Raw genomic sequence first — 61,662 nt, 5'->3', positions numbered from 1 at the left:
AGTGGAAGCTAGGAAGCCAGTGACATTAGGAGACTTACTGCTGGAATCCAGGGAGAGAAGACATGCTGCTAGCTCTAGGGTGTGGAGTGGGGATGGAGGGAATAGATTCAAAATACATTTTAGAGGGCAGCCTGGGTGGCTCAGTGGGTTTAGTGCCTGCCTTCAGCCCAGGGCATGATCCTGGAGACCAGGGATCTAATCCCACATAGGGCTCCCTGCATGGAGCCTACTTCTCCCTCTGTCTTTGTCTCTGCCTCTCTGTTTCTCGCGAATAAGTAAAAAAAATCTTTAAAAACAACAACAACAAAAAGGACCCCGATACATTTTAGAGGGAGAAACAACAAATTTCAATGGTGGATTAGATGTGGTAAGTAAAGAAGGAAACAAGAATATGATGTGGGTTTTTAACTTGAGCGAAAAAAGATGGTGCATTTACTGAGACGAAGACAGGAGAAAAACAGGTTTATATGGTGCTGGGGAAGGAGATTAAAAGCTGTTCTGGAGAAAATGAGTTTGACATGCCAGCTAGGCATCTGTGTGGTGATAGCAGGAGGACAAATGGAGACAGAGTCTGGAGTTCAGGGGAGAACAGCTGGCTAGAGATATAATATTGGGAATCAGCATGCAGCTGATAATCAAGCCATGGGATTGGAAAAGATAGGAGGGAAAAAAAGTCCTCCCACCTTGAGAGGTCTGGGTGGGGAAAAGGAGTTAGCAAAGGAGACCTAGATGAAGCAGCCAATAAATATAAATAGCCAGTAAGCAAGGGGAGTGTGTTGTGGAAAGAGAAGGGAGGATTTCAAGGAGGGAGGGTCACCTGCACCAGAGGTCCAACGAAATGAGTGTCAACTACCCGGTGATGAAGCCTTCCCAGGTGACACCCTTTCAGCATCTCTCCGACACTGTCCCTGTAAGCTTAGGGCTGTAAAGTCTCTTTTAAATATCAGAGGAGATGACGGAGGAGAACGCAGTCTGTAAACCGCCCAGTCCTGTGCTATCAATGTCACTGTTGATTTTTATTAATGAGGCGACCAAAACTGAGGCCTCCTGTGAAAGAGAGCGCATGAGACGTCTGCAAAGAGTTCTTGAGGAAATTTCATAAAGACGAAAACTCGTTCTTCCGGAGAGTTTGCGTTAAATTAAAACCAGGGTTGGGGTTAGGCGAGAGACCCGGGAGCAGCGCTGCGCTGCTTTTCGGATCGCTCCGGCTCCCGCAGCAGGGAGCCCAGCGCGGGGGGCGCCGACGCCCCGGCTGCCAAAGGCGGGGGGCGGGGGAGGGGAGGAAGTCCGGCCCTCGACGCGAAATCCCCTGGCTCCGCCCCCTCCCCACGGACCAATCAGGATCCGACTGACCGGCCCGCGGCGCCGGGACGGGGAGGGGGCGGGGCCTGAGCTCCGTTCATCAGCTGCTAAGCTGCCTCCCAGTGACTCGTTCGATTCCTTTCCCTACAAGGACTCGTCGTTGCTACTCCTACAACCTCACCACTTGGGAAGAACCTCTGGCAGTTTCATAACTAAATGTACACCTATTCGATGACCCAGCATTCTTCTAAAGATTTATTTATTTTAGAGAGAGAGCGCGCAAGGGCGAGGGGCAGAGGGAGAGGAAGAGAGAAACTTAAGCAGATTCGTGCTGAGCATGGGGCCAGGCTTGGGGCTCCATCCCACCACCCTGAGATCACGACCTGAGCGGGAACCGAGAGTCCGAGCCTTGACTGTGCCACCCCTCGATGACCCAGTAATTTCTCACTGAGGTATTTATTTTTTAAAAAAATTAAAGCATAGGGGCATTTGGGTGGCTCAGTTGGTTAAGCCTCTGCCTTCAGGTCAGGTTATGATCCCAGGGTCCTGAGATCGAGTCCTATGTCCAGCTCCCTGCTCAGCTGGGAGCTTGCCCTCCCCCCGTCCCCCGCTAATCCCTCTGCTCGTGTGCTTGCTCTTCTAAATAATTCTTTTTTAAAATTAAAGGGTAGTCCGGGTGGCTCAGCGGTTTAGTGTTGCCTTCAGCCCAGAGCATGATCCTGGAGACCGGGGATCGAGTCCCACATCAGTCTCCCTGCATGGAGCCTGCTTCTCCCTCTGCCTGTGTCTCTGACCCCCCCGCCCCCGCCCCACTCTGTCTCATGAATAAATAAATGTTTTTTTTTAAAAAGATAAGCATAAAAAAGAAAAGCATAGGGGCAACTGACTGGCTCAGTTGGTTTAAGCATCTGACTTTGGCTCAGGTCATGATCTCAGGGTCTGGGATTGAACCCCACATCAGGTTCCCCAGAGTGGGAGTCTGCTTATCCCTCTCTTTTTGCCCCTCCCCCACTCTCATCCTCTCTAATAAATAAAAAAAAAGGTTTAAAAATAAATACATAGATAAGCATAGGGGTGCCTGGCTGGCTCAGTCGGTAGAGCATGAAATTCTTGACCTCAGGGTTATGAGTTCAGGCCCCATATTTGGGCATGGAGCCTATTTAAGGGGGAAAAAAGCATAAACTAATTAATGTTAGTTAACAATTAATGTTGAAATGTTTAGATGTGAAGTGTCCTGTTGTCTGCAACTTTAGAATGCATTAGCAGATGGATTCATGAATGTTGAGATGGACAGATGACTAGACACGTGATGAATACAACAAAATACTAATTGTAGAATCTTGGTGTTGGGCATATGGGTGTTCACTGCAAAATTCCTTCAACCTTTCCGTATATGTTGGAATATTTTCAGAATAAAATGTTGGGGTTACCAAGGGCTGCGAGGAGAAAGAATGGGAAGATATTGTCTAATGAGGACAAATACAGTTTGGGATGATGAACATTTTCTGGAAATAGTGATGATTGTTATGCAACATTTGAAAGTACTTAATGGCAATGAGTTATACACTTAAAAATAGTTAAAATGGCAAATTATATGTTACATATATTGAATTTTTTTTTAAGTTTGAAAGTCAAAATAAAAAAAATAAAAAAGAAAAAAGAAAAAAACAAAAGAAAAAAAATGTTGGTGAAAAAATCCATGTGGAAGTGTCCGTGCCTTCTCCGGGGGCAGTCTGGGGTACTCCACAGAGGGAAAGGGGAAGGCAGCAGGCTGTTTGTCACGGTGCTGGGCCCATTATAAGCAAAAGGTAGTGGGAAGAGAGAACCGACGGTCTTTGGAAACAGGCCTGGGTTCATAATCCCAGTTCTTTTACTTTCTGGCTGTGTGACTGTACTAGTTTCTTGGTGCTATTGCTGCTCTAACAAATTACCACAAATTCTATGGCTTGATTCATGGCTCTTTTCCTTCAATCATCAAAGCCAGCAGTAACATCTTCAAATCTTTCTGTTTCTCACACACACACCTCTGCTTTTTTTTTTTTTAAGTTCGTGGGTTTTTTTTTTTTTTTTAAGATTTTATTTCTTTATTCATGAGAAAAACACACAGAGAGAGGCAGAGATACAGGCAGAGGGAGAATCAGGCTCCCTGCAGGAAGCCCGATGCAGGACTCCATCCCAGAGCTCCAGGATCACGCCCTGAGCCAAAGGCAGATGCTCAACCACTGAGCCACCCAGGCATCCCATACCTCTGCTTCTTTATCACATCTCCTTTGCTGGCTCTCCTGCCTCCCTTTCCTTTATAAGAACCCTTGTGATTCCACTGGGCCCACCCAAACAATCCAGGATAATCTTTCCACCTCAAGATCCTTAATTTATCACATCTGCAAAATCACTTTTGCCACGCAAGGTAACATATTCGTAAATTATGGGGATTACGAGGGTTAGGGACATCTTAGGGGACCATTATTCTGCCTGCCACAGTGATGTTGAAAATTTCCCTATGCTACTGGATATTCATATGCCAAGACAGCACCGAAGAGGAACAGTATTTCTCCTGATTTTTTTCATAAGTTTTATTGAGATACATTTTTAAATTTTTTTTTAATTCACTTGACAGAGAAAGAGCGCACAAGCAGGGGGAGCAGCAGGAAGAGGGAGAAGCAGGCTCCCCACTGAGCAGGGAGCCCAATGCATGGCTTGATCCCAGGATCCTGGAATTATAACTTCAGCCAAAGGCAGACCCTTAAAGGATGGAGCCACCCAGAAGCCCCCCGAGATATAATTTATGTACCATACAGTTTTACCCATTTAAAGCACATGATTCAGTGGTTTTTAGTATAGTCACAATTATGCAATCATCATATTTTCATCTCTCACCATTGTATATATATGTGAGGAAACAAAGGCTTGAGACATTAAGGAAACTTGCTTAGAGTTTAACTGGCAGGGCTGGGGCACTGCAGAGGCAGTCAGGCGCTGAGATTCCAGTGCCGGCCTGGATTCCCTTCATGAAGTTAGACCAGTCACCTGGGAGCAGTGTGGGGCAGTAAACAGCAGATGCTCACACCAGGTTAGACTTGGGTTCAAGGCTTTGTTTTGCTGTCTGCAAGCTATGTGACTTTGGTAAAATCCGTTGGAGCCTTGGTTTCCTCATTTGAAAAAGGAGGGCAATCCAGTAAATGAGGAGGGTGATTCACCTGTAAGAGCCCTTCCACCTATGTAATTCCAAGCTTCAAGGGGGGTGGGGGGAGGAAAAGATAATTAAAAATAAATTACCCGGGCATCCAGCGCAATATGAATTCCCTGAAGACAGAGGCTCACGGGCTTCCTTCGTACTCCCTGAGCACCTGGCCCAGGTCTTGGAATTCCTCACCTATGGGTCTCAGCTGGGTGGGAGACACAAGGCTAAAATAAAATGACCATTACAGAGGCACAGAAGGGCGGAAAGAGTAGCGGAGATGGGGGTGGGGGGTGGGGGTGGTTAGGCAACGGAAGCGGCAGGCCTCGGGGTGGTGGGTCCAGGAGTGGGCAACCGCTAAGTGAAAGTAAACACCAGTGGGAGGGATCAGAAGCAGCTCTTCCCAAAAGCCAAGTTCAGCCGCAGTGTGAGAGCTAGAGAGGAGAAAAAGTGTGTTGGAGGCACGGCTCTAAAAGCAAACTTGCGAGCCGCACTGGGTGACATGGCACCCCGCCCCTTCCCCCCTCTCCCACTGGTGCACGAGATTCGGTACGCTCGCCCACCACAAGCCTCCTTCCACCGGGTGCCATTGGTACAGCCCAAGCCCTAGGAGTTTGAACTCCTCGGAAGACACGCCCGTTGTCACGCCCCTGTCTCGGATTGGCTGGGTGTTTAAAGATCCGGCCGGTAATAGGGTGATTTTCTACCACTAGTATTTGAAAGTTCCCAGTGCTGGAGCTGCACCCGCTGGCCGGCTGTGTCCTGCGTGTTCCCCCGAGGGCCGGTGCAAGTTGAGGGGCCGCGCGATCCCAGAGGTGGGAGACAGTCTGATTTTCCAAAGGGTCCCTGCCGGGAGGGTGCAGACGAGTGGGTCAGACGGAGGAAACAGGGATTCCCGAGCGCCAGGGTCCCCCGCGATTTCTCCACCCAGTGCCCGCCTTGGAGATGGGAAGAGTCAGGGCTTGGGAATCACACCAACCCTGCCTCCCACCAGTCTTTGGAGCTTCTCCTTGTTCTCACTTGTGTACGGGGGGAATGGGGAGATTGCCCTGGCTGCATATAAACCACGGAAGGGGGGCGCCTGGGTGGCTCAGCTGGTTGAGCGTCCGCCTTCACCTCCGGTCACGATCCCCGGGTCCTGGGATTGAGCCCCGCATCAGGCTCCCCCTGCCTCTCCTTGCTGATCCCCCTGCTTGTGCGCTGTCCAGTAAATCAATAAAATCTTTAAGATAAAAAAAATTTTTTTTTTAACCCACTGAAGGTATCCGGAAGACAAGGTCCCCTGCGCATCTCTCCGCTTGACCTTCCCTGCTTCCTCGGACTCTGAGCACCCCCTCGCCCGGCCTGCTTCTTGGAAGCAGGCTTCCCTTTTGTTCAGGACCCCGCTTCCGCGGCGTAGGTGGGGCAGCCGAGGCTCCCCGTTCCTGGGTGCTTTGGCGCAGCTCATCCACCGCTCTGGAAATTACGGTGTAGGGCAGGAATTTCGGTTGTGCGCAGGTCCCCCCTACCGTCGCCGTGACCTCTGTGTTACCGGTGACCGCCTCTGCGGCCCCGCTGGGCTCCCCGTGGTGCCCACCGAGTCGTGGCCCCTGCGCCCCGGGCCTTGTGCGGATCTGCGGAGGCTGTGGCCATGCCGTCGGGCACCCCGGCGGCGCCGGCGGAATTCGAGGACGCGGAGCTGCGGTGCCGCGTGGCCGTGGAGGAGCTGAGCCCGGGCGGGCAGCCGCGAAGGCGCCAGGCCCTGCGCACGGCCGAGCTGAGCCTGGGGCGGAACGAGCGCCGCGAGCTGCTGCTGCGGCTGCGGGCGTCCGGGCCCCCGGGCCCGCCGCGCTGCTTCCCTCTGCGGGCCGCGCGCCTCTTCTCGCGCTTCGCGGCGGCCGGACGGAGCACGCTGCGGCTCCCCGGCGCCGGCGCTCCCGGGGCGGGCGCCGTGCAGCTGCTGCTCTCCGACTGCCCGCCCGACCGCCTGCGGCGCTTCCTGCGCACGCTGCGCCTCAAGCTGGCCGCGGCCCCGGGGCCCGCGCCGCCCTCCGCCCGTGCGCAGCTGCTTGGCCCGCGGCCCCGCGACTTCGTCACCATCAGCCCGGTGCAGCCCGAGGAGCTGCGGCGCGCGGTGGCCACCCGGGACCCGCGCGCCACGCCCGTGAAGCGGCCCTTGCAACCCTGCGCGGGAGCCCAGCCCAGCACCGTGAGGATGGGAAACCGGGGACGCGGCGGGGGGGCGGGGGGGGGCGCTGAGATGGAAGAGACCAAGGAGGCCCAAGTGTGGGGCGGGGGTAGGGGGTGGGGGTGGCAGTATGGGAGGGGTCGCGGGTTGTCTCCGGGGAGATGCCCATCGGACATCTGAGTATGACCGGGATGGGCTTCTCATGAGTGCAAGCTAGAATAGGAAACGAGGGCTCGGGTCGTATGAAAAGAGAAAGTAGAGAAGGAGGCCAGAAAGGTGATTTTAGAAGTAAAAGTAGGAGACTGTTGGTCTGGAGAAGGAGAGGAGCTTTTGGAAAGAAGTGATCTGCAGTGTCAGGGGCAGCCAACAGGTCTGAGCAGTTGGGGACAGAGTCTGGTAGGTTTGACCGTGTTTGTGAACTGGGGCAGGTGGATCACAGACCACAGGGGGGTGAGACTAAGCTGGGGAGAAGATGGAAATGGAGCAAGAAAGGACCCTGACCAGGCAGGGTTTTGCTGTGAGAGACACGGGTTTGTGACAGGAAGAGAAGTGAGGAGGAAGGACCTGTGAGAGAGCCAGGAGATCTAGGGGGACCAGGAGAGGGAGCTGATGGAGGATCCAGACCCACATAGTGTGGGTACCAGGGATCAGTGGAGACCTGGCTATGATCTATTCCTCAAGGAGAGACCTGACCCCGAATAACTGGTAAGATCTCCACGGGAGCCAAAGCTGCGCAAGGGCTTCAAGGAGTGAAACCACAGAGGCACAGAGTAGGCCTAGCATGGCACCCAGGCTAAGAAGGGAGAGGAAATGCCTAAGGGGTGGTAGGAAGCCCTAAGACAGTCCTGTGCCCCCACAGGAAGCCCCAAGGTGGCCCTTGCCTGTGAAGAGGCTGAGCTTGCCCCCCACCAAACCACAGCTTTCTGAGGAACAGGCTGCTGTGCTGAGGGTTGTCCTGAAAGGCCAGAGCGTCTTCTTCACTGGGAGTGCAGGTAATTGGTGGCAGGGGCAGGGGTTGGGGAACGCTGATGGGGTAGGATGGAGGAGCAGGTGGCCCTGACTTTACCCTCTGCCCAGGGACAGGGAAATCTTATCTGCTGAAGCGTATCCTGGGCTCACTGCCTCCCACAGGTACTGTGGCTACTGCCAGCACTGGGGTGGCAGCCTGCCACATTGGGGGTACCACCCTCCACGCCTTTGCAGGTAAGTGGGGACTTCTGGAGCTTGAACTGAAAGCAAACCAGGCCTTTGAGAAGGAACGGGAGGGTCAGGGTTGGGACAGGGCTAAGGTCTCAGGCTGAAGTGTCACTTACAGGCATTGGCTCAGGCCAGGCTCCCCTGGCGCAGTGTGTGGCCCTGGCCCAGCGGCCAGCTGTGAAGCAGGGCTGGCTAAACTGCCAGCGGCTAGTCATTGATGAGATCTCCATGGTGGAGGCGGACCTGTTTGACAAGCTGGAAGCTGTGGCCAGGTCAGTATATGCAGTAAGGACTGTGTTCTGGTGGTTCTTCATATGGAACCTGCCTACCCCAGATCCTAAAGTACCCCATGCTCCTCTCTAGAACTGTCCGGCAGCAGAACAAGCCATTTGGAGGGATCCAGCTCATCATCTGTGGGGACTTCCTGCAGCTGCCACCTGTAACCAAGGGCTCCCAGCCCCCAAAGTTCTGCTTTCAGGTATCACTGACCCCCTGGCCCTGCCCCCCATAAGTGTCTGCTCTTCTCCCTGAAACTCCTACCTTGTCCCCACCAGGCCAAGAGCTGGAAAAGGTGTGTCCCAGTGACCCTGGAACTGACTGAGGTGTGGAGGCAGGCAGACCAGACCTTCATCTCTCTGCTACAGGCTGTCAGACTGGGAAGGTGGGCTGTGGTGAACAGAGAAGGGACCATGGGATGAGGAGTCAAGCATGGGTCACAAAGGAGCACAAGGACCCGGAGAAGGGGAAAAGTGTTTCATGGCCCCATAGAAAATGGTCACACTCTGAGTACTGGGATCCTGCCTCCTCTAAGATTGGGTCCCTAGCACCCAGCACAGGCCCTGGCACAGAGTAGGTGTTAGGGAAGCATGGGCACCTGGGTGCAGAAGAAGAAATCAGAGATGTTAATCCTATTTCACAGATGCAGAAATGGGGTGGCTTCAAAGAGGTGAAGTGATTTGCCCAAAGTTCCAGCCAGTAAGTGGACTGGGCCAGGACTTGAACCTGGCCTGACTTAAAAGCCCAAGTCCCTTCCATTAGTAGATCCTGTGGGGTCACTTGGTGAAAAAGAGAGGTCACAGACATGATCCTATTTTGTCCCAGCTAAGAGGAAAGGTGGAAATGCTAGGACTAACTCTAATGTGGGAGGAGGCAGGAAGCCAGGAAGGCAGAAGCCATGAGCCAGGGGGGGTCCTTTAAAACCAGATAGGGACAGAATGAGGGGAGGAGATGGTGGTAGTGAGGGGCTTTTTCTGCTTAAGGAACCCTCTCACAGACATATGAGGCAGGTAGTAAGGTGCACAGCACACACCACCCAATGTGGGGAACAAGAGGGACACCAAGTGGCAGAGCAGTGAGATGGAGTTCCTAAGTTGCTCCCCCTCCTCCCCAGTGATTTGCTGGGGTACCCAGGCTTCTCCCAAGTGGAAGAAGACTTGGGATAGAGACACAAGCTATGGGCACCTGGCTGGCTCAGTTGGGGGAACTTGCCAGTCTTGATCTTGGGGTTGAGAGTTTGAGCCCCATTGTTGGGTGTAGAGATTACTTAAATAATTAATTAAATAAAATAAATTAATAAAATTTATTTTTATAAATTTTATATTTAAAATTTAAAATTTTAATTTAAAATATTTAAAAATAATTTTAATTTAAAATTTAAAAATAATTCTAAAATATTTAAATTTTATATTTATTGTATTTCTATATTTATATCTATATTCATGTATAATAAACATAAATATATTTATACAACATATAACTTACAATTATAATTATATATAATTTTATAATTATAAATTAATAAAAGTTATATAATAAAATAAATAAATAAATAAAGACATATACTTTAAAAAGAAAGAAAGGAAGAAAGAAAAGAAACACAGGCTAGATTTTTTGCCTCCAAGGCAGCAAGCAAGAGGCTAGAAGATTGCAGCCTGGAGGCTGACCTGATTATAGGCTACCAGTATGACAGGGTGTTAACATCAGTGCCTTGTTTAGGTCCTCTAAACCTCTGGCCTGTGCTCACTCATCATATCCAACTTCCTCAGGAGCACCAGGGTGGGAGAGTGGCTAGCTCTTACTTGGGGCTATTTATAGGGAAGGGTGCCTGCCCATGATCGCTCCCCGGGTCCAAGTAGGGAAAGGCAAGTTGGCCTGCTTGGGGAGCCAGCACACTTTGCCCTGGTGCCCCTTTCTAATCCTCAAGTCTGACCCATGGCCTACTGCTTGAGCCATATCAGCCATGTGCCCCACCTTCCCTGGTGTTCAGGTGGGCCCTGCCCTGACAGCCCAGCCCCTACAGGTGCTCAGATGAAGTGACCCGCCAGCTCCAGGCCACAGCCTCCCACAAGGTGGGGCGAGATGGGATTGTGGCCACAAGGCTCTGCACTCACCAGGATGACGTGGCCCTCACCAATGAGAAGCGACTGCAGGAACTGCCAGGTGAGCACGGAGCCAGGGCTGGGCCAGACCAGCTGGGAGGGGCCCTCAGGCAGGTGTGGGTCCCCCACCCCCCAGCCTTGGCCTTTGGGGGTTATTTGCATACTTAGGCCCCCAACCTCTGGCTATAAAGGCCCTTACATTTGCAGATGTAACTGTGACCTTGAAAGGCATGACCTTGAATGCATCAAGATCACTGAGCCAATAAATGCTGGAAGTAAAACTTGAACCCAGGCCCCTGATTCCAAAGTGCCAGCTTGCCTGAGCTGTCCCCTCTACCGTCCTCTACACTTGGTATAATATATGTTTTTGTTAACTGAGCCACAAATCAGTGACTTGTAATCTGTTGGCCCAACTCTTTTTTCCTAGGTGAGGTACACAGCTTTAAGGCCATGGACAGTGACCCCAAGCAAGCCCGGACTCTGGATGCCCAGTGTCCTGTTAGCCAGATCCTTCAACTAAAGCTAGGGGCCCAGGTGCGTGAGAAGCAGAGCCTCCCTGGTCCTTGCACCTCTGCCCAGGCAGCTCCATAGCCAGAGGGCCCGGCTGTGACCCCAGTGAACTCCCTCCATCCTGCTCCCACTCATCTTCCTGCCTGCAGCCTCCTGTTGCCCTCATCGTGTTCGGTCTGGGGCACCAGCAACAGTGCTTTGATCAAGCCCCTTCCTCTTGCTGGCGCTCCGTGTCCGCTTCTGTGTAGTGTGAGAGCATCCTGCTTCTTTCTATGATGTGGGGTGGGCCACGTGGGAGACTTTCTGCAGGTTCTGAGGGGCACTTCAAGGCTGGAAGAGGGGTGACAGGACCTCACGATTTTGGCCCATACACATACCCCATGACAGACATGAGCATTTTCAGAGCCTGTGATGCGCGTTATCTTATTGCTCCTTACCCCCTCCTGAGGCACATAACCAATGTCATTCCCCTTTGATGCTAGGGGGAACCAAGAGCAGAGAAAACAAGGCAGCTTGTCACAGGAGTCACCATGAGCCGGTGACAGAGTTACGGGTCAGGACTCAGTGCCTCTCCAGGAGTGCTCCCAGCTTCCTGGACTTGCTGCAGTGACTGCTGGGTTGAGGCCAAGCGTGGGAATAGGCTGCTCTCTCCACACCTCATGTTCTCTTTCCCTCACAGGTGATGCTGGTGAAGAACCTAGCAGTGTCCCGGGGCCTGGTGAATGGCGCCCGAGGGGTGGTCGTGGGGTTTGAGACGGAGGGGAGAGGTAAGTGATGAGGGAGCAGGGCCCCAGGGTGTGTGTGAGGATGAGGCTAGGGTGGAAGGGTGAGGCCTGCTCCTCACTTCAGGACCAAAAGGTGGGCTTTTCTACACCTCCCTCAGGGCTGCCCCAGGTGCGGTTCCTGTGCGGAGTCACCAAGGTCATCCATGCTGACCGCTGGACAGTGCAGGCCACTGGAGGCCAGCTCCTCAGCCGGCGGCAGCTGCCCCTTCAGCTGGCCTGGGCAATATCCATCCACAAGAGCCAGGTGAGCAGGCAGGGCAGGGGGCAGGATAGGGCTGGGGCATGTTCGAGGGGGTTCTTAAGGCCTTTATGGAGGCTGAGCTTGCCCTGGATGGAAAGTTCCAGACTAGCGGTAGAATTAATCTTTCTTGTGTGCATTTCCCATCCTGCTTCCTCATCTCTTCCCGTACGCATTCCTCTGTCATCTCCTTTCCTGCTGTTTTCTGAGCCACTACCAGATGTTACATTTAACCCTTATAATGACTGTATGAGGTATAGATGTGACCATCGTTCCTGTCAGAACAGAAGGGGAAACTGAAGCTCAGAGTGTTGGGTAAGTTGTCCAGGGTCACAGAGAGAGAGAGAGGCAGAGCCAGGACACATTTCCGTGCCTGTCTGACCCAGGCCTGAGCTCTTTGCTTTCACCCCCCCATCCTTCTACTCTAATCCTCAATCTATGTCTCTTGGAGCTTCTCCTACTCAGATGCCCAGTTGTTGCCTCTCTGCCTTTAGGCTCTCTGGACTGGCTGAAGAGATCTGGAGGCAGTAGCTGGGCCAGTATAGCTGGGGTCAGGCTCTTGTGCGCAAGGGATTTCAGGATGAGTTGGCTCTGTCCTTCCATTCCCGCAGGGCATGTCCCTGGATTGCGTGGAGATCTCTCTGGGTCGTGTGTTTGCCAGTGGCCAGGCCTATGTGGCCCTCTCCCGGGCCCGCAGCCTGGAGGGCCTGCGTGTGCTGGACTTTGATCCCATGGTGGTTCGCTGTGACCCTCGTGTACTGAGCTTCTATGCCACTCTGCAGAGGGGCAGGGGCCCCAGCCTGGTAAGAAGGAGTCACTCGATGGTGCGGGAAGCCTGGGAGCTAGACAGAGGGAAGGCCAAGGGCCTGTGGTGTAGAGCCTCTCTGGCTCTGTGGGAGCAGGGTCAAGAGGGAACAAGATGCTGGCTGTGGCCCTGGGGGAAATGCATGAGTCCATGACTGGGTTTCTCCCTCTCTGATCCAGAAGTCTCCAGATGATGATGAGGCAGCCTCAGACCAGGAGAATGAGGACCCAAATCTTTGAGCCTCAAAGAGAAGACAAAGAATGATCTCCCCTTCTTCCTCCTCCCTAGTGGACCAGGGTCCTGGGGGATAACTGGGGGAGGATAGCCAGTGTCTCTTTTTCCCTCCACTAAGGCTCTCAGCCTTCTGCCAGGGTACAAGGGTGAGCACTTCCTACCCATTTGCCAGCTGTGCCTCTGTTTCTCCCTTGCCCTGAGAAAGAAGTAAGCCTTTCCAGGCCAGTGGGACAGGGCCTGTGGTAGCACCTGGTATTCTAGAACAAAGCTCTCTGTGAGGGCTGGCCCAGGGCCACAGAGTTGTGAATGCTGTTCTCTTTGGGCTGCAGAAGGGAGAGGCAGTGCAAACAGGTACTCCAGGAGCAGGAACAGGCTATAGGAGCCCTGGACTGGGAGACTCAGGCCAAGTACAGGCCCCAAACAGAGAAGGGAACCTGGGGTTACTGTCACAGCTAAACCCAGGCTAGCACAAGCCAGGACGAACACCCTCCTGCGCCTAACCTGAGAATACAATGCAAACCATGTGCCTCTATCTTAAGCTGCTTTTTTGGAAAAGAAATAGTATTTAGGGGTATTGAGATGGATATTCTCAGATTATATTTATTTAGGACAAATAAACTTGTGACTCAACTGCAAGTTGAGTCTTCTGCTCTCTTTAAGAAGGCATCACTGCTCTAGGCATTGGCTACACCTGTTGCTGAGGCCCTCTCCCCAGGAGGGCACACAGAGGTGTTTGTTTACATCATGATGACTGAGCTCATGGCGCCCTCATGTGAGCTTTTGTTAGGATCACTGGTTATTTGGAAAGCTGAGTTACCCAAAATTGATGACTCACAATGAAATGACAAGGTGAATCACTGTTGCCCAGCGGTCAGACAAGGACACAGGAGAGAATCCACATGGCAGGAAATGGGCCTGTTGCAACTTTCTCACTTTGTGCCTGGCTAGGTGGGGCTCCAGCTTGAACAGGATCAACAAACTAGCTTGTTGATCAAAAAGTCTGGTGGAAATTGTTTAGGGGCTCTAAAACTAAGGTTCCCTAGTTATGAGTAAAATATATTTTAAATGTAAAATCGACCATGGTAGGAGGAGTGAAACCATGCCAGTTGCACGACGACATGAAATCTGGGTACTTGAAGACACTTATCCTTGTCTTCCAAAGCCAGCTGAGGCCCAAGCACAGAGCAGGTCTTCAAGGGGTGTCTGGTTAAGTGGGGGAGACCATGGATAGGACAGCTCAGTGCTAGAAGGGCTAAGCGGCCTCAGATGTTCCCTGTGGGCTTCGTGGAGGAGGCAGGGCTACAGCCTGTGGAGCACAGGCTGTGTGACTCTAGGCATGTCTGGGGGTGTCCGCATCTATAAAGTGCAGGTTGTAACTGACTTTCATGTAGGGTTGTTGGGGGAAAGGCCAGCCACATGACAGGAACTCAGGAGCTGTCATTAACATGTATGATCACTAATGATTATCATCATGATGTCTGCAGAGCACAGTGTTGTCTGGTTCCTGCACTCCTTTGACAGACAAGATGTGGAGGCTCAGAGGGGTGCTCGGAGGCTCACCCCTGGACAACCCCTACCTGTCTCGCTCCTGTCACCACTCTTCTTGATCTTGAGGAGCTATTTTTCTGTAGCTTGAACCCTTTTCTCTGCCCCAAATAGAAGATACCTCCTAAGAGAAACCAAGTCATTCAGGGTGACCCCCCCCCCCCAACAGTGGGCAATCATGGAGGCCTTTAAATGGTTTGCCATTTGAAAGTCAGTGTTTCCCATCTGCCCATATGACATAGCCCTCCTTGCAGATCCAGCTGTGAGCAGACCTCACCAGGGACCTGACCTCAAGAGCCTTACAATCTGGTTGCACCTTGCTTTTTTCACTCCTTCCTGTTAACACATTTTGGTGACTACCCAGTTCAGCACAGATGGCATTGTCTTGTGCTCTCTAGCAGCTCTGCCCCATTTGGGGTTCTTGGATGGAAACAGAAGAACCTGACTCAAGATAACAAGCAGGAAAGGAAGGGAATGGAAGGCTAGCTCAAAGAACAGATATGAAGCCCAGAAACCCAGGCTAGGATCCAAGTGGAAACCAAGGAGGCTAGAACTAATGACAGGAGTGGAGTTGGGAACAGCTGGCCGGGAGGAGCCCTGTCACCACCCCTGGACGACACAAGCACGGCCATCAGGGAGAGTCCTGTACTCTTCTGCCTCCCTGCTTCACTTAGCCCACACCTAAAGGTGCAGAGATATGACTGGTTGAGCTTGGTCTCCCATGCAGGTCCTGCAGCTACCTAGCAAGAGGCTGAATATGCCATCAAGGTGCATGAGGAACCAGGGTTTGTGCATCTAATGTAATCTAACTTCAAACCTTGATCTCTGGGGATGTAGGGAAACACCATCTCTCAGTCAGATTCAAGGGTTTCTCACCTACCCCTAAAGTCATACAGGCAGGGAGTAGGGCTGATAAGAGCAGGCCCCTCATGTCAATGGCCTCATGGTGGCTGCAGATACCTACAGTGACAAGCATCCATAGGCCTTAACTCTACCCACGGTCCGGGAAAGGTAAGGGTTGGGGAGAGGTCAAGCTTCTGCAGGGGCCTCCCTCTCTGCCCTCTGGAGCCCCACCACCTCCTTGTGGTGCTCCCGGGGGACCCTCTGATCACTCAACCCTCCCTAGTCTTGGGGACCCTCCTTTCTTTGCCTCTCCTTACCCCCTAGCACAGTCCCCTCAAAGAACTGGAAGCAAAAGCCGGAAGAGTGTGATCTCAGCCCCTGGATTTGAGGCAAAGAAGCACAAAGGCCTCGTGACCCTGTTTAGAATAATGAGGACAGGGGTGGACAGTTAAGGATGGGCAGGACAAAAGAGATCTCCAGTAATCATCATTATTCTGGGATAAAAGACACTTCTTGCTCATCCTGTGTGTGCATTCATGGGTTCATTCCATAAATATTTATTGAGAGCCTCTAATATTCCAGCATGCTGGACTAGATACTGGAGACCTTGTAGTAAACCAGAGTGACATGGTCCTGGGATACTTCAAGTGAATAGAGGGAGATGGATTATAAACAAGCAAGCAAATAACAAGCTAAACAATGAAATAATAGGGCGAGGAGAGCTTGCTTAGAGGGTAGGGGGAGAAAGGGGCTGTGAAGGGGGTGCCTTCCCCTGCACACCTCCCTGACTTGGGCTACATGCTTCTAGCCTGAAATACCCCAATTAACCTCTCCCGATTCCCCTCAAACATCATCTCTGTTCCCAGGATCTAGACCTACCCCTTTCTAGAAGAATGGTTCCCGTCTCTGAGAATATGCAGCATGGGGTCCTTGCCTGTGGGTTTTCCTCCTGCACCAGAAAGCTCTTCAGAGCAGGATTGAGGTCCCTGCTTCTTGCAACCCATGCACCCTGCCCCGCACCTGGACTGGGGCAGGCTGACAGCATGGAATGAATAACCCAATGAAAGAACGCAGGGAGCCTGCAGTTAGGGGACCACAGGGCTTCCCACTTTCCCCCCTGCCTAAGCATGCAGCCTCGGTGATGGGGGGGTCTACGCCGCTGCTCAGGAGACCCCTGGCCTTCTGTCTCCTCTCTGGTTGCCTCGTCACGGGGACTTCCCATTCCTCCAGAGGAAGGCTAGGGGGAAGTTAGCAGGTGGACAGGGTGGAGAAAGGCATTGAGGGAAATGCAGTGCCAAAGTGCAGAGGTAGAGCTCGACATTCTGCTTTATTAGACTTGAAAGCAAGATGGGGGAGTCAGGTATATAGCCGAGGGGGCTCAACATAGGGGTGAGAATCCCTCTTGGGCGAGAGGGGCTCCCACTTCCTGCTAGCCCCCACTTGTCTCCTGTGTCCGAGTGCTCTGTCCTCAGGCCAGCTGTGGCCTGCCTCCGATGGTAATTAGCAGTTTACAAGTCTGTCTCCTGGAATGAGCTGGAGCCCTTGGGAGCGAGAGACCTGGCTCTCATGTCTTTGTGTCCCCACAGCACTCAGCACGGTGACTTCAGAAGGGAGATAATTCATAAGATGTTTGATAAATGGGGATGTTTACTCTTGATTTCACAGAGGAGGTAGCTGAGGCCAGGCAGGCCAGGCCAGGCAGGCAGTGGCAGAGCTGGAACTAGAACCCTCCGCCCCCACCCCATCGTCTGCCTGGAACTGTCCAGAGGAAGTAAAATGTGGGGCTGAGAGGGAAGGCCCACCAGCACCTTACCCCCCCCCCCCCCACCCATACCTACCTCCACTCTACCCCCTGTGCCAGTGGTGATGCTCAGAATCCCCATCCCTGAGTAACTAGGCCCTCCCACTCCCCAAGCACCACGCACACTGAAGACCACTAGGTGGCACTAAGGGGTCATTTAGTCCCTTTCCTGACACCTGGCAGGTCCTTTGTCTCCTTGCTGCGCCTGGGCCGGGGTCCTGGGCTCCTTGGGAGCTGGGCTGCCCAGTAGGTGTAGGGAAGGGAGGTTCCTTGTTGAGAAGCTTGCACTGTGTGTGGAGGACCTCATGGTTTGTGTCCAGGAGCCCTCTTGTTCATTTTTCACGATAATTCTGAGAGGACAGTAAGACCTTATCCCTACCTTATAGAGGGAGAACTAATTTCTTGAGAGGTTAGATGACTTAAGCTGCAAGCTGGGTCTAGAACGTCCCAGCTTACAGGGTCCTGGGGTTTTTGCAAAGTCAGCAGAGGGCCCCCGAGGCTCCAAGTGGCTCTGCCACTGCCCTTGTGACCTTGAGCAAGCTGCCTAAATCCTCAGCCCTCGGTTCATCAGTGAAGTGAGTCTAAGAGCGATCAATGGGGTTGGAACAAGTAAGGAGTTGGGGTGGAGGCAGGCATGGGTGAGCCCTCCTGGTTAGCTCCTCTGGTCTTGGTTACACTTAAAGCTGCCACCCTGCACCGTGCCCCAGAGTGGCCCCACAAAGAATTTACAGGATCCAGAATAAATGAAAAGTCCCCTTTCAGTCTTCCCTCCTAGAGGACCCAGGCTGTGCCCACCCACTACAAGGAAGGGGAGAATGAAGGCCCTCCTCTCTTCCCCCAGCAAACATGAGGCCCTAGTCCATGAGTGCATTTGTCAGAACTGGTCCTCTTCTTTCCTCTGTCCCTTTTCTTTTTACTTTATTTTTTTTTTTTAAGTAGGCTCCATGCCCAACATGAGCTTGAACTCACAACCCTGAGATCAAGAGTCACATGCTTTACCAACTGAACCAGCCAAGTACCCCCTCCATCCCTCCTCTTAACACAGCTTTGACAACTCTTTGAGTGGGATTTTTTTTTTTTTTTTAAGATTTTGTTTATGTGAAAGGGACAGAGAGAAAGAGAGAACATGGGAGAGGGGGGTTGGGGTGAACAGAAGGAGAGGGGGGCAGACTCTCCACCAAGCAGGAAGCCTGATGGCAGGGCTCAATCCCAGGACTCTGGATCCCAGGACCCTGGGATCATGACCTGAGCTGAATGCAGACGCTTAACCTTAACCGGCTAAGCCACCCAGGCACCCCTGAGTGGGATCTTTAGACTGAGATTATCAGGGAGGAGACAGACTCACAGAAGGCGGGCAGCTCGGTCACAGCTGTGAATGGCAGAGCTAGGATGGGCATAAAACTTCACCTTGGTATTCAGAGCCTTTGAAAAAAGAGCTAGCATGGGTGCTTCTGAGCCCCTAGCTTTGTCCCAGAAACCTCACATTCCAGACTCCATTTCTTTAAGATTCCAAGAGCATCACCTGCTGAGACAGAAACGGCTGGGAGGGACCAAGATGGAAGAGGAAGGGCTTGACTGGAGACCCGGAATGGGGAAGAGAACTCCAGGTGCCAGAGGAGCCCTGCAGGGAGGGGGCTGACTGCTAGCCCACCTCCCACTCCTCTTACTTCCTTGCCTCTGGCTTGGCTCCCTCCTTGCCAGGAATGCCCCCTCACTTCCTCCCCTGCCGGTGTTGGGTTCAGTAAGCAGAGCCCCAGCTCACCTGTTAAGGTGTGGAATGAGGAGGGCGTCCAGTTACATTCTGGGGCTGGGAGGGCAGGCAGGGGCCACCTGGGGGCAGGAGCCAAAGGCCTGGGAACTGACAGTTGGAGCAGGTGTCAGGGGAACCCCAAAATTCTTGCCACAGGGGACCCTATCTTCTGGACTCAATGCCTTCCTGAAGTCCTCCGAGCTCCGGGACTATTATGGAAAGACCACAGCATCTGGCATCTGGTAGCTAGTGTGCCTCAGTCCCCTGAGCTGGGTCTCAGTTTCCTTATCCTCAGAATGGGGGTAGGGTGAGAATAAGCCCTGTCTGACTGATGCCCTGAAGCTTGGGATTGTGCTCGGTAAACTAGAAGGCTCTGCACACCCCTGAGGAGGTTCTCCTCTTTCTTTTTTTCCCTCTCCACCCAGGGTGGCCTCCTCCCCCCGCCCCTCACCCTGGGCCCTGGCACAGCACTCCATGCCTATTTAAGGCAAATCTCCTGATCTCCTTTTAAATAACATTCGCTTCTTGTTGTGGAGAAGACAAGCAAGGCCTGAGCTTAGGGAAAGGGGAGGGGAGACCCAGACAGCCCATCAGAGAGTGGGGGGAAGGGGATATGGGGGTGAAGCAGGTATGGGAAGGTCCTTGCCCCACTCTTCACCCCCACTCCCAGCCTCTCTTTTGGTCCCCTAGTAAGGGGCCTTCAATTGGCTCAAACCCCTTTAGAGGGGTTGGGGCGCTCCCAGAATGCTTCGTGGCACTGGGGGGTGGGGGAGATGAGGAATAGTGCCAGTCCCAGGGCCTGTGACGGGAGCATACTTGGGTGAAGAAGTAGCACAAGCAGGGTGACCAGTAAGGGAAGTGGGAGGGTCTAGGGTAGGACTGACATCTGATCTCCACAGCTTGCCCACTGTGAAGGATGAAACACAACTGTTCTTTGGTTCTAGAATCTGTGGCTCAGAGAGGCCAAGAGACCTTCCCAGGGCCACACAGCTAGTGAGTGGAAGGGTCTGAAATACGAGCCTGACCTGGCTCAAATTTAATGCTTTCCCCCCTTCATGCCAGGTGTCCTTGTGCCTGGGGCTGTATGTGACACCTGACAGTGACTCTTATCAGGAGCAAGACATCATAGAAAGCCCCCTGCACACACCCTCCCTCTGCCTGCATAGCTCCCAGGTCAGGGGCCCTGATTCCTCCTTTCCTTCTGCCTCCTTCTTTCCTCTAGGCCCACCACTCCTCTCCTTCCCCTTCTCCTGGGTTTCTGGCCTGGCCCACAAAAACTCACCTTAACTTGGTTCATACACTGAGAAAATTATAGGCAGAAGGTGGCATGTCCCACCCCCCTCCAGAGGAGCCAGGCTGGGCACCTTTCCCATTGCAAACCCCCTACAGGGCCCTTTCCATAGCTCAGTTCTTCCCCTTTGAGATCTCAGGCCGCTCTCTCCTGCTTTCTTCTCTCCCATCTTTCTAGGTAGCCAGCACCCTGATCTCCCATCTTGGCAGGGCTAATGTCCCTGTGGTCCTCACATGACTGAGATGCCCTCTTCAGGGTTCAAAAGGAGAGGGTTAGGGATCCTTTACAGATCATGTTGCCTCCTCGGGACCAGACACTCACTCCTTAGGCATGTGAGCCCCAGCAGGACCAGTCCTAACCCGTGTCAGTGTCCGACTGGACTGCGGTCTGGGGGGCCAGAACAAGGAAGAAGCTCTAGTACCTCTAGGTACTTAGAGCAGAAAGTGGTCTTAGTTGTCGGCTGGTCCAATGGCTCATGTCACAGATGACCCAACTGTTGCCCAGGGAATGAGAGGGAAGGCTCTGGGGTCCCACAGTGAGACAGAAGCTGAGTTGGATAATACTGGGACACCTGATAACCCCAGATAAAGACTTGATCCCTGGGGGCGAGGGGTCTATTATAGGAGGAAACTTGACTCCATATTTAATAGGAGTGTTCTTGAACTTCTAGGGATTTTTTAGTGTGGTTCTATAAAAAAATATATATATATATATTTTAAGATTTTATTTATTTATTCATAAGAGACACAGAGAGAGAGAGAGAGAGAGAGAGAGAGGCAGAGGGAGAAGCAGGCTCCACACAGGGAGCCCGACGCAGAACTCAATCCTGGATCCCCAGGATCACGCCCTGGGCTGAAGGTGGCGCTAAACCGCTGAGCCACCCAGGCTGCCCCTATATTTATGGGTTTGTTTTTTGTTTTTTGTTTTTTTTATTTATGATGGTCACAGAGAGAGAGAGAGAGAGAGAGGCAGAGACACAGGCAGAGGGAGAAGCAGGCTCCATGCACTGGGAGCCCGATGTGGGATTCGATCCCGTGTCTCCAGGATTGAGCCCTGGGCCAAAGGCAGGCGCCAAACTGCTGCGCCACCCAGGGATCCCTATATTTATGTTTTTAAAGATTTTATTTATTCATGAGAGATACAGAGAAAGAGGCAGAGACATAGGCAGAGGGAGAAGCAGGCTCCCGGCAGGGAGGCTGATGCAGGACTCAACCCCAGGACCCCGGGATCACGACCTGAGCCAGATGTTCAACCACTGAACCACCCAGGTGCCCCCCAAAAAAGTTTTAAATAAACTCCACACCCAATGTGGTGCTCAAACTCATGACCCTAAGATCCAGAGTGGCGTGCTCTACTGTCTGAGCTAGCTGGGCACCCCAGTGTGGCTCTACTGTTAACCTCTTGTGTGCCCTTAGGTAAACTCCGTTCCCTCCTTGGGCCTCTGTTTCCTTGAGTAAAACAGGTGGGTTGGGTAGATCCCTTCCCACTCGGAACTCCTGCACCTTCCATCAGCCCAGCCCCATCACCCCAGGCGTCTTCTTCCTGGCTCTTGCACTGGTCTAGATCTCCCTCATCACCCACTGAGATTGTTCCAACAATCTCTGCATGTCTCTGGCCTCTATTCTTTTCCTCCACCCCACACATTGCCCAGGTAACATCCTGAGGAACCTCCTGTGGTCCCCCTTGGCCTCCCTTAGAATGATCCACCTTGGGACACCTGGCTGGCTCAGCGGTTGAGCGTCTGCCTTCGGCTCAGTGCATGATCCAGGGATCTGGGATTGAGTCCTGCATTGGGCTCCCTGCATGGAGCCTGCTTCTCCCTCTGCCTGTGTCCCTGCCTCTCTCTGTGTGTCTCTCATGAATAAATAAATATTTTATTTAAAAAATCGTACACCTCATCACCTGGCATTCAGCACATCTTGCCTGGAGTCTTGAATCCTGGACTCAGTTTCCTCATTTGCCAAGTGACATAATAACCTCCCACTGGTAGGGCTGTGGTATGGACACACTGGAACATGTGCTGGATAGCCTGCCGAGCACTGGTGTCTCTGGGCTGGAAAGGCTGTCCATCCCACCACCACTCTCCTTTAACCAAGCTGGCAAGGTCTTCAAAGCTGGTTCTAGTCCCAGCCCCTCCTAGAGAGGCTGGCCCTCCAGGGTCCCCATCAGAGGTGACCTCGCCCATATGGAGCTCCTACAGGGCTGGATTCTATCCGCCTGCCTCCATCTGCAGCTCCCACCATCCCATGGGCAATGTATAACTGGACTCGTAGAGAAAAAGCTGGCAGGATGCTTGCTGAGACCACGGCTGGGTCTGTGGGCTCCTGCCCACACCCTATCTCTTTCCCCAGGGCTGTGTTTTTGACCCTCAGAGACCTCGTCACTGCCAACTCCAAAAAAAGCTCCTCACTGGGCCATAGGGGAGGCTTTCAGATGGAGGTTTAAGACCCTGTCTTGCCCTCTTCTGGTGGCTGACCAAGTGGATTCTCAGAAAACTTCCCAAAGCCCTAGGAAGGAGTAGCTGGCAGCAAATATAAGTTATTAGAAGAGATATCTAAAGGAAAAGAAGCCAGAACCAAGATGCTTGGAGACTTCCTATTTTGGGGTCTAAACACTTTCAGCCCCTTGCTAATTGTAGGGCCTTGGGGAGATTACCTAATGTCTCTGAGCCTCAGCTTCCTCATCAGTAAAATGAGGACAATAATACTATCTCATCCCACGACAAAAGAATTAAGCAATGTATACAGAGTGCTTAGCTCATGGCCTGGTACCTCACAAACGCTCAAAAAAATAGTAATTATAATCCTATTGAAGACAGATGGGGAGCACCTGGATGGCTCAGTCAGTTAAGCATCTGTCTTCAGCTCAGGTCATAATCCCAGGGTCCCAAGATCAAGCTCTGAGTCGGGCTCCCTGCTCAGCAGGCAATTTATTGCTCTCTCTCCATTTGCTCCTCCCGCCAGCTCATGCCGTGTTCTCTCTCTCAAAAAAAAAAAAAAAAAAAAAAGAGAGAGAGAGAGAGAGAGAGAGATGGACCAAGGTCTCCAGCTGAGGCAGGAAGGGCTGGGAAGCCAGGAGGCACCAAGGCACAGGTTGCTTAGCCAGCAGTAGGCAGGTGGTTAGTAGCTAGAATAAAAACACAAAGTCCCAAGCCTCGTGCTAAGCAGTCTACATACATTATTTCAGTTAAACCTCAGGCTCTCCCTTCGTCAAAAGCAGGGGTTCAGGACAGAAGCTCCCTAAGGCCTTGCCAGTTCAGGGAGCACCTGTTTTTGGTTTACAGAGGTTTTCAGTGTACAAAGTACTTTTTACTTTATAAAGCCTACTCTGCGAGTGTTCTGATAGTTGTCACTGGTCACACAACCAGATCTGGGACTCAAACCAGGCAAGACGGCTCTTTCCGCAGAGCCCAGTGGCACACAGCTTTGAGACCCGAAGCCCCTCCAAGGGGCTAGGGGGGAGCATGGCCCTTGAAGGCAGCGACGTCATGGAAGCTTGGCTCTGGCTCCTGCCCAGCGTCCGGTTCTGTCGGGCTGTGCCGGGGCCCAGAGGCCTGGGTCTGGAACTCATCAGCCCCACCTGTCAGCCCTCCCCTGGCCGGCACCCGGGGGCCTTCAGTTATCACTAAGGAGAGTGTGGCCTCCAACCAGGGGTTCTGCATCCCTTCCCTGTTGGGGACCTAGGGCAAGGAGCTGTGCTCCCATCAGCCAAGCACCCCCAGTTTAACGGAGCTCTGTTATATGAACAGGTACCATGAAATATACAGAGACCTCAGTCATTCAATAAATATTTATTGAACACCTATAGTGTGCCTGGCCCTGAGCTGGTTCCAGGGAATCTGACAGAAATTCCTGCCCACATTCTAGTAAAAGAAGTTGTAAAGGAAAGCAGAAGTGTGATGGGAAATAAAAAAAAAAAAAAAAAAGAGAGAGCAATTCACTTTACACAGAGTAGTCAGAGAAGGCCTCTGAGCTGAGAGAGGGAAGTACAGCTAGAAAGAGCATTCCAGACAGAGGAGAGGGCCCACACAAAGGCCCTGAGATAGGAAAATCTGGGGTGTCTGGAGAGCCACAGACCACTGCGAGGCGGCCCAGCAAGCTCTCCCAAGTAAGTGCCCACTGGACAAATGAACAAACCATCACGAGGATCTCTGGGTCCAGCTGAGGTGGGGTAACCAGGACTGGATTTACATCCCCACCTAAGATGACTAAAATACCCAACAAAATATATGAAAGAATGGTTCTCAAGACACTGGACACCAAGACCATGAACCAAAAAGGAATGAGCTGCGGAAAGAGAGGACTCTGGAGCTCTGCAAAGGGTAACCTCTTCACTCATTCAGCTTGGTACCTGCATGTGAAGAAACTACTAGAAGCACTGTTAGAATCAACCGATATGATTAGAGTAATCCCTGGAACTCACACAAGGCTGGGAATAGTGCTCGCTCCCACAGACCAAACTGGAAACCTCACAATTAGGGGGGGTATTGAGTAGAGCACTCACAAGACTTTTTGACTCAGAAGTGGGTGAAAACGGAAACACTCCTCTGGCTCCATCTAACAAAAGCAAGACCTGAAAAAAGGCCATACTGTTGCGAAGTGCTTTTGCATCCCCAGAGCAAAATTCAAGAATATTGATAAGAATACAAAAAATCGAGCACCCAAGAAAATAAGATTCACCACATCTGGCAACTGATAAAAATTAGCACGTACACAAAGAACCTGGAAAGTATGACCCAGAATGCAAAGAAAAAAAAAAAACGATCAATTAAAAAACCCTACCCAGAAATTACCCAGATGATAGCATTAGGAGACACAGACATTAAAACAGTTATAACTATGTTCCATATGCGCAAGAAGATAAAGCAAAGACTGACCATGTTAAGTAGAGAAATATAATTTTTAATAGACCCAAATTGAAATTCTAAAAATGTAAACTATAATGCCTGAGATAAAAAATACACTAGATGGATGAATGGAACCTTAGATGTCACAGACTAGTAAACTTGAATACAGAGACAGAAACTATCCCAAATAAAATACACAAAGGAAAAAGATATCAAAATAATAACAATGTGGCCTTGGAAACCTGTGACATGACTTCAAGTGCCAAGTATACATGTGTAATTAGAGTCTCCCAAAGAGGGAGAAGGACAAGAAAAAAGAAATACTTGAAGGAAAAGAAAAAAAAAATAACTGAGAAACTTCTAAGTTTGATGAAAACTTTGATGAAGATTTGATAAATCCAGGATGCCTGGGTGGCTCAGTGGTTGAGCGTCTGCCTTTGGCTCAGGGTGTGATCCTGAGGTCCCGGGATCGAGTCCCACATTGGGCTCCCCGCAGGGAGCCTGCTTCTCCCTCTGCCTGTGTCTCTGCCTCTCTCTGTGTCTCTCATGAATAAATAAAATCTTTTAAAATTTTTTGATAAATCCATAGATCTAAGACACTTGATGAACACCAAGCACAATCCACATAAAGAAACTATACCAGGCTCTCTGCTCCTCCCAACTCAACAGACAGCTACATCTTCTTGTGTAATGCCAGCTGGGTCCCTAAGACACAATGGTAAAAGTTGGAGTAAATGGATTTGGCCATATTGGATATCTGGTTACCAGGCCTTTATATTTTTTTTTTAAGATTTTATTTTTAAGTAATCTCTATACTCATGTGGAACTCAAATTTACAACCCCAAGATCAAGAGTTGCATACTGTACCAGCTAAGTCAGCCAGGTGTCCCAAGGGGGATACTGTTGCCATCAATGACACCTTCATTGATCTCAAAACCACATGGTCTACATATTCTAGTAAGAGTTCACATGTGGCAAGTTCAATGGCATGGTCAAGGCTAAGAATGGGCAGCTTGTCAACAATGGAAAGCCCATTTCCATCTTTGAGGGGTAAGACCCCACCAATGTCAAGTGGGGTGATCCTGGTGCTGGATATGTTATAGAGTCTACTTGTGTCTTTACCTTGGAGAAGGCTAGGGCTCATTTTAAGGTAGAGTCAAAAAGGTCACCACCTCTGCCCCTTCTGTTGATGCCTCCATGTATGTGATGGACATGAACCATAGGAAGTATGACAACTCCCTCAGGACCCTCAAATGCTTCCTGCACCACCAACTGCTTGCCCCTCCCCACCCCCCCAGCTAATGTCATCCGTGACCACCTTAGCATCATGGAGGGACTTATGACCACAGTCCATGCCATCACTGCCACCCAGAAGACAGGATGACCTCTCTGGTAAGCTGTGGCATGACGGCCATGGGCTGCCCAGAACATCATCCCTGCTTCCACTGGCACTGCCAAGGCTGAGGGCAAAGTAATTTCTGAGCTATATGGAAGCTCACCAACATGGTCTTCCATGTTTCTTCTTCTTCTTTTTTTTTTTTTAACAACAGATAATCAATTTATTAAAAAGGTTGATTTAAGCCATCTGCAATGGTGACTTCAACCTCAACTCCAGGCTCAATTCTGATGGAGGTAATCTGCTTAACAATCTCGGAAGGATTGTGCAGATCAATGAGTCGCTTGTGGATCCTCATCTGAAAACGATCCCAAGTCTTAGAACCTTCACCACAAGGAGTCTTTTTCATAGTGATTCTCAGAGTCTTGGCAGGCATCCTCACTGGTCCTTTCACTTTGAGATTCTTTTCCTTCGAACCTCTGATCAAGTCAGCACACACTTTTTCCAAAGATTTTACGTTGTGGGTGGTTAGAGTAATTCTAATTCGGTGAATCACCACCTCTGGTTCCACGGGGGTCTTCCCAGTGTCTTTAAGTGCCATGGTTGTGGTGCAGCTTCCTGACCGACTTGTTCCTGGTGAACAGCGGGGAGTCAGGAGCAGGAGCAGGGCGTCCTGGGCTCCCCTCTCTCTGTGACTGTGTCTTCCTCAAAGAGCGGTCTTCCATGTTTCTATTCTCAATGTGTCAGCAGGATCTGACCTGCTGCCTGGAGAAAGCTGTCATATTTGATGATATCAAGAAGGTGGTGAAACAGACATCAGAGGGCCCCCTCAAGGGCATCCAGGGCTGCACTGAGGGCCAGGTTTGTCCTGCATTTTTTTTTTTTAAATTTATTTATGATAGTCACACAGAGAGAGAGAGAGAGGCAGAGACATAGGCAGAGGGAGAAGCAGGCTCCATGCACCGGGAGCCCGACATGGGATTCGATCCCGGGTCTCCAGGATCACACCCTGGGCCAAAGGCAGGCACTAAACCACTGCGCCACCCAGGGATCCCCTGTCCTGCATTTTTAATAGGGATACTCGCTCTTCCACTTTGATGCTGGGGCTTGTGTTGCCCTCAATGACCACTTTGTCAAGGTCATTTCCTAGTATGACAATGAATTTGACTACAGTAATAGGGTGGTAGACCTTATGGTCCACATGGCCTCCAAGAAGTAAGAGTTTCCTAGGCCAACACCCCCAGCAAAAGCACAAGAAGAGAGAGGCCTTTAGCTCCTTGAGAGTGTTTATCCCAACTCAATCTCTCAACATACGCAGACTCTACAGTTTCAATCCCAGAATCCCTAAAGAGTGGGAGGGGCTTAGGGAGGCCTCCCTGTGGTGTACCACCAATAAAGGACATTGGACTCAGCTCCTTCTCCTCCAAAAAACCTATACCAAGGTGTATCATAAATTGTTTTTTAAATGTGATAAAGAGAAATACTTAGGAGGCCAGAGTGGGTCACATGCGTGACTCAGGCAATTAAGCATCTGACTCTTGATCTCAGCTCAGGTCTCGATCTCAGGGTCACAAGTTAAAGCCCCATGTTGGGCTCCATGCTGGGCAAGGAACTAACTTAAAAATAAAAATATAAATAAATAAATGCAGCCAGAGTAAAAAGACATATTACATACAAAGAGAAATAAGGCTAACAGATTTATTATTTATTTATTTATTTATTTATTTATTTATTTATTGTCAGAAAGCATGCAGGCAAAAAGACAGTGGAGGCATATCTTTAAAATATAAGAAGAGAGGTGCCTGGCTGGATCAGTCAGAAGAGCATGTGACTCTTGATCCCAGGGTCTTGAGTTTAAGCCCCATGTTGGGTGTAGAGTTTACTTAAATAAATGAATAAATAAAAAAATACAGAAAGAAAAAATACAACATCAACTTAAGATGTTTACCTAGCCAAAAAAAAAAAAAAAAATCAAAAATGAAAGTGAGACCACATGGGATGAAATTAGAAATTAATGACAAAAGGAATTTGGAAAATTCAGACATGGAAATTAAGCAATGAGTTTGAAATAAGCCATGGTCCAAAAAAGAAATATCAAGGGAAGTAAAAAATACTTTTTTTGAAAAAGATTTTATTCATTTATTCATGAGAGATACACAGAGAGAGGCAGAGACATAGGCAGAGAGAGAAGCAGGCTCCATGCAGGGAGCCTGATGTGGGACTCGATCCCCAGACCCAGGATCACACCTTGAGCCAAAGACAGGCGCTCAACTGCTGAGCCACCCAGGCATCCTGAAAATACTTTGAAATAAATTAAAATCCTATGCCAAGACTTATGGGATGCAGCTAAAGCAGTTAGATGGAAATATATAGCTGTCAATACATACGCTACTAAATCTGAAATCAATAACATAACTTTCCATCTTAAGATACTTTAAAAGGAGGGACACATGGGTGGCTCAGTGGTTGAGTGTCTGCCTTTGGCTCAGGGCATGATCCCGGAGTCCCAGGATCGAGTCCCACATTGGGTTCCTTGCACGGAGCTTGCTTCTCTCTCTGCCTCTCATGAATAAACAAATAAAATCTTAAAAAAAAAAAAAAAAAGAGCAAACTAAAGCAAGCAGAGGTAAGGAAATAGTAAAACTTCAGTGTAAATTAATGAAATAGAGAATAGAAAAATAGAAAAAAAAATCCAATAAGCCAAAAGCTGTTTTTTGAAAAGGTCAACAAAATTGACAAACTTTTACTTAGAATGACCAAGAAAAAAGAAGGCTCAAATCACTAGAATCAGAAATGAAAGAAGGAACATTACTGCCAACCTTATGAAACAGACAGGATTATTTATAAAAACATGAGGAATACTATGAACAACTGTATGCCAATAAATTTAATAACTTAGATGAAATGGACAAGTTCCTAGAAGAAACAAACTACTAAAACTGATTCAAGAAGTAATAGGTAATCTAGGGGATCCCTGGGTGGCTCAGTGGTTTAGTGCCTGCCTTCCGCCTGGGGCTTGATCTTGCGGTCCCTGGATCGAATCCCAGGTCGGGCTCCTACATGGAGCCTACTTCTCCCCCTGCCTGTGTCTCTGCCTCTCTCTGTGTGTGTCTCTCATGAATAAATAAATAAATAATATATATTTTAAAAAAGAATAGGTAATCTATATAGACCTATAATAAGTAAAGGGATTGAAGTATTTTTTTTAAAGATTTTATTTTTAAGTTATCCCTATACTCAATGTGGGGCTCAAACTTACAATCCCAAGATCCAGAGCTGCATATTCCACTGACTGAGCCATCCGGATACTCTGAGATTTAAATATTAATTTAAGAAATTACCCACAGTCTCAGATAGTTTCACTGATGAATTCTACAAAATATTTAAGAATAATTAATATCAATTCTTCACAAATTCTTCCAGGAAATAGAAGAAAGGGAAACAATTCTCAATTCATCTTATTATGTCTGATACCAAAACCAGACAGAGATTGCAAGAAAACCACAGACCAATCTCTTTTACGAATATAGAGACAAAAATCCTTGACAAAATACTAGCAAACTAAAAAGAATTACAACATATAAAAAGAATTACACTATGACCAAGTGGGATATATCCTGGGAATGCAAGATTAGTTTAACCTCCAAAAATCTATTACTGGGGGTGCCTGGGTGGCTCAGATGGTTAAGCATCTGCCTTTGGCTCGGGTCATGATCTCAAGGTCCTGGCATCCAGCTCCATGTCGGACTCCCTGCTCAGCTATGAGTCTGCTTCTCTCTCTCCCTGTTCATGCTCTCTCTCTCAAATGAATAAATCTTTAAAAAAGATCTACTACTGTAATACACTTTATCAATAGAATAAAAAACAAAAAGCATATGATTGTCTCAAAAGGTGGAAGAAAAAAATAGAAGGGAATTTCCTCCATGTGGTAAAGGGCATCTACAAAAACTTCACAATTAACATGATACTTAATAGTAAAAGACTTGGGGCACCTGGGTGGCTCAGTCAGTTAAGAGTCTGCCTTTGGCTCGGGTCATAATCCCAGGGTTCTGGGATCAAGCTCCACATCTGGCTCCCTGCTCAGTAAGGAGTCTGCTTCTCCCTCTCCCTCTGCCCCTACCCCCTACTTGTGCTCTCTCTCTCTCACGCTCCATCTCAAATAAATAAAATCTCAAATAAAAAAAAGACTTGATGCTTTCCCACTAAGTTCAGAAACAAAAGAAGACACTACTTTTATTCAACATTGTATTAGAGGTTCTAGTCAGGGCAATTAGGCAAGAAATAGAAATTTTAAAAACCAAGGTTGAAAAGGAAGAAGTACAGCTATATTTGTAGATGACATGATTTTGTGTAGAGAAAGTCCTAAGGAAGCCACACAAAAATACTATTAGAACCAATAATCAAAATTCAGCAAGGTTGTAAGATAAAAGACTAGTATATAAATATCGATTGTATTTTTTAAGAATTTATTTATTTATTTATTAATGTATTAATTAATTTATTTATTTATTTATTTATGAGAGAGAGAGATAGAGGCAGAGACATAGGCAGAGGGGAAGTCATGCTCCTTTCAGGAAGCCTGATGCAAGACTTAATTCCAGGACCCCAGGATCATGACCTGAGCCAAAGGCAGTCACTCAACCACTGATACACCCAGTGCCCCCAAAATCTATTGTATTTCTACATGTAAGAATCTGAAAATAAAATTAAGAAAACAATTCCATTCGTAATAGCATCAGAAAGAACAAAATATTTAGGAATAGTTTATGTGTTGCCAAAGTGAGCACCAAAATGCTTCAGAAGAGATTTAATAAAATATGCTCATGAAGGGGCATCTGGGTGGCTCAGTCAGTTAGGGTCTGCCTTTGGCTCAGGTTATAATCTCAGGGTTCTGGGATCAAGCTCCGAGTCAGACTCCCTGCTCAGTGAGGAGTCTGCTTCCCCCCTCCCTCTGTGTGCATGTGCTCTCTCTCTCAAATAAATAAATATTTTTTTAAAAAGGAAGTGAAAAACTTACACTCAAAAAACATTGTGAAAGAAATTAAAGATAAAAATAAATGGAAAAACATCCCATGTTCATGAACCAGGAGACTTAGTATTGTTAGGATAGCAATCCTCCCCATTTGATCTACAAATTAACACAACCCCTATTAGAATTCCAGCTGCATCTTTGTAGAAATTGACAAGCTGGTGCTAAAATTCATATTTGAATTGCAGAATAGCCAAAATAGTCTTGAAAATAAAGAGCAAAGTTGGGAATCTATACTTCCTTGTTTTAAAACTTACTACAAAGCAGCCAACAAAAATTTAAGACAGTGTGGTACTGGCATAATGGTAGACATATCAGTTAATGGAATAGAATTGAGAGTCCAGAAACAAAGCCATGTGTCTACGGTCAATTGATTTTCAACAAGGGTGCAAAGACCATTTAATTGTGAAAGAATAGTTTTTGCAGGAAATAGTGCTGGGACAACTGGATATTCATGTGCAAAAAGAAGGAGGAGGAGGAGGAGGAGAAGGGAGAAGAGAAGAAGAAGAAGAAGAAGAAGAAGAAGAAGAAGAAGAAGAAGAAGAAGAAGAAGAAGAAGAAGAAGAAGAAGAAGAAGAAGAAGAAGAAGAAGAAGAAGAAGGAAGAAGAAGAAGAAGAAGAAGAAGAAGAAGAAGAAGAAGAAGAAGAAGGAGAAGGAGAAGGAGAAGGAGAAGAAGAAGGAAGAAGAAGAAGAAGAAGAAGAAGAAGAAGAAGAAGAAGAAGAAGAAGAAGAAGAAAGAAGAAGAAGAAATTGGAACCCTTATCTCATACACGTACAAAAAGTAACTCAAAACAGATCAAAAACCTAAATGAAGAGCTAAAATGATAAAACTCATAGCAAAAAACATAGGAGTAAATCCAAAATTCGGCTTTGGATTCCTAAATATGATGCCAAAAGCACAAGTAGCAAAAGAAAAATGAGATAAAATGGATTTTATCAAAATGTAAACTTTTGTGAAGAGAAAAAGTCCACAGAATGGGAGAAAATGTTTGCAAATTATGTATCTGATAAGGGACTTATAGAGAGAATAAATAAAGAATTCCTACAATGCAATAATAAAAGGACAAACCAATTACAAATTGAGCAATGGATCTGAATAGACATTCCTCCAGGGAAGATACACAAATGGCCAATAAGCACATGAAAAGATGCTTGACATCATTCATAAAAACTTTATGCCAGTAAATTTGATAACTTTGATGAAATGGACAAATTCTTTTTTTTTTTTTAAGATTTTATTTATTTATTTATGAGAGAAACAGAGAGAGAGAGGCAGAGACACAGCAGAGGGAGAAGCAGGCCCCTTCGGATCCCGATGCGGAATTCAATCCCGGGACCCTGGAATCAGGACCTAAGCCAAAGGCAGATGCTCAACCACTGAGCCACCCACGTACCCGTGGACAAGTTCTTTAATAAAAGACACAGAGCATGAAAGCTAACTCAAGAAGAAATAAATAATTGAAAAAGCCCTATATCTATTTTATTTTATTATTTTTTTTAAAGATTTATTTATTTATTCATGAGAGACACAGAGAGAGAGAGAGGCAGAGACATAGGCAGAGAGAGACGCAGGCTCCATGCAGGGAGCCCAACGTGGGACTCCAGGACCACGCCCTGGGCCGAAGGCTGCGCTAATCCGCTGAGCCCCCCGGGCTGCCCTATATCTATTTTAAAAAGTCAATTCATTGAGAAAAAAAAAAAAGGATAATCTTTTCGACAAATGATGCTGGGACAATTGGACATTCATACCCACATGAAAATAAAGAAATTTGACTTCATATATATGCCAAAATTAACTCAAAATAGATGACAGATCTAAAACTTAAAACTACAGGCAATTATTAGAATTTCTAAAATTAAAATGACTGAAACTACGGGTTTGGTGAAGATCTGAAGCAAATAGAATTTCCATACACTGCAGGTGGGAATGTAAAACAGTATATAAACCACTTTGGAAAACGGTCTAGCAGAAATTAAGCATAGCATGCACCTACCATGCGACTAAGCCACTCAGCCCCTAGGTATTTATCCAAAAGAAATAAAGGCATATGTCTATATAACGACTTATACATGAATGTTCATGGCAGCCTGGTTTGTAACAGCCCAAACCTGGAAACAACCCAAATGTCCATCAGCAGATAAATACCAAATTATATGTCCATGTAATTGATTACTGGTCAGCAACAGAACTGGACTTATTAAGATATACAACATATGGATGCCTCTCAAAATAAGCTAAAAGCAGACAGACAAAAAAGAGTACATACTGTATGGCTCCATGTATATAAAATTCTATAAATGGGACCTAGTCTCTAGTAACTGAAAGCAGTTGAGTGGCTGCCTGGGCTGGGAGTCAGTGCAGAGTCAGAGCAGAGCTGGAGGGATTAAGGAGGTGCAGGTGGAAACTTTTGTGGGGGATGGATATGTTCATTATCTTGAATGTGATGATGGTTTCATAAATGTATACCTATGGCAAAGCTTATCAAATTGTATGCTTTACCTATGTGCAGTTTATTGTAGGTCAATTACACCTCAATTAATTTAATTTAATTTTATTTTTCTCAATTAATTTTAAAACACGATTTTGTGATGTGGTGTCTCTGCTGCTAATTTGCTGTGTGGCCCCAGCCATGCTAGTAAGCCTTTCTGAGACTCAGTTTCCTTTTATGTAAAGGTCAAGAAGTAATAGAACCTACCAGTAAGTGCTGGTTTAAGCCAAAAAGGGGAATTTATTGGAAGGAAGCCTCAAAAAGTGATGAAGCCCCACAGAGTCCCAGGAAGACCTCTTCCTATCCCTTGTCTTTGCTTGTCTGATCACAGCCTTCCCTGTTTCCCCATCTACGTGGTGGAAAAGGAAAGTTACCAGCTTCTGAGTTTTGTGTGTGGAAGGTCTAGTTACTCAGATGCCGAATTGACTCCCTGTCAATCGCAGGGCCAAATGTAAATTCTCAGGGAAGGACCCTATTGGCCCACTTGGGTTAAGGACTCCACCGTGCCCCAAGGTATGTGTTCGGGGGCAGAGCCACATAGGATGAACTTGACTGGTCTTACATCCTGCAGAAGGAGAACAAGACAGAGTTAGGAAAGTGCTTGGGGACAGGCCACGAGAGGACTGCCAGAAGAAACTACCAAGATACTAGATGGAACTCAGGAGACCTGGCCTGTTCAGTACTCAGATTTGTGCCTCTTGATGGGGGCAGCATCTGTATATGTAGTGTTCAGGTGAGCAGCAGTGGGAAATCAGTGGAGGAAGAAATCACTTCCAACTGGGCAGTCTAGGAAGACTTCATGGAAGGGGTGCCAATGATTTCAGCTCTGTAAGAAAATTTATGCTCGGCATTTGTGTAAACTTTAAAGTTTAATAGGCGCTTTCATATCTTCTCTTTACAATGAAGACCTACCTGGGACACCTGGGTGGCTTAGCGGTTGAGCATCTGCCTTCAGCTCAGGGTGTAATCCCGGAGTTCTGGGATCAAGTGCCACATCGGGCTCCCTGTGAGGAGCCTGCTTCTCCCTCTGCCTGTGTCTCTGTCTCTCTCTCTGTGTCTCTCATGAATACATAAATAAAATCTTAAAAAAAAAAAAACCCAACAATGTAGACCTACCTTCTCAACCTCTCTCCCGGGATTAGCATTATTATATATCCCACTGCACAAATAGGGAAACAGCCAATGAGAGACATTGACTGACCTGCCCGAGTTCACATAGCTTGACACAACAAGGTGTGATCTCTAGAGTTTTGACTCCAGAGCCTGGCTTCCTCCCTCTCCAAGGGTGACTTCAAACAGAGTGTGGGGAGAGGAGCTTGGTCGGTGAGCGCCTAGCAGGGATTGAAAAGGGAAAAAAACTCAGGTAGCATCTCTGAGCTCCTCTGCAGAAGATGCCCCGCCCCCTGCCCTGGCTCCAGAGACCCAGAGACCACCTTTGAGCTGTGTTGCAGACTCAGGCCAGTTTCCACCCCACTCTCCTGACCTCTCATCCTGCAGTTCCAACAGCTTGGGGGAGCTTAGGCTCAAACTGTGAACTCATTAGAGTCCTGCAGAATACCAAAGAAACCCCAGGACCCATCCCAACCACCTGAGGATAATCAACGTGAACAATCAAAAGCTGCTGCCGTACACACAGACGGTCCTGATTTCATTTTCATGTATGTTGTGGGGTAGGTACCCTACTCTCCCCATTTTACCATTGTGGGAAACTGAGGCTTACTTACACGATGGTTTATTCATTGTCCCAGGTCACAAACCTGATAAGGGGTAGATCCAAGTCTGATGGCAAGTGAACTAAAATCGTCCTGCTAAATGATTTCCTCTTCTCAGTTTGCCTGTTTCTACCAGCGGCACCAAGCCTGAAACCCTGCCATTTCTCCTGGCTTCAGTGTCTGAGGACAGCCAGCCACTCTGAAGGACCTGGGGGCTGAGGATAGGTGGCCAATAAGCCATCTGCACTGGTATGGTGGGAGACCAGGGGGGACCTGACTGCTTTGTCTGCCAACCTTGGATTTAATTCAATTTACTACTTTAAGATTTTATTTTATTTTTTAAAGATTTTATTTATTTATTTCACAGAGAGAGAGAGAGAGAAAGAGTGCACAAGTGGGCGGAACAGCAGGCAGAGGGAGAGGGAGAAGCAGGGTTCCCGCTGAGCAGGGAGCCCAAAGTGGGGCTTGATCCCAGGATCCTGGGATCATGACCTGAGCCAGAGGTAGATGCTTAATGGACTGAGCCACCCAGGCGCCCCTAATCCCAACTTTTTTTTTTTTTTTAAAGATTTTATTTGGGATGCCTGGGTGGCTCAACGGTTAAGCACCTGCCTTCAGCCCAGGGCGTGATCCTGGAGTCCCAGGATCAAGTCCCACATCAGGTTCCCTGCATGGAGCCTGCTTCTCTCCCTGCCTATGTCTCTGCCTCTCTCTGTGTCTCTCATGATTAAAAAAATAAAATATTTTATTTATTTATCCATGAGAGACACACACAGAGAGAGGCAGAGACACAGGCAGGGGGAGAAGCAGGCTCCATGCCGGGAGCCCGATGTGGGACTCAATCCCGGGTCTCCAGGATCAGGCCCTGGGCTGAAGGTGGCATTAAACCGCTGAGCCACCCCGGCTGCCCATAATCCCAACTTTTTAAGAGTTAAATTATTTGCCAGGTTGTATGTCCTAGAGTTTAAGAGAAAGAAATTAGAGGGTTCTGGTCCTGTCCTGGCTTCCCTACTCTCCTGTTGTGTGATCTTGGGGCAGGGATAACATCTGGAACAGGGATAACACCCCCCCAACCTCTTGGGTTAGGATGTGGAGGGGAGATGGGTTCCACTAGAGATGGACATGGCTCAGGTTTCTCTGAGCGACACAACACGGACTCCATCCACCTCTCCAACTGAAGCTACTTCACAACATTTATTTTATTTTTTTTTTAAGATTTTATTTATTTATTCATGAGACACAAAGAGAGAGAGAGAGAGAGAGAGGCAGAGACACAGGCAGAGGAGCCTGATGTGGGACTCGATCCTGGGACTCCAGGATCACGCCCTGGGCCGAAGGCGGGCGCTAAACCACTGAGCCACCCAGGGATCCCCCTACTTCACAACATTTAAAAAGTATCCTCAACTTTGTCAGACAGTTCAATCTTTTCCAGCAATCTCTACACCCGACTTTGGGCTCTAACTCTCGATCCTGAGGTCAAGAGTTGAACACTCCACCAACTAAGCCAGCCAGGCGCCCTGACGGTTAAATCTTTTTGATGCCTGCTTAGGTTTATTTACTTTGCCTGAAATGTTCTTCCAGTAAGTCCACATGGGAGCTTCAATGAGCCCCCAGGCCCAGAGAACAGCCTGTAGAAACAGCTAAACCAGGGTCTCATGTCCCCCCTGTGAGCCTTTCACATGCTAACGTACCTTGTGGGCCCCCCCAGGAGGATTAAGGGGTGGAAGGAGAGCAATGGAAACCCTCAAACTTGCTTCCTGCAGCACCTACCAACATCTTCTCTCTGAGAAGGCAGCCACCGCCTACCATTCACACTCGGTAGGCTTTCCCTTAATCTGTCCCCAGCTCCAGGCTCCCATTTCCAGCGGAGAGACAAATATGTCCTATCAAACCAGGCTTTCTTCTCTGTCCTCCCTTGCCCTGGTGCCTCCACCCAGGCCTCCTACTCTCTCTACTTCCCTCCTCCGATGCTCTGTGAGGCCCAGTGCTTGTCTCTCTCTCTCCCCCTAAGGCCCTACAGTTGTTACCTCTTTATTTAATTTTTTTTAAAGATTTATTTATTTATTTATTCATGATAGACAGAGAGAAAGAGAGGGAGAGAGAGAGAGTGAGAGGCAGAGGGAGAAGCAGGCTCCATGCCGGGAGCCCGACGTGGGACTTGATCCCGGGACTCCAGGATTGTGCCCTGGGCCAAAGGCAGGCGCCAAACGGCTGAGCCACCCAGGTATTTACTTTTTTGAAGATTTTGGGACGCCTGGGTGGCTCAGTGGTTAAAACGTGTGCCTTCTGCTTAGAGCGTGATCCTGGAGACCCGGGATCGAGTGCCAAGTCGGGCTCCCTGCATGGAGCCTGCTTCTCCCTCTGCCTGTGTCTCTGCCTCTCTCGCTCTGTGTCTCTCACGAATAAATAAATAAAATCTTGAAAAAAAAGATTTTATTTATTTATTTATTTATTTATTTGAGAGAGAGAGGGAGAGTACAGAGGCAGAGGGAGAGGAAGAAGCAGACTCCTGCTGAGCAGGGAGCCTGATGTGGGGCTCAATCCCAGGACCCCGAGATCATGATATGAGCTGAAGGCAGATATTTTACTGACTGAGCCACCCAGGTTCCCCAACAGTTGTCACCTCTTTTTTTTTTTTTTTTTTTTTTTTAAGATTTTATTTATTTATTCATGAGAGACACAGAGAGAGAGAGGCAGAGACACAGGCAGAGGGAAAAAGCAGGCTCCCTGCGGGGAGTATTATGCGGGACTTGATCCCAGGACTCTGGGATCACACCCTGAGCCCAAGGCTCAGCTCAACTGCTGAGCCACCTAGGGTCCCCAGTTGTTACCTCTTGATGAACCTTGGTCTAGTTCCCATTGGGGCCTAACCACTGTGGACCCAATTGTCATTCTTGTCTTCCTCCTGAGAATTCTTCTCTGTTCACCTAACACTTCAGCCAAACCAGGCCCTCCACACTCTGAGTCTTCCTACATGCATGTCCTTTCCTCTGCCTGGAATGCCCCCAACTACCCATCTTCAGGGACTGGCTCTAGGGCCATGCCCTCCTAGGCGCCTCCCCTCCCCATCTGGCTGGAGGCCACAAGTGGCTTCTCATTCTGTTTGGGCATAGTTCTTCATTCTTGAGGCTGCTTCATCACTGGTGGGGCCCAAGGTGGTCTTTGGTACACAGTAGGTGCCCATAAACATCTGTAGCTGGGAAGAATGAGTCTAACCCAATTCCTTCATTCTACTGCTACCAGGAGAAAGGACTAAGGCGGGGCTCCTGCAGGGCTCCTCCCCAGGCTAGGATTTTTCTGCCATTCACTTTGGGAAGGAAGCCCTCCAGGGGCCATGGTTCCCTGGGAAGACAACCCTCCAGAGTTCAGACTCTTCTCAGCTAGGAACTCCACTACTGTCCCAGACACGCCATCCGCTCTGGAAGGTTGGTTCCCACTCTCTCAGAGCCCTCCCACTGCCATTCCACAACTCCTAGCACTACCGCCTGATACTGTCAGAGGCAGAAAGGGCCTTCAGGATTACGCATCTAGGGCACCCACAAAAGCCTCAAAAGGTCCTTAGCCTCCGAGCTGTGTGCACAACTGTGTGTGTGTGTGTGTGTGTGTAGATTTCCGCAGTGAACATCCAGAGACACCACCTGAATCTCACTGGTGTCCAAGACCCAATTGAGATACAGAACAACTTACTGTGACTCTTGAGCTCCTCATACAGGTGTTAATATACGTAAGGGTCTTACAGCTGTACCTGGTACATTTTAAGCACTCTTTAAAGAATGGGTTGGCTCACAGTCTGGTTTCACAAATAAAGTTTTATTGGAACACAGTGACACCTTTGGTTTTGTATTATCTACAGTTGCTTTCCCACGATGGCTACAAGGGCAGATTTGCAACACGGATGTAACTATATAGCTCACAAAGTCCAGGAAGAATTGGCTGCCACTATGATAATTATACAGGTGAACAGTAGCAGGCTCTAAGCCACACGGTTAGTAATCCGGGGCTTGAATCTACGTCTGTTCAAGGATTCTGTAACACACCTCTGTGCCTCTCCACTCACCTTTAACACATGGTGCTCATTCATCACTCAGCAAGGGTTCAAGGAACCCCTTCTGTATCCTCCAGGCTGAACTACTGGGGGCAAAGGTTGGGGGGGACAGTTGAAGCTGACCTTATGGCTTTGAAGAATGACTTTACTCTGCCTCCAGGTCCTTAAGTGACTAGCCCTGTGTACCTTCTTTTTGTCTATTGAATCCACAAATATTCTTTCTACCTCAGGACCTCTGCATATGGCTGGCTCTTTCCTGCCATTCAGGTTTTAGCTCACATATCACCACCCAGTTAAAACTCCTGGGCTCAAGTCCCTTTTTATTCTTACATGGCACTTATGACCATTTTCTAGTGCCTCAAACAGTGCCTGACAACAGTGGGCACTCATGGTACTCAATAATTGTTTATTACCAAAATGACTCCTGGACAGGATGTCAGGCAATATGGCTTCTCTTTTTGGCTCTGTAAACCCACTCACTGAACCACATCTCCCTTCTCTGGGCCTCAGCTGCCTCCTATGTAAGGTAGAATGTGAGGGGTGGGTGAGAAGCCCCTAATCTTTTGGCTTGAGCATTTTATGATTTGAAAGCACTTGCCAGGGACCTGCCATTGGTAGGTTTGGTGGTAATAGGCTATATTTGACTGTGAGCCGAGGTCCCAGCCCAGGCCCTGGGGACAGATGAGAAAGTCTCTACTGAGGGACGAGGGAAGGAAGAGGGGGGAGGAGGCCGAGGGGAGACCAAGAATCAGTCAGGCAGGGAAGGCTCTGAGAGCTGCAGACCAGGGGCCAAGTGCACAGAAGACGGAGGCAGAGGAAGAACAGGGAGGATAAGGGTTCTGGGAAGAGCTTCTTTCACTTTCTAGCCTCTGAGCTTTAGAGCTGTTTGAAATTTGTATAACAAGTATGCATTATTTTTGCAACTGGAAAAATGAAAATGTGCATGCCCTTTGACCCAGCAACTCCATTTCTAGGAAGTCGCCGCAGATAGAGGCATGTGTGAAATGACCCATGTACAAAGCTATTCATGGCAGCCTGTTTGAAATAGCAAAATACTGGAAACAATCTAAATGTACATCAAAAGCCGACAGACAGGCTAGATAAACCAGGGCAAATCTAGGAAATGGAGCAGTAGAGAGATGTTAAAAGCAAGAGCCTAGCAAGTCTCTAAGTCCTGAGGTAGAATAATCTCCAAAATTTGTTAAGTAAAAGAAACAAGGTACAGACGACATATACAAGATGCTGCCATTTATATGAAAACCTATATGCACAAATGTTTATAAATGCTCAGAATATCTGTTCACGTACCATTTGCTAGGGGATAGGGTTGGTGGGAGCGACTCAGTGTTCAGTATTCTTTTTATAAAGTTGAGGTAAAATTCACATAACACAATATGAACCATTTTAAAGTATACAATTTTGGAGGCGCCTGGGTAGCTCAGTGGGTGAAGTGTCTGCCTTTGGCTCAGGTCATGATCCTAGGGTCCTGGGATGGAAACCCTTCATTGGGTTCCCTGCTCAGCAGGGAGCCTGCTTCACCCTCTCCCTCTGCACCCCACTTGTGCTTGCTGTCTCTCTCTAGTGCTCTCTCAAAGAAATAAAAATCTTTAAAAAAGTGTACAATTTCCGTACAGTTCAACCATCACCTCCATGTCAGTCCACATTTTCATCATCCTAAAAAGAACCTGCCATTCCCACTAGCAGTTCCCATCCCCTCTCCCCCAGCCCCTGGCAACCACTAATCTGCTCTGTCTCTGTGGATTTTCCCATTCTGGATATTTCATATAATTAGAGTCATACAATATGTGACCTTATGTGTCTAGCTTCTTTCGTTTAGCATGTTTTGAGTTTATCCATGCTGATCTTCATCATGGATTTTACATTTCATTGTATGGACATACCACATTTTGTTTATCTGTTCATCAGATGATGGACATTTGGGTTGTCTCCACCTTTTGGCTATTGGCAATAGCGCTGCGGTAAACACTCATGTACAGGTTTTGGTTTGTTGTTTTTTCAGGTTTTGGTTTGAATACATGTTTTCAATTCTTTTGGGTACATATTTAGGAGTGCAATTGTTGGGTCATATGGCAATTCTGTGTTTAACTGTTTTAAGAACTGAAAGCTGTTTTCAATATTCTTTTGTACCTTGTGAATTTTATGCTATGCGCACCATAAGCAAATGTCAGCACTTCCCCCACCTCACAAAAGAAAAGAAAGTGAAGGTGTACATTCATGGAAAGAAAAAAAGCATACTGCAAATGCAAAGGATTATCGTTAGGTAAGAAATGAGCAAATATTTATCTAGATTTCTAAAGGAAACTGCATTTTGGATTTTAAAAAAAATTTTAAAAGGATTTTATTTATTTATTCATGAGAAACACGGAGGGAGAGAGAGAGGCAGAGACAGAGGGAGAGGGAGAAGCAGGCTCCAGGCAGGGAGCCTGATGTGGGACTTGATCCCAGGACTCCAGGATCACACCCTGGGTTGACGGCAGACGCTCAACTGCTGAACCACCCAGGCATCCCCTGCATTTTGGATTTAGACTTCAAATTTCACTCCTTTGTTCCATTCTAGTTCCAGGTGTGGGGTACAGGGAGACCTCGGATCAACTCCCAGGCTTGTCAGTTTCAGCTGTGCATCACTGCATCCGTTACCTAACTTCTCTGTGCCTCAAATGTAAAATAAGGAAAAATCATCTACCTGGCCAGTTGTGAGAGTTGAATAAGCTGAGGGATGTGTTATGCCTGGGCCCATGCTTGGCACACAGCTGGCTGCCTAGGTTAGTGGCTTTACACTAGCAGAGTACAGGAGCCACCCTCTTCTCTCCTGGGATCACTGTTCCCTACAGCCTTTTTTACATAAGCTCCTCTGATTCCCCACACACTCAAGGAACTCCTGGGGGCCTGGCCTGCTGAGCAGTTCTCCTCCCATAATTTCATCCCCTCTAGGGCCAATCTCTCAGAAAAGTGGCCAACTAGGGTGCAAGAGGACAGGAGCTAGGGCCAGCTGCTGGGAAAGAGGCCTGCTGTCTACCAAGGACTGCCCTAGGGCAGGGAGCAGAATGGGTTTGCTTTATGGAGCCATGGAGCCCAGAGCATATATATGGAGGAGTTGGGTGGAGGCACAGGGAGATAGATTTGGGTTTACCTGGAGGAACAACTTCTTCATTGAGAGGACACAATGTCAAGCATGGTTTCAAGCACTGTTACGTGACTCCACAAGAAGTATCCCCATTTCACAGATGAGGAAACTGAGGCTCAGAGTCCTTTGTCACTTTGCCCAAAGTGACAAAAATATATGTAAAGTGCTGCAAGATCTGAATCCAGGCCTGTCTCAGACTAGAACTTGGAAGCTTAGCTTCTGTGTTTACAGGGTCAATGGCCAAGCACTTGATAGATGTTAATGATCACTAATCATTATCTGATAACATTCATGTAAGTAGAGCTAGAGTTGTAGCAATGCAATGAGCAGTTTGGGAATGGTGGGGGGCAGTGTGAGTTGCTTCTCCCCAAGTTCAGGTAGAGGCTGGATTAGCTTTTCATAGAGATTCAAGTGTTTGATACAGATAATTGGATTAGGGTCCTGGGTTCTAGTTTTGAAGGTATGAGGAGAGTCCCAAGATCTGTCCCCAGAGATTTAGCTGTAGTTGTTTTCAGATGGTCCCAGGAATCTGTCTCTTTCCAAAGGCAATTCTCACCTGCAGCCACCAGCTTGGATGACCTCTAGGGTCCCCTCTAACACAGATTCTATGACCTGCAATGCCTTAACACCCACCATGGGGGAAGCCTTCCTCTGGGTGAGGCACTGTCCTCTCCCCCTCCTGCTTTCTTATATCCCTAAGGTTCTAGAAAGAATGAGTCCAGCTACTCCCTTTCCCTATGAGCAGCAGGCTTTTGGAAAGGCAAAAAAGGTTGCAGAGATGGAGGGCTCAGGAGCCTCACTGCCACCTCCAGTGATGGGAGTGACGGCAGCTCATCTTTGTTCCTTGACATGCTCTCCACTCCATGCAGAGCCCCAAAACTGTCACTTGCCCCACTGGACCCTGGTACAGTGCAAACCATTCCTACCCCCTTGGTCTTTCTCAGACACTTCCCAGTGGGTCCAGCTTCCCAGGCATGACAGGCAATTCTGCAGAATTCGTCTGGTCTAGAGGGTTCTCTCCCAGCTTCCAGGAAGCCAGCAATGGGCTGGCAGGCAGGCCAGAGAGGCATTCTCAGTGACCTTTGGTTCCCTGGGAAGGACTCAAAACCAGTAAAAGTTTAGCAAGTACCATTTAATCGTTGCCAGAACTTTTTTTTTTTTTTTTTGGAAACAAAGACTTTCTGGGGAATAAAATTTGAGAACTCTGTAAGGAAAGATCTGTGATTAGTTTGTTTTTTTCTTAGAAAATTTCTAAGCCACCTGCTTTTGAGGAAATATGAAACGAACACAGTACCCTGTTATGCAACCTCAAATAAGTTGATTTCAGCTGCTAAACCTCAGTTTCCCCATCTGCAAATGCCACTGGCCAGTGGTTGGGTAGAAACTGGCAGTGGAGTAGGGACTCTGGGTGCTGAGAGGGAGGGTGTAAGCTGAGAAAATACTGTTTCCCTTGGATTTGAACCTGTGATTCAGGTGGCCCACCTAGAGTACCGGAGGCAAGAAGACAAAAACAGAGCTCAGAAACTCTGGGCGGGGGGATGAGTCGGTTGGGAGTCAACCTTCGGCTCAGGTCATGATCTCAGAGTTCTGAATAGCCTAGGAACCTTTGGCCTCCCAAGACACCCCTTTTGGGTTCCTGATCATTGTTCTTAAATCTTCTTTCCTTGGAGGTTCCTGGCATTCCATTTTCTCTCCCATCCTGAGAGAGGAAATGCAGTCATTGACATGTTAGTATAAAAATATTTCTCTCAGGGATTTTTCCATGGAAACCTAAGCCTTTCATTCATTCCATGTTCATTATTGAACCCCATCTACAAGGATCTGGGCTGGGGACCAAGGATTCAAAGATTAAAAGAAAAAAAAGCATAATCCCTGTCCTTAGGGTCCTCCCCTAATTTTCATGGGGTAGAAGAAATAACTTTTTTGGGTGGGGGAAGTGGAGATACTGCGTCTTTGGTTTGAAGTTCATGGTTTGCTGTTTTTTTTTGTTTGTTTTGTTTTTTTTTAAAGATTTTATTTATTGGGACACCTGGGTGGCTCAGTGTTTGTCTGCCTTTGGCTCAGGTCGTGATCCCTGGGGTCCTGGGATCGAGTCCTGCATCAGGGTCCCTGTGAGGAGACTTCCTCTCCTTCTGTCTGTCTCTGCCTCTGTCTCTCTGTGTCTCATGAATAAACAAAATAAAATCTTTTTTTTTTTTTTTTTTTTTGAGAGAGAGAGAGAGAGCACAAGCAGAGGGAGCAGCAGGAGAGGGAGAAGCAGATTCCCCAATAAACAGGAAGCCTGACTCAGAGCTCAATCTCAGGACCCTGGGATCATGACTTGAGCAAAAGGCATATGCTCAACTGACTGGGCCACCCCAGGACCCCTCCTTTGCTGATTTTATAATCACTCCTCCTGTTGCCGTACAGCTTTGAGGTCATTAGAGAACTTTCAGAGCCATGATCTGAAAGCACCCCCCAAAGCCTAGATAATACTCATGAAAGCCTGAAAGGCATCTCTTGTTTTTCTATGAGAAAACAAAGCCTTAGAAAGTAAACTATGTGCTCATGGTCACACAAGTTGCTTTGGTCCCCTGGACTTAAACTTAGATCTTCTGGCATAGGTATTCTGAAAATACTGTTTGCCTTGGATTTGAACCTGTGATTCAGGTTACTACGTGGCCCAGAGTACCGGCTCAGGTCATGATCTCAGAGTTCTGAGACCAAGCCCCCTCTCTGATCAGCAGGGAGTCTGCCTCTCTCTCTCTCTAAGTAAGTAAATAAAAGTTTTTTGAAAAGAAAAACTTTGGGCTGAAATGGCCCAGACTCTGATCTTGACCTATACCACTCAGACCTTGACCTTCACACAAGCAGCAGGACCACGGGCAAAAATCACAACCCCCAAGAGCTTACCATGAGGTTATTTGTCTTCTATAACACATCCTTGAAGTTGTGCATTAGTATCCCCACTTTACTGATGAACTGACTGATCCTCAGCTGGTAATCTGTGCAAGGTCACCAAATCAGAATCCCATCACAGGGCTGCTTCATGCTTTTCCCACCACCCATGCCATCTACCAGTAGCTAGGTGGGTTCCCCTAATATTTCAGAGCCACAGTTTTCTAATCTATAACTAGGAATAGCAGGAACAATGGGAGGACTGGACAAGAAGACATATTCACTGCCCAGGTAGGAAGAAGTAGGCACCTTCTCAATGCCAGCATCTTGCCTCCTTTCCTTCCTGAGACCTCTTGCACCCAAGTAGAGCTTAGACCTATAAATGCCAAGAAAACACACCTCAGATACATCCTAGCCTTTGGGCCTCAAGGTCATCCTCTCTACCTGCCCTTTCTTTTTTTTCTTTAAGATTTTATTTATTGGGATCCCTGGGTGGCGCAGCGGTTTGGCGCCTGCCTTTGGCCCAGGGCGCGATCCTGGACACCCAGGATCGAATCCCACATCAGGCTCCCTGCATGGAGCCTGCTTCTCCCTCTGCCTATGTCTCTGCCTCTCTCTCTCTGTGATGACTATCATAAATAAATAAAATTAAAAAAAAATTGGTTTAAGATTTTATTTATTTATACATGAGAGACAGAGAGGCAGAAACATCATAAGCAGAGGGAGAAGCAGGCTCCCTGTGGGGAGCCCAATACGGAACTTGATCTCAGGACCCCAGGACCACGACTTGAGCCAAAGGCAGACACTCAACCACTGAGCCACCCAGGTGCCCCTCTACCTGCCTTCTTATTATCCAGGCTTTCCTAGTGGTAGGGGAGGTAGAGTTAGAATGGGGGGCCTGCCTGGAAGTAACCTGGCCCAGCCTCAGGATGCCAGGTCCCAGGCAGTGTTTCTCAAGAGTGAGGACATCTGATACTTTTCCTTACCCTAGGAATGAGCCATCAAATGATAATGCATGTACAGTAAATCAGACAGAAAGGGACAGGCACCACATAACCTAGAGACCCCAGGAATGGCCCAGTACCATTTCAATAAAGGCTTATGGATACCTACTACTGCAAATGCCCACCACTCATCAAGCTCTCTACTAGAGATGAGGGGGCTGCCGAGATAGAGAGTCAAGTTCTATTCACTTAGCAGGGTCTGTGACTACTGCTAGTCAGAGATTTTCCCATCTGGTAGGTAAGACTGCACGACAAGGGATTCCCAGGTTCAAGAGGACACAGAAGAGGCGCTCTGAGAACAGTCAGAAAGGTCAGGAAGCTGGGAAAGTGGGGTGGTTCCAGGCAAAGGGAAGAGAAATGTGAGAAGTTCAGAGGCGATGTGGAGCTGAGCACTGGGAGAGGAGAGGGACACTGAAAAGGCTACTGGACGCTTACCACAGTTGGGTAAGACAAAGACACAACTTCCCCACCTCCAGGCAGTCTGCCAGAGTTGTACACCCTAAACTCTTCTTACTTCAGCCTCATCTTTATCAACCCCAGGTCTGCACTGATGGGTACTCATGCCAGGCTGGGTGGGAGTTTTGCATTTATATGATCTCCAAATCCCCTTGGAGTCAGAGTTTCTCCCATTTCTGTGGCTCTCAAGGATATGCAGAGAAATAAGTTGCTGCCCCTAAAGTGCTTATGGTCTGGTCACACATACATGAAGCTTTCTGAAGCATTAAGAATCCGTATAGACGGTGTTTCTTTCGTTTTTTAAGAAAGATTTGTTTATTTATTCATGAAAGACACAGAGAGAGAGGCAGAGACATAGACAGAGGGAGAAGCAGGCTCCATGCAAAGAGCCCGATGGTGGGACTCAATCCCGGGACCCCCGGATCACAACCTGAGCCGAAGGCAGATGCTCAATCGCTGAGCCACCCAGGTATCCCAGAAGGTGTTTCTTATGAAGGCAAAAAAGAAAAAACAAAACAAAACTGGAAATCATGCAAATGTCTAACAAGAGATAAGTTAAATAAATTCTGGCCCATCTAATAGGGGTTAAGCAATCATTCAAAATTATGAGTAAGAAGGGTGCCTGCTGGCTCAGTTGGTAGAGCATGCCACTCTTGACCTCAGCAGTTTGAGCTCCAGGTGGGTGTGGAACCTACTTAAAAAAATATATGACTAAACAATAAACCGGAATTTTGTTTTGCTGAGTTGTTCTAACAACAACAACAACATATATATATATATATGACTAAAGAACTTAAAAGGAAAGGTTGGGGGGCACCTGGGTGACTCAGTTGGTTAGGCATCTGCCTTTGGTGCAGGTCATGATCCCAGGATCTTGGGATTGAGTCCCACATTGGGCTCCATGCTCAATGGGGAGCCTGCTCCTTCCTCTCCTGCCCCTCTCCCCTGCTCATGCTCTCTCCCTACTCTACACTGTCTCTCAAATAAATAAATAAAATCTTTAAAAAAAAAGTGATCAATGTAAGAAAAAAAGGAATATTTAAAATTTTCGGCAATTTTGTTTTTTAAAATATGCACAGACAAAAAGACTAGAGGGAAATATTAATAATCTTGCTTTCCAGATTTCAAGTTGTTTTCAAAACTATTATGTAGATTCCAACTATTCAACAATGAGCATGTATTGCTCTTATCATCTGAAAAGTAATAAAGATTATTTTAAAAATCATCAGCTTCATGTCATGGAAAAATAGTGATGAAGGTCAACAGTAGGCCTTGTTCTGTTCTGCTTTTTTAAGTAATTTCTACACCCAACCTGGGGCTTAAACTCAGGACCTTGAGACCAAGAGTCACATGTTCCACCAACTGAGCCAGCCAGGTACCCAGATTTGTCACCGCTTTGGGCTTCAGCTCCCTCATCCATATAATGAAGACCTGAGGACAAGATGAGAACCCTTTCCTCTTTAAAAAATTCACTCACTTCTTAGGATACCTGAATTTAGAAAACTGGCCTAACTCCTCTGCCTGGAAAAAGTGGGGCTGAAAAAGGATCTTGAGGGGAGGATTTGAATTCCATATGACGTAGGGGGGAGAGAAGAATATTGCTGGGCCAAGGTTGGAGGCATGCCTAATGAGGAGATCTATCCTAAGAGGGTTTAGGAGTGGGAATATAGCCAAATTGGACTGAGGCCTCTGAAGGATGGTGAGAGTATCTGTAGGTTCATCAGGTTGGCTCCCTCTGGAGGTGCCAGAAGCTGGAAGAACCTAGAAATCTCTGGGTTAAGTGAAGCACCTATCACTAATAGTAGTACCTAATTCCTATAGGAGGCAGTTTCCTTCCTAATGGGGCCTGAACCAAGTATTGGCAATGTGGGGGCTGGGAAACCAGGGTGCTCCCGGTCTTGACATCAGAACACAGTAGGTCCGCAGCACACAATAGGCGTTGAGCAATTTACTGAAAGAATATGTCACTGGGAAGGATATCACCTATCTCTGGGCCTCAATTTACTTATCTGTGGAATGGCAGGTTAGGAAAGGGATGATAATTTGTTGGAGAGACTAAGTCACGGGAACACTGTACGGGTCCAGCTTGATACTCCCATACGGTAGTGCCAGCCCTATTTAGAGGTCAGCGTATCAAGGCTCAGAACGGTTGAGTCACCCGTCCAAAGTGGCGCGGTCCTAATAGTTCACAACCGCACACCGAGCTTCTCCCACTCCACTGACGCTGCGCCCTGCTTCCCATCTCAGAACCCAGGTGCCACGACCTGGTTCGGCGGGGAGAGGCCGAATCACACCCAGGGGCGCCTGCAGCCGGCCGGGGTCCCACAGGATTCCCCTAAAGCTCTCGGCAGTGTCTTCTCCAGTCCACACGGAGCCTGCAGCCGGGGTCCCCCGGGGTCGCGGCTGGGATTCCAGAACCGGGGTGCCGGGGAGGGCCCCGGGTCTTGGGCCGGGCTTGCTCCGCCGGGCTGGGCTCGGGGCTGCTGCACCTCGGGCGCGAGGCGAGCGGGGCGCGAGCGTGTACGCGGTGCAGAGGGGCTGGCCCCGGCGGCGCGGCTCCCAGGCCGGGGGCGAACCTGCGAGCGGGGCGCGGGCTCCAGACCCGCCGGGGGCTCCCCACCGTCCCGCCAGGACGCGAGGCTGCCCTCCCCTCCCCCCGCCCTCGGGCTCCGCAGAGGAGGAGGAGGGGAAAGGGGGGGCGGTATTTAAGCCGAGGGAGGAGAGGACCCCAAAGAGGGGGTGGGGGGTGGGGGGTGGGAGGGAGGAAGGCGAATGGAATCCCGATCATCCGAGGTACCCCCTCCCGGGGCTGATAACCATTTGGGTCCCAAAGACTCGTCTCCCCGCCCAGAGTCCTATTCAGTGACCAGGAGCGGGAGGGGAGTTTGAGATCTAAGTCCCACCCTCTGGGCTGGAGGCCTGAAGCCAGAGAGGGGAAGTGATTTCCTCAAGGTCACGCAGCAAAGCAGCGGCCAGTCAGGGCCAAAGCCCAGGTGCCGGGCCCCCGACGGCCCTGATCCTGAGCCCGACCTCCGGCAGTCCTGCGCCCGGGGAGGCTCGGGGAGGCTCGGGGAGGCTCGGGGAGGCTCGGGGAGGCAGGAGCGTGGACCCGGCCCGGAGGCTGGGTTTGGGGGTGAAAGGAGTGCGCCGGGCGCCCTGCGATCCCCAGTCAGGGTGCGGGCCGAGCTCCGTCTCGCAGCCGACGGCCGGGGAGCCCCGCTTCGGGCGCCGCGGGCCACGGGTGGGACGAGGGCGCGCGGCTGCCCTGCACGCAGCTCCGCCCCCCGCGGGCCGCGACTGCTCGGAGCGCGCGGACCCTTTAAGAAAGTTCACTGGGCGAGTTCATCAAAGTTTAAAAACTTGTCTCGCAGTAGGGAAAGGGGAGAGGAAGGAGAGGGAGAGACGACGAGGGCGCGAGCGGAGAAGCCCCGCCGGAGGCCGGCGCGCCGCGGCCCGGGCCGGGGCGAGCCCGCAGTGGGCGGCGGGGATTGGCTGCGCGTTCCCCCGGAGACCGCGAGGAGGGCGGGGGAGGGGGCTGGCCGGGCCCCAGCTGAGGCCGGTTCCGGCCCCCGCCCCCCGCCGCCGCCCGGCGCCCGCCCCCTCCCCCGGCGCCCGCCCCCCGCCGCCGCCGCCGCCGCGGGCGCACTCGCCGGTCGCAGTGAAAAGGCGGAGGCGGCGGCCGCTCGGGCTCGGCTCCGGTTCCGAGGGCCTCCCCCGCCGCACCCCCTCCCCGCCTCCCGCACCCGCCAAACTTGATGTGACCCCGGCCCGCCGCGGCGGCCGCCCCCCTCACCGCCCCGCGCGCCCCCACCGCCGCCCCGCCCGCACCCCCGGAGCGCACCGCTCACCGCGCCCCTTCCCACCTCCCCGCGGGGCCGGGCGCCGCGCTCGCCCTCCGCGCTCCCTTCCCCTCGCCGCCCCCGCCCCACCCCCCGCACCATGAGCAACCTGAAGCCGGACGGCGAGCACGGCCCCGGCACCGGCACCGGCACGGGCACCGGCACGGGCTCGGGCTCCGGCGGCGCCCTGGAGGAGGAGGTGGGTCTCGGCCCCGGGGCCGGTCGGGGCGAAGTGCACGCGGAGGTGGGCGGGGGACGGGGCGCGCTGGGCCTCCCGCGCCGCGCGGGGCCGGGCTGGCAGCCGCTCGGGGCGCCTTCCCGCCGCTGCCCTTCGGTCGGGGAGGAGCAGCCCGTGTCCGGCGGGCGGGGGCGCGCGGCCTGGACTGCCCCGCCGGGCGGGCATTGTCTCCCCGCCCTCCCGGGCTCGGGGCGGGCCGCGCGCCGGCCGCCGTCCGTGCGCCCCGCGGTGGGCGAGCGGCGCGGCGTCTGCCCCGCGCCTGCCCCGCGCCTGCCCCGCGCGTCCCTCGGGCTCTGCTCCGGCCCGGCCCGGCCCGCGCCCCCGAGCCGAGGCGCTCCCCGGCGAGGCCCGCAGTCCCGCCGCCGCTGGAAGGAGCCGAGCGGGATTAGCACCGCGGGCGGGCGGCAGCCTCACTCCCTTGCACTTTCCACCCTGACCCCTCCCCGTGACCTTGGAGGCCCGGGCCCGTCCGCCCGGCTCCCTGGTTCGCTGTAGTCACGGGGGTGGACGGACTTTCCGTGCAGCCCCGGAACCCGGGCTTGGGCAGGGAGGCCAGCGGGCCGTTAACGAGAGCTGGGAAGGGGATGCCTGCGGATCCTCGGCTCCCGGGTCTCCTCTCTCCGGTGTTGCCCCGGCAGGCGGTCCGGGACCCCAGAGCCGGCCTGGGTGGGATTCCTCAAGGAGAGGCGACATTATCTTGTCCACCAGACATGTGCTAAAGAGGAGGGAGTGTGAGTGGGCTTCGTGGAATCAGCAGCAGCTGGGGTGGTTAATGGGATGGCGAAATCGGGGAGGGTGTGTGTGGGGCGGGGGGGGGGGGGGGTGAAGTGCTGGATATAAGCCTTAAGGCTACGGGCGGCAAATGGAGACCAGGAGCCGGGCCTGACAAGACAAAAACTGTTGTGGAAGGGGACAGGCTTTGCAGCTCTCTCCAAGGGCCTCTGGCCTGCTGTGTCACTCCAGGGCTAAGAGACCTTTCCTGCTGCGCCCTGGCAGGCCCTTGCCCAGGAAACCAAGGGCCAGTTATCCACCCTGAGGTCCCTTCCCCTTGGTCTGGGGGAGAAACCACAGAGCCCCTGGTGGGGGCTGGTGTTGCTACCTCGCTCCAGTGCGGTGGCGGTGGTGCTGGTGGCCGTGCTATAGATTTGGTGCAGAATGGCGGCAGTGGCCCACTGCTGGGCTGGGCTCCTCACTGTGGGAGGGATGGTGGGAGGGTCACACCACCAGCTCCCACTCTTAGTAATTCAGAGGCCTGCTGTTAGCCCTAGTCCACCAATGGCATGGCATCTTGAGAATCTAGGTCTAGATCTCACTTTTTTTTGACGGGGGAGGGGGGAATATCTAACTCTTCCCTCCTGAAGGGTGGCCGGGGAGGGCCTGACATTTGTCTGCCAGTGTTGTGTGGGCTCCAGTGCAGTGGGGTGGTTTGCCCCCTGAAGGCCTTGTCCTCCTTGGACCTTGACGTGCTGACAGGCCCATGGCACTGATGGGAACCTTAACCCCATCCTGACTCTACCTGGTTGTTCAGCATCTCCCCTGAGATTCGAGGGAGGGTGACAGGGTTGCTGGTGTGCGTGTGGGGATCTCGACTTGGCCTCCTGTGGATTGGAATTGGGGGGGTGGGGAGAAGCCGCCTCCTGTGAAGCTGGGAAAAGACCCAGAATGCCACTGACGCTAGATGGTTGACTTCAGCAGGGAATTCATCCAAGAGGTGGGCTGACCCTCAGACCTACCCCTTTGAAGTGGGAAGGGTGAACCTTGTGGCCAAGCTAAATTCTTAGAGAAAGCATTTGAAGTATTGGTCGCTTTTTTCTAAGTGTTTTTTTTCTGAGAAAGAGGGCAGAAACCTCAAGAAATGGAATCTCTATGAACTCCTCCTTGGCGCAGAAGTGGGTTACAGCCCTGTAGGTTCAGGGAATCATTGCAACAGGTGCTGATGCAGCGGCCCGGGCCTGTGTTTAACAGAAGTCCAAAATTAAGGTTCTGGGAATCTCCTGGATCCTGGTGTCTGCTCTAGTCAGGTAAGTGCAAGAATGAGCCCCCTCCTCTCATTAGATTTCTGGGCCAAGAGCTCTTCTGCTGAGGGTCCTTCTTGAATTGATGGTTTGGACTGGAACTGGATTCCATCCCTTTAGCTTAGATGCTCCCTAGGCAGTCATTTCTGCATCCCGCAGGAGCCACCATCCGGGGAATGTGTTGGCAGAGGTAGTTAACTAGCATGGCCGAGCCAGGCTGGCTCTTGGAGATTAGGTAAAGCAAACCTAGAAAATCAAGGAATCCTACTTGCCCACCACAAGACTTCAATTCCTAAGGGTGTTAGGTTGCTGGAGAGAAAGGGGTGTGTTGTTTTAGTTCCAGAAGGGACTATCAGTGGGGCTGCTCATCTTAAGCTCCTTTGTATGGCCTTGACTTCCTCTGCTTTGCCACCCTATGCATGGGGGCTTCATGACCCTATCACAGGCATTAGGTTCTTTTTCTGGACCAGGATTTCTGGAGCAGGATTTGAGGGGAAAGATCACAGAGTAGAAGATGAGAAGGAAGAGGGGACGAGATGTTAAATGCAATGGTAGATAAAATAAGAGAGTATCAGCAAGTGATGCAGTGGTGCCCCTGAGAAGGTAGAGATCAGGCCTCCCTGAGATGTGGCTGGGTAGGAGGTTGTTAGGCCTGTGCCGGTCAGAAAGCATTCCAAGAAGAGGGAATAGCAAATGTCAAAGGGAGAGGTAAGTGGTGGAATCACATGACTACCAGGAGTTTGCTAGGCTGCAGCAATACTGGAGTCCACACTACGAGGAGTCCGAGATCATGCAAAGTGGGGGAAAATCGTCATTTTTCTGCCACTTGGAAAGGAGATGTGTTAGGAGCTCTGGTACTGTTTGATACCCTTTGAAACTAAGGACGGCAGCGATGAATTAAGGAGAGGGTCTACAGGGGCAGAGCTAAGTATCCCTTTCAGCCTAGAGGTCATGCCTTAACCCAGGTGGGTCATGCCTGGTGCTGGAGATCCAGAAGGTGAGGTGATACAGTAGCACAGGACAGGCTTGCCTCTGATGCTGGGGATCCCCAGATCCCAGCAAGCCTGATTCTTTAGGGCTGACTAGAGGGTTACAGTGTTTCTGGGGAGGGCTGCTTATGGTTTGAAAACATACTCTATTTTGAAAACGGGAGACTTTAAGTTCAAAATACAAGGTAATAGTAAGTTACAGTAATTCCCTGGGGCAGGGTGAGGGGAGCAAAGGTAATATTTGAAATCTTGGGTGGATAGAGTTCAAGTTTCTAAGAGTAAAAGAAGTTTTTTGCCAGCCTAATGAAAGGCTGGCATTAAACCCTATAGAAAGGCAGGCATTAATGGCAGCCACAGAAGTACAGCTTGACCTGAGAGTCTTGGCCCCTCGCTCCCCTCCCACTCCCATCTCTGCTTGTCCATTGCATCCAGTGTAACTGGGCCAACATGGCTCCTTGCAGGCCTGGCACCCTTGGGTCCATCATGTGTCCTCTAGACATCTGAGGAACCAGCCAAGTCCCTGGCAGGGTGGGCCACAGTTAGCACTCCAGATGAAGGTGAAGGAATTCTGGGGTCCAGCGTGTGATTCAGCCACTTTGCCTTTTCTCTGCCATGAAAAATATTTGACAGAATCTGGGATGTTTTGGTGCTCTATCTGTAAGCTTTTTTGTTTTGTTTTGTTTTGTTTTTGTATGAGGGAAGGGAGGCATCTGTACTTTTGGCCGTTTACCTGGAGACAGGGCCCAGGCAGGTAGATTCAGGCAGATTCTATAGCCTGTGGGTCCTCTTCCTCCCTCAGGGTTGCTGGGGATGTGACTTCTCTGCTCAAATAACCTAATAGGCTGTCCTAATGATGGTAAACCTATCACAGTATTCGTGCCAGGCGTTATTCTTACCATTTTACCTCCTTGAACTTTCCCAACTGCACTGTGAATTGCTACATTATTGTCATCGCCTTGTTAAGAATGAGGAATCAAGAGAGGTTAAATAACTCTTGTGTAGGGGCGCCTGGGTGGCTCAGTTGGTTGGGCGTCTGGCTCAGGTCGTGATCTCAGGGTCCTGAGATGGAGCCCCACATCTACCTCAGTGCTTAGCATGAGTCCGCTGCTTGGGATTCTCTCCTCCCTCTGCCCCTCCCCGTCGTGTGTGTGTGTGTGTGTGTGTGTGTGTGTTAAGATTTTATTGATTTGTTTATTCATGAAACACAGGCAGAGGGGGAAGCAGGCTCCACGCAGGGAGCCCGATGTGGGACTCAGTCCCAATCCCGGGACTCCAGGGTTGCACCCTGAGTTGAAGGCAGGCAGACACTTAACTGCTGAGCCACCCAGGCGTCCCTCACTCTCTTTCAAATAAATAAAATCTTTTAAAACTTTCATGTAGCTAGTAAGTAGATAAGTTGGCATTTTAACCTAGATTTTGCCCTTAACCATACAGTATAACTGCTATTCTGTTTTATATTAGGGGTTTTTTTTTGGGGGGGAGTCTCAAAAAAGTCCTGCAACTAAAGTTTTTGAGGCCTGAGCTTTGGATGCTGCTGCTCCAGGCTAGTTCCCTGAGGGTATTTGAAGACTGGGTGATGGAAGCTGGCAGCTCTTGTAGGAGGAGCATTTTAACACAGATACAGGTTAGAATTGCCATCCCAGGGTGGTAAAACCAGATCAAGTCCGTTTTATTATTGTTCAGTTGTCTACAGGCAGTACACCCCCTTATTGCCTGTATGGGGGCTTACTGCTTTCATTCTCCCTGGCCCACCTTCGTACCCACTCTAAAGTGACTGCCTGTCATTTTGTGCATGGGGGAGGGGGTCATTTTCTTGGGTCTCCTTATCTCCTCCTTCCCTGCACATGGGCAGCCTTCCTAGCTTATCCCAGTAAGAACCAGCTTTTGAATCCTATTAAGCATTTGGACATTCTGGTTTCTTCTCCTCCCCATCTCCAGTGGGGTGCTCTAAGTAGAGTTAAGATGTGAAGTGCGGGATGCCTTGCTTCTTGCTCTCATGCTCTCCACCTATTTATCCCATTGGGCCTCCAGGCAGTCCTGAGAGTGAGAGGAGTCCATCCCGCCTGCCCTGAGGGCTGGGCTGCTGGTCTGTGGCCTCCAACCTCTGGTTATCCAGAACTGAACTACAGTGCTAGGTTCTGGCACCACTCAGTGGCCCCCAGCTTCTGCTGGGCCACTGGTTTTAGATAGCAGTGACATCTGATAACTTGCTAGTTTCTCTGCCATCCCCTGACCGTGGCTGCCTCAGAGGGGTCCTCACACCCCTGGCAAAGCCATGAGGCAGTGGGGCAGAGCCTGTCACCATACTTCAAAAACCATGGTGCCGTGAGGCAGGAGCTATAGATACCACACAAGGCTCTGTCTTTCAGAACCCCTATTCCCTGCCCAGGGACAGCATGGCCTCCCTTTTTCTGCTGCTTCCCCGATGCTATCCTTGGAGGGAAAAAATATGGTTACCTCTGAGCTGTGCCAAAGCTGACAGAAGAGACAGCAATTCCTGAAGAGTTGGCTGGTGGATCCATCTGGGCCAGGAGCCTCTGGAGAATAGCAGGGGCTATGTGTATTGGGAGGGTCTGTTTGGGCCTATCCACCATGGCCTTTAGTTTATGGCCCACTGAGCAGAGGCTCTTGGCTGTCACAAGTCATCAAGGCTGCCTGTATAGTTCTGAACAGGCCTGGGACTCCCGGGGAGAAAGGCACTAGGCCATGGGAGGAGTGTTTGGAATACCTAGACTTTTTTGGTGAGCCACCCTTGCCCTCCCCAAATGGGTCTTGGGCTTTTGTTGGTGGAGGAAGTGTCCGGAGAGGTTATTGGAATAGGACCTGGACCCTTTTTTGAGAACATTTGTTGAAATGTTCTCATTGAACTTTTGCTCAGACTGGTTTTCGTTCTTGACATTTGGTTGTGGCCATATCCAGGCACAGCTTGGGATGTTTGTGACAGGGGAGCTCCAAACCAGAGTGCAGACCCTTGAAGCAGCTTCCATTCCCAAACAGCCTCTCCCAACAGGAGCATAGGTTGGGAAACATCTCTTATTGGGCCTCATCTTCTTCCTTCACGTAGTGGGCAGGTGTGGTAGGCTCCGTGCTCTGTGTTCACAGTGGCGTAACATCAGGTGGCTTAAGGGTTGGAGGTATTGGTTTTGGAGCTGGGGGAGGGGCATGAGATTCCCCCAGGCTAAGACTTTGATGCGAGGGTTGGTGTGTGGCAGTGGTGACAGGTGCAACCCTTGCCAGGCGCAGGAATGAGCAGTAGATTTGTGTTGGCTGACCACACAGCACCAGGAGGAACAGAGGGGAGGTGGATGGCACAGGAGGGAGGGAAGCCTTGCCCTGAAGACCTCCATGCTGGGGGCCCTGTGAACCTGCCAGTTGAGTTGCCTCTGAAAGCCTTGGCCCCTGGCACTGTCTGGAACCAAATGGAAAACAGTCACCCAGCCATAGCACTGAGTCTGCATGGTGCAGTTCATGCAGTTTGGTCTGGTTCCCTATAAATGAAGTGTAGGCTGTGCTCACAACAGGCTTTTTGACTGGGTATGTCCCCAAGAAATTGTGTCTTCTGTTCCTGGGGCTAGAAGTAGCTTGGAGTATGAGGTCTGGAGCCTCATTATTTAAAACTCAATTCATATCCAGCCCTATCCCACCCTTTAGGGAACTTCTTACCATCCCAGCTTGGTTCCCCTGACCCCTATACATCCACAGTCTGGATTCTAGAACACATTGCAGGCTGTAGGGGAAATGCCCCAACTTCCCAGGCAATTTGGATTTTACTGCCAGCTCTGCCACTAGCTGGCCAAACACCTGATCCCTGAGCTGGTTCTTCATCTGTAAAATGGGCCAGTACTGCCCTGCCTGTTACATCAAGGGACTGTCAGCCTGACATGCCCATGATGCCCCATGACATGATGGTAGGTAGGAAAGACCAAGAAGCCACAAAGTGCTGCCCAGAGAAGAGCCCGAGAGCCAAACCCTGTGATTTGGACCTGTAATTAGCAGGGGCAGGCAAAACGATGTACAACATATCCTAAGCCTGGTGCTTCACACCAGGTCAGAGTAATGGCATCGGAGGTGTCCTGGGTGGGGGGAAGCTGGGCAGTGTCCTAGCCTAGGAGCTGAGCAGCCCCGAGCTCCTCCGAGGGCGCATGGGAAGCCCTGGGTTTCTGGGAGTGTGTGTCTCCGTTCACATCTACTGTCTGGCTGTATCTGCTTGCTCTTTTTCCCTGTGGCCTTGTTCAGCCCTTATAAGTCCTGCGTCTGCGGGCCGTGTCACCACATTCCATCCACCTCTCGTCAAGTGGCCCCACTCAGAGGGACTTCTTTCCCCCGGGAGGGGTAAGAGCGACCTGCTAGTGCCAAGCCTAGGCCTGGGACCCAGGCAGAAACCATCCCCCACCCCGCCCTCTACATCCATGCACAGAAGAAAAAGCCCTGGCCGCTGAGACCTCTGGGTGGGAGTTCTGTGTGGGAGACTGCCCTGAGGCTTCTTTTTGGCAACCCCACCATTGCCCCAGCAGAGACCCCTTCCAGACCCCCAGGGCCTGGCTGCTGACTTCCTGCTCTGTCACCCTCTCATTCTCTATCCCCTTTTTCACCACTTTCTTTGCCTTTTTACGGGCAGAAGGGGAGTGGTTAAACTCTGAGCAGATGGAGGACAGTGCCCAAGCCTTATTCTAAGACTCAGTCACCTTTCCTGCTTCCTTGGTCTCTTACAAGGTGGAGTGTGAAGGACCCTGAGGCCAGTGCATCCTTCCTCTTTATAGTCGAGGCAGCAGAGGAAGGCCACAAAGCCACCTGCCTGGCTGGTGGCCAGGCTGGGATTTCTACCCAGGCTCCCTGGCAGTTGGTTTGAGGCTCTTTTTCTTTTGTTTCTGCATCCGATCAGCAATGCTTGCTGAGCAGGAGGCTTAGCCTGAATCCAATGTCATGATTCTCAATGGAGTTTCTTCCCCTTGGAGAAGCCAGAGCAGAGGTGGGGGTGATGATGGCCGGTATAAGCTTAGAAAGGACTTTTAGGGGGAACCTGAGTGGCTCAGACCGCTACGCATCCGACTCTTGATTTCAGCTCAGGTTGTGGTCTCAGGGTCCAGAGATTGGGCTCCATGCTCAGTGCAAAGTCTGCTTGTCCATCTCTGTCCCACTACTTGTTCTTGCTGCCCCCTCCCTCAAATAAATAAAAATCTTAAAAAATAAAAATAAAAAAAGGAAAAGGGACCTTTCGTATCTTTGTTTCAGGAAAGCCATAAGCCGTATGTAACGCAGCTGTGCTTCATAAACTCCCGGGGTCCAGCTAGTGGGGGTGGGAATGGTAGATGGGGTGGCCTGGGCTTCCGTGTGGACTTGGGGCTTCTGGGGCCCTGTCTGAGGCAGGTGTGTGACCCTGTTGCCACTCCTGCCTGCAAGTCTGCCGGGCACAGGGCCATCCCCACTTAGCTGCTGGGAGTTAGCAGTCTGTCCATCTTCCTTTGACTTGCCTGTGATTAATTCTGTTAAGGACTAAGCATGGGATCATCCAGTAGGACCCACCCCCACCCCAAGTCAGCTTTCTGCGAGGGGCTGGGGGCTGCTTCTGTCCTCTCAGCTCAGAGGCTAAGGTGTGCCCACCTGACTGGGGTCTGAGGAAGTTGGTGTGTTGAGATCAAGGTCTGCAAAGGAGCATTGACCCATGAGCACCTGGGGACCCTGGGTCTGCTTCTTGACATGCTTAGTCAATGCTGAGTTAGGGGGAGCAACTCGCTGGACCCCTGGGCCTTGGTTTCCTCATTGAAAGTTTCTTCCAGCTCAAATATTCTGCCTTTCAGTTGCTTCAGTGGGCTGGGAGTTCTGGAAGGATGTGGGAGGGGCTTGTGAGAGGCTGGTCTTTCCCTTTCTGGACTCTTCCCCCGTCTCCCTTCCCTGAATGGTGGTTTCCATCCAGAAATGGTGGTTTCCATCCAGATGACACTGGAGCTCTCTCTAAGCTGCGAGTAGGTGGGGATTCAGAGCGAGCCCATCACTTGGGCAGTTGGATGCAATGTACAGTTGAAATAGTTCCTCCTTTCCAGATTGAATTCAAGCTTCCAGAGTTGCTACAGGATTGCTGCAAAGAATCCATTTTCAAATGTCATTTTTATCTCTTTGGCAGGAGGTGTCTATTGCCCACAGCCCAGTGTCCCCGGGTGTGTCCTCCTCATGCCCCATTCCCCTGAGGCAGATATTTGCCTGGAAGGCAGGGGTCTGTCTCCTAGGGCACAGTGTTCCTGGTGGCCCTGATGTTTCCTGCTTCAGCATCCTTTGTGGAGAAAGGCCTGTCCTCCGGGCAGGTGGTCCCTCAAGTCCAGAGAGGGTGCTATCTTGGAGATTCCGAGGCTGAGTTTTTTTGTTTTGTTTTTTTATTAATTCTGTTAGGTGTTTTGGAGAATTTTTTTTTAAAGATTTTATTTATTTATTCATGATAGACACAGAGAGAGAGAGGCAGAGACACAGGCAGAGGGAGAAGCAGGATCCATGCAGGGAGCCCGACGTGAGACTCGATCCTGGGTCTCCAGGATCAGGCCCCGGGCTGAAGGTGAGACTCGATCCCGGGTCTCCAGGATCAGGCCCCGGGCTGAAGGCGACGCTAAACCGCTGGGCCACTCGGGCTGCCCGAGGCTGGGGTTTTGAAGAAGGCTGTGGCTGTCCTTCAGAGTCAAAAGATGAGAGCGTTTAATATCCATGAGCATTCCACTGTTTCTGAGAGCAGCGTTGACCCTTTCTGTCTCATAATAAAAGCTGGAACTTATGGAGCCTGTCCTCTCAGCCACAATACTCTGCTGTGGCCCTTAAACCACAAAGTTGAATGTTTAATGCTTAATGAAGGGAGTCTTGTGTCAAAAAGGTTGGGGCGAGGTGAAGCTACCGGGCCCTGAGCATCAGGCCTGTCCCTCTTTGCGAAGGAAGGCACCCATCTGGTGAAGGCAGAGCGGCCAGGCCCCAGCCTGAGTGTGGGGTCCTCTTTATTGGAGGAGGGCCCTTGGTCGACTGCTGGCCCAGTCCTGTGCCTCATGGAAGCTTTGATTGGCTGTTTTCCTCGTATAGAAGACCCAGATGGTGTTCCCTGTCCCCTGACAGCCCCCTTCCTTTAGCTCCTGTACAGCCTCCATGTGAGCTGGGTGCCCTGTGTGCCCTGCTGGGGAGGAGGGAGACCTCTGAGCAGCCACTGTCCACTGTTGGGAGCCCTGGATGGCAGGTCTGCCTGTGGGCATGTCCAGGACCACAAGAGATGTCCACTTGGACTGCTGGAAAGAGGGTGGGTCTTGTCTAGAAGCCTTTCCCACAGAAGCCAGAACTTGTGCTATAAGGGTCGTGCCTCATGTCTCACTATCATCTTGCTCCTGAAGCCTTTTGTTTGATTTCATTTTTCCTGAACATCTAGAAACAAATGTCAATTTGTCTGAAGGAAGAACATCAGGCACACAGATATGAATGAGATTGTCAGAGTCCCTTCTTCCTACTTCTCTTTAGAAGGTATTCTTAGTGCTACAGAGGGCCGAAGAGAGAGAGAGAGAGAAAGACACCTCCAGTTTGAGACCTGAAGGAAATAGCCGGGGAGTCCAGGGAGCCTGACGTGCTGGGGTTAGAAAGTGGGTTGAGAGGCTCCTT

At 50.0% G+C, this 61,662-nt stretch overlaps 3 protein-coding genes across 6 annotated transcripts in view; 2 read left to right on the top strand and 1 right to left on the bottom strand.

Moving 5' to 3' along the window:
- The first annotated feature begins 1,361 nt into the window (after positions 1-1,361).
- PIF1 (PIF1 5'-to-3' DNA helicase) lies at positions 1,362-24,815 on the top strand. The gene is made up of 14 exons (XM_072809123.1): positions 1,362-1,754; positions 5,194-5,295; positions 5,742-6,668; positions 7,507-7,639; positions 7,725-7,850; positions 7,963-8,116; positions 8,208-8,322; positions 8,399-8,505; positions 10,144-10,283; positions 10,650-10,756; positions 11,412-11,499; positions 11,616-11,761; positions 12,367-12,558; positions 12,740-24,815. Exons 3-14 carry the CDS (start codon positions 6,111-6,113, stop codon positions 12,797-12,799), a joined length of 1,926 nt encoding a protein of 641 aa, XP_072665224.1. The 5' UTR covers positions 1,362-1,754; positions 5,194-5,295; positions 5,742-6,110; the 3' UTR covers positions 12,800-24,815.
- A 1,584-nt stretch (positions 24,816-26,399) lies between these two features.
- Positions 26,400-27,036, bottom strand: LOC140623104 (small ribosomal subunit protein uS10-like). Its single transcript, XM_072809125.1, has one exon. It carries the CDS (start codon positions 26,805-26,807, stop codon positions 26,433-26,435), a length of 375 nt encoding a protein of 124 aa, XP_072665226.1. The 5' UTR covers positions 26,808-27,036; the 3' UTR covers positions 26,400-26,432.
- Positions 27,037-50,848: 23,812 nt separating this feature from the next.
- Positions 50,849-61,662, top strand: part of RBPMS2 (RNA binding protein, mRNA processing factor 2) — a 26,719-nt gene continuing 15,905 nt past the window's right edge. For 2 of the 4 annotated variants that reach the window (XM_072809120.1, XM_072809119.1), the window contains exon 1: positions 60,458-60,589. In XM_072809120.1, the coding sequence (XP_072665221.1) occupies positions 60,473-60,589 (117 nt within the window). In that variant the 5' untranslated portion in view covers positions 60,458-60,472. Of the gene's footprint in view, positions 51,003-60,457; positions 60,590-61,662 lie in introns of those variants that run through there. The other 2 variants (XM_072809121.1, XM_072809122.1) reach the window with 2 other exon arrangements.

Source organism: Canis lupus, chromosome 32 (assembly GCF_048164855.1).
Source record: "Canis lupus baileyi chromosome 32, mCanLup2.hap1, whole genome shotgun sequence".
In the NCBI taxonomy this organism is placed as follows: domain Eukaryota; kingdom Metazoa; phylum Chordata; class Mammalia; order Carnivora; family Canidae; genus Canis; species Canis lupus.
The sequence above is the reverse complement of the archived record's forward strand: the minus strand, read 5'-3'. Positions and strand labels throughout refer to the sequence as shown.

Bases quoted from the DNA above. Each gene is read 5' to 3' on its own strand.
- PIF1 (XM_072809123.1), top strand. From the start codon at position 6,111: ATGCCGTCGGGCACCCCGGCGGCGCCGGCGGAATTCGAGGACGCGGAG. The intron at 10,284-10,649 runs GTGAGCACGGAG...CTTTTTTCCTAG, and splicing joins GCGACTGCAGGAACTGCCAG to GTGAGGTACACAGCTTTAAG. The intron at 11,500-11,615 runs GTAAGTGATGAG...CACCTCCCTCAG, and splicing joins GTTTGAGACGGAGGGGAGAG to GGCTGCCCCAGGTGCGGTTC.
- LOC140623104 (XM_072809125.1), bottom strand. From the start codon at position 26,807: ATGGCACTTAAAGACACTGGGAAGACCCCCGTGGAACCAGAGGTGGTG.